At 41.6% G+C, this 72,089-nt stretch overlaps 1 protein-coding gene and 1 non-coding gene across 2 annotated transcripts; both read right to left on the reverse strand.

Moving 5' to 3' along the window:
• Nucleotides 1-40,923: 40,923 nt before the first annotated feature.
• Nucleotides 40,924-42,017, reverse strand: LOC141605324 (uncharacterized). The gene is made up of 2 exons (XM_074424036.1): nucleotides 41,631-42,017; nucleotides 40,924-41,535 (listed from the first exon to the last, which is right to left on the reverse strand). Exons 1-2 carry the CDS (start codon nucleotides 41,892-41,894, stop codon nucleotides 41,068-41,070), a joined length of 732 nt encoding a protein of 243 aa, XP_074280137.1. The 5' UTR covers nucleotides 41,895-42,017; the 3' UTR covers nucleotides 40,924-41,067.
• A 17,449-nt stretch (nucleotides 42,018-59,466) lies between these two features.
• Nucleotides 59,467-59,573, reverse strand: LOC141610390 (small nucleolar RNA R71). Its single transcript, XR_012528300.1, has one exon. It is a non-coding gene; the product is annotated as a small nucleolar RNA R71 (small nucleolar RNA).
• Nucleotides 59,574-72,089: the final 12,516 nt, after the last annotated feature.

Here is a 72,089-nt window from a genome sequence, read left to right on the forward strand (position 1 = left end):
CATTAACGATTTGCAGTTCCGGCTTCACAGCCAGAACTCACCCTTGGAACAAACGCAGCAACTGCTGCGCCTCTTCCAGAGGGCGCAGTCCTACTGCGCCTGTTCCAGGATGATTTCTGTCCCTGAACTCCGTTTCTGCCTTGACCTAATTTAATTAGCTTGCATATTAATTAACTATTATCCGTATTATCACCTTCTGTTGTGTTCGTTAATTTTATTTGTTTTATTTCCTTTTTCTCAAATTATCCGTTTTAAAGGTATTTTCGACATAAATCGCCTGTCCCATTGTAATTAATGTAATTTTCATTATTGTAATTTATAATCATTGTATTTCTTTTATTGTTTGTATGTCTTCACATGTAAATGAGCATTAAATCCTACTCCGACATTAATTGTATGCTAATTACGTGTTTCACCGACTTAGTTAAATCTACATGCTAGGATTAATCTAATGGATGTTGCATTGCATGCATATAGCCGACGATATATCAAGTACGAATAACTTCCCTAATCATTAGTAGAGGCCGCTATCGAGGCGGGCGGGATTAGGTGTTCGATCAAAAGAGCTTCCTAATACGTACCCTCACCCCTTACTCCAGATCTCCGTGAGCACCCGTGTTCATTGGCATCCACGAGAGTCATTCTAGACATAGAATGCTAAGGGTAATGATTGCTTAGTGTTCATGTCACTACTTTGTGTCTTGACATGACACGAGGTATTCGAACGGTTCCAATTTCCCATAAAAATTGGTGGCGACTCCATACAAAAAATGCAAACGCTTGTTTTTTCGACCTTCACCAAGCGCCCCGTGGGCGGCCCGCTGTCCACGGTTTGGCGACTCATGGGGATATACACTTACGTGTAGCTAAGGGTGAAACTTGAACAAGGTTAGGGAATAAGTTTGTACAAGACAATTGTCGGTTTTCATAACTCGGTCTTCCTAGACTGTTTTATTCGGCCTTCCTAGGCCCAACCCAACCCATTCGACCAATCCTCCCGTCTAAACGGTCCTAATTCTTATTTGGGCCTAAGGATGGATAGCGATTGACGTCATCCATACCATGATGCGTACTCTTGTTTGTATCAAGGGCCTTCACTACTTGAGGAAATGGACTTGGAATCGGCCTTACTCTTGTTTGGCACGAGCCTCTCCACAGACTTCGGGTTTGATGGTTCGGTATGGCAACCCACCCTTTAAACCAAAACCCTTTTAAATGCACTCAGCATCCCGTTATAATGCTTGTATAAATGTGTAAACCTTACGTGATCACCATTTCTAAACAAAATCATGACGAATTTTCAAAAATCAAAACCCAATTTCAAAACAAAATTTCGAAAAAAAGGCCTTCAATTAGCGCAAAATCCGGTCAAAACTCTGTCCGTTTGTCGAGTCAAAATTCGGGCCGCAAGCCCATTTCAAAACCTCACCTCGAGTCCACTCCTACAACTACACTACAGTTGACTAGGACACACATTTTCAAAGACCTTGTCTTTCTTCAAAACTCACTCAACACAAGTGGCACACACCCACTTCACGAGTCAAAACATTTCCTCTTTTAGCAAGTGTGATAGAATGGTCGATCGTGTTTTGATTCGTCGCCGACCTCTAATCCAGTTTCCAAGATGCCCGGATCAAGTGATGAAACGAATCTCCAGCAAATTCAAGATAGTAATGATCGAATCCTAGCCGCGCTAGCCCAAATGCAAGTTACCCAAGAGCAAACCTACGACCGCCTTGATCACATCGAAAGCCGTATCTATGACGTAGAGGGAAAGTTGCCTCCCCTTAAAAGTGAAGTGCTACGTAATTCCGATGACGAGTCTAGGGATGAGAATCCTCTCATGGGGATGACTGCAGCTGAGAAAAGACTCCAATACCTAGAGGAGCAATTGATGTACCTTAAGGGGGATGACATTTATAGGGAAAACAATCGCAAGTATGAAGCCGTCAATTCCAAATTGCCAACTAACTTTAGCATGACAGATATCCCTAAGTTCAAGGGGCACAAGAACCCTTTGAATCACATCCGTGCCTTCAAGGATTACATGTCTATCAAAGGCATCAAACCCGAGATGTTCTTAAGGATCTTTCCTTCATCTCTTGACACCATCCCGAAGCAATGGTTCTATACTTTAGATCACAAGAAAGTCGCTACTTGGGAAGACGCCGCAATCGAGTTCTCTAAACAATATGCGGATAATGCCGAGATCCAAGTCAACATGCGTACTCTAGAGGTTCTTACCCAAAATGACAAAGAAGGATTCACCGACTTTCTAAGTAGGTGGAGGAAAACTAGTACTCAACTAGTTGAACGCCCGGATGAGGCTACTCTTGTAGAAAAGTTTGTGGATAATCTCAAGCCCATATATGCCAACCATTTGAGATATCAAAACATCAAGACTTTCAAAGACTTAACCGTAATAGGGACACGGATTGAAGATGACATCCGTAAAGGACTCTTGTCCAAAACGGTAGGTCGAGGATATCAAGGGTCCACAAGTCGTTCATACGGCTCTACTAGCAAGACCGGCGAAGTTAACCTTCTCGAGCCATCCAAGAAAACTACCCCACCAAGGAAATTCACAAACCTTGGGGATACGTACTCCAACGCTCTAAAAAGGCTAATGAAGCAAGGTAAACTCCAACCCATTGGACCTACTCCCGAACCCGAAAGGAAGTCCAAGTTTTGGGATGAAAATTCATACTGTGAGTACCATAGGGGCAAGGGGCACGACACAGATAAATGCTACAAGTTGAAACACGTGCTTCAAGATATGATTGAAGATGGTCGACTTCCAATTCCACCAGGAGGTAAGCCCAACAACACTCAGAATCCTCTTGGAGTTCTAGTGATTACAAGTGATGAATCTACCTTAGATTGCTCACACCTCATTTCTCCCACCGAAAACGAAATTCATGCAATTGAGAAAGAAAGGCTCTACTCTACTATCTCCCCTACCATTTCCGACTTCGTCACATGGGCAAGGAGTGTAGAGAGACAAGTATGGGAACTAGAAAGCATGGTAACGACCTTGCGCAATCCCAACGCAATACCTAAAGAACGTGTACCATTGGTCTTCTCTCAAAATGCCACTATGCAAGAAGTAGTCACCGTGGTCGATAAACTAGTCGATCAAATCATACGACTAGAAGGTGATATCATGAGAATGAGGGAACTAGCTGCAGTTAATGGGGTTTGGGCCGATGATGATGAGGACGAATATCTCGTTGAAAACTCCCTAGTCAAAGAAATAGTCCAAAATGGTGAAGACCAAGATGTGGATCACCTAACTCGTTCGGGTCGCCCATATCAAAGCACTACTCAAAACGGTCCAACCAACGTCATCACACCAAATGACAACGAAGATGACCCCACTGATCATTTGCTCAAGCAACTACAGAAGACCAAGGCTGATCTTTCAGTCTAGCAACTAGTGGCAAGCTCATTTCCACATCGCCAAGCTTTACTGCAAGCTTTGGCCAAATTGAATGTGGCACATAACTCCACTCCTGAAGATGTAGTCAACTTGGTCTTCCAAGAATCACCTAAGCTAAGTAATCCTATTACTTTCTCGGATGAAGACTTGCCACCTTTTGGCGCTAGTCACAACCTTGCTCTATACATCACTGTCATTTGTCTAAAGAAGAACGTGCCAATGACCTTGGTGGATGATGGCTCCGCGGTCAACGTCATACCCCTCAAAACGGCATACAAACTAGGCATGAAAGAGTCGGATTGGACTCCTACAAATCAAGGTGTTCGTGCATATGACGGTACGCGACGAAAAGTGGTAGGACTTGCTAACCTAACCATAGCCACAAGGCCAATTGAACGAAAGGTTAACTTCCAAATAGTGGACATTGAAGATTCATTCAACATACTTCTGGGAAGGCCTTGGATTCACGCTTCCAAAGCGGTAACATCCACCCTTCATCAAAAGATCAAGATCCCACTAAATGGCAAAGTTGTGACGATCACTTCGTCGCCCATCAAGGCAATAATCGAGAAGCAATCAAACAATCAAGTCCTTGCGGATCCCGTATATGAACTTGGGGGCTTCCAAAGTGTAAGCGTTATAGAAAGTGAGTTGGCACCCTTATACTATAATCCCTACTCTAACTTGGTGGTCAACCACATACTCAAATCCCAGGGATACTTCCCTGGAATGCCTTTGAACTCAATTCGGAAGAATACCTTCGCACCATACAAGGAAGGCAACTCGACAAGGATACCACTTGGGCTAGGGTACAAACCCACAAAAGAAGAAGTTCTCGAAATGCTCGCCCAAGTCCAAAATCGCAAGCACGTAGGAGTCCAAATGAGGCCATATCTCCCTACTTTAAATGGATACTTTGTTCAAGAAGGAAGTTCAGCACTCTTTCATGGATTTCCCGAACCTTGGCATTATCTTGAGAGGAAGTTAGCCGGAATCGAGATCTTTCACGATTGCTACTTCATTCCTCCAAAAACGGTTCCTACCGTCAAAACCCGTCAAGCACCTTGCTTGACGAACAAGTCTGTTAGCCTATTGTTTGGAGAAGATCGATTCATTAGGGCCGCGCGAGATGAGATCATTACTATGATACTTCAGACGATCGCTTCAACCCCACCGCGTTGATCACGAAACCGACACAAAAAGCAAAGAAAGGATGGAGAAAATCTATCAAATGGACCAACAACCAAGGAAGACTCTTCAAGCTCACCACCGGAGAAGGAGAGATGTTCAAAGGAGAACCGAGAAGACGACGAGTTCGAGTCGGAGTCGAGTCGGAGTCGAGTCGGAGTCTCACGTAAGTCATTAGAGAATCTACTCTGTTGTCATCCCCACTCCCTTCGTTTCTCCTAGCTTAGCCTCGAGTAGTCACGGTAGTTCGGGAAATGCCCCACCATTCTTGTCCCTTTGCCACCACCGACCATGGATCGTTGGCTTCTTTGTTTCAACTTTACTCAAATCTTAATATGAATAAATCGGTTACGCTTACTCTTTGTGTTATCTTGAGTGCAATTCTGTTTACGATGATACTGAGGATGACCAAGACCCAGACTCAATCGAACTACCTCCCTACGTGGCCAAAGAAATACTACAGGAAGGGGAAGGGGGACCAGTAATAGAGGACACCGAACCCATCAATGTTGGAACCGAACTAGAACCCAAAGAACTTAGGATAGGGACTACCTTGAGCTCTACCGAAAGGGCCGATTTCATAGACCTCCTAAATGAATTCAAAGACGTTTTTGCTTGGTCCTACAAAGACATGCCAGGGATCGACAGGGATATCGCCGAACATAGGATTCCGATTAAGCCAGGTTTCAAACTTGTAAAACAGAAGCTTCGACGAATGAGAACAGAATGGGCTCTAAAGATTAAGGAAGAAGTTGACAAGCAATTCAAAGCCGGGTTCATCAAAGTCTCCGAGTATTCTGACTGGGTAGCTAACATAGTACCTGTACCCAAAAAGGATGGGAGAATCCGTGTTTGTGTTGACTTTAGGGACTTGAACAAAGCGAGTCCAAAAGATGACTTCCCCCTACCTCACATTGACATATTGGTAGACAATACTGCAGACCACGCATTACTATCCTTCATGGATGGATATGCGGGTTATAACCAAATCAAGATGGTCATGGAAGATATGCATAAGACCGCGTTCGTCACCCAATGGGGAACCTATTGTTATACAGTAATGCCGTTCGGATTGATCAACGCCGGAGCTACATACCAACGCACCGCAACTACACTCCTAAATGACATGATGCACAGAGAAGTTGAGGTATACGTAGATGACATGATCGTCAAATCCAAGGAAAGAGAGGGACATATTGCGAACCTTCGCAAGTTCTTCGCAAGACTACGAAAGTACAACATGAGACTCAATCCTCAGAAATGTACATTTGGGGTAACATCTGGCAAACTCCTAGGATACGTTGTTAGCCAACGGGGTATAGAAATAGATCCTTCCAAAATCAAAGCTCTGATCGAAATGCTGCAACCTCAAACAGAAAAAGAAGTCGGAGGATTCCCGGAAAAGTGCGGATATAAGTCGATTCATATCGAAACTTACGATGATTTGTGAGCCTATCTTCAAGAAACTCAAGAAAACAGACCATACCATGTGGGATGATGATTGTCAAAAGGCGTTTAACCGAATCAAGGAGATATTGGCTAAACCACCAGTGCTCATGCCGCCGCAACGAGATCAACCTCTTGGTTTATATCTCACAGTAACTGAAACCGCCATGGGTGCCATGCTAGCTCAAACTGTAGGAAGCAAAGAAAGAGCTGTTTACTATCTAAGTAAGAAGTTCTTGGAGTACGAGTGCAAATACTCACAACTCGAAAAGACATGCCTCGCTCTTGTATGGGCAACGAAGAAGCTACGTCATTATATGCTTAGCTACTCCGTCAAGATATACTCCAAAATGGACCCCGTCAAATACCTCTTCGAGAAACCCGTCCTCAACGGACGTATGGCAAGATGGACTCTGATGCTCTCGGAATTTAACCTCAAATATGTGCCACTGAAAGTTATAAAAGGTCGCGCCGTCGCCGAATTCTTCGCAGAAAATCCTATCAATGACGCACAAACCATAGATACTTGGTCATTTCCCAACGAGGACATACTTCAAACTGATGTAGACTCCTGGGACCTATACTTTGACGGAGCATCAAACTTAAGAGGGTTTGGGATAGGAGTGTTGCTCATTTCTCCCGAAGGTGAGCATACACCGATTCTTTGTCAAACTCGACTTCGAGGTGACAAACAATGTTTGCGAGAATCGAAGCTTGTCTCATTGGACTATAAGCGGCGATAAGCTTAGGCATTAAAAACCTTCGAGTACATGGAGACTCATCACGATCATCAACCAAGTTACAGGATCCTGGAAAATCCGAAGCGAAAGCCTCGCACCCATCGTGCTAGGATAGACCAAGTCGCTCAATTCTTTGATCACGTAACATACCTACACCTACCTCGGGAGGAAAATCAATTCGCAGACGCTCTTGCGAAACTTGCATCTTTGATAAATATGCCAGATCACATGATAGAAATGCCCTTGTGCATCGAACGACGGTCGAGCCGCTTACGTCCATCAAATCACCGATGAAGAGGAAATCGCACAGGAACCCTGGTTCCAAGCAATCCTGAATTTCAAGCTTAATGGTACCTATCCACCGGATATGGACAAGAGGGGACAACGTGCTATACGCCTATTAGCTTCCCAATACATTCCGATGCAAGGAGAATTATACAAAAGAACACCTCTTGGTGTAGTCTGCGATGCCTTGATCATTCACGGGCACGAAAGGTGATGGAAGAAGTCCACGACGGAGAATGCGGTCCTCACATGAGTGGGCCCATGATGGCAAAGAAAATCACACGCTTGGGATATTATTGGACCACAATGGAATCCGATTGCATCAAATACGTGAGACATTGCCACAATTGTCAAATCTTCGGGAATGTACAACATGTCCCTCCTTCGTTGCTCTACACGATGACATCTCCTTGGCCATTCTCTCGCATGGGAAATTGACATAATCGGAAAATAACCCCACCGAACAGAGGTCACTTTTTTCATTCTAGTGGCGATTGACTATTTCACCAAATGGGTAGAAGCGGCTTCCTACACTGGTCTTACGGCAAAAAATGTGGCCAAATTCATACAAAATAACATCATCTGTCGATATGGTTGCCCACATGAGATCATTAGCGATAATGGGTCACACTTCCAAGCTGAAACCGAGCAATTGCTAGCCAAATACAAGATTAAGCATCACCACTCTTCGCCATATAGACCACAGACTAACGGAGCGGTAGAGGCAGCAAACAAGAATGTTGTCACAATTCTCAAGAAAATGATTGACAACTATAGAGATTGGCCAAGCAAGATACCTTTCGCCTTATGGGGGTACCGTACATCTGTCAGGACGCCCACTAGGGCTACTCCTTTCTATTTGACCTACGGAATGGAAGCTGTACAACCAGTCGAGCTAGAGATACCATCCTTGCGTATTCTACTAGAAAGTCAAATCCCGGAGGCCGATTGGAAGAGGGATAGGTATGAAGAACTCATCCTCCTGGATGAACGTAGGCTACGGGCCTTACATAATGTCCAAACATATCAAGCACGTATCAAACGAGCTTTCAACAAAAGGGTTAGGCCAAGAAACATCAAAGAAGGAGACTTAGTACTCAAATCGGTTAGAGCTCTTTTACCTGTCGACCCACGGGGAAAATTCAAACCTAACTGGGCCGGACTATTTCTAGTCAAAGCCATACTCTCGGGGGGTGCGGTTAGAATCACAGACCTAGATGGGAATGAGTTTTCAAACCCCACAAACATCGACCAATTGAAACGGTACTATGCCTAGAATAGGACAAAAACGCGCCTCGCGTAAACCCATGTGTCGCTCTTGCGGCACTAAATAAACGGCCCCTGGCCAAGCTGAAATAGGCTAAATGTCACTGTGCTCTTGCATTTTGACAAGTTTGTCATCCTCATATCATCAAACAAACTAAATTCGCACCTCCAGAGTAAGCAAAAGCTCATGCTTATTTTCTATGTTCATTACAAGCTCTTGCTTCGAACAATTATTCTTTTACATTTACTCGAACTACGCGCAAGGGTTTGATTTCGCTTTTTAAGTGAATACGTAGGCAATCCTTCACGGGATTCAACCCATTATATCTAAAAATGTAAATAGAAGGACATTTGCATTGCATTTGAAATTCGACAAGAATAATAAGTGGAAAATCTCAACGGTTTCATAACCATTTAACCTTTTTTATTTCATTCACTTTCTTATAATAGTAGTACGTTACATAATAAAAATAGAATAGGCTAGGATTCTAAAAATCCCTCCTTTTTATTACAACAACAATAGTAATAATAATCAAATAATAAATAAAGACTCGGGCTATTCCTCCATCTTCCCCTTGCCCTTGTCATTCTTGTCATATTTCTTGTCACGACCTCGAGCCGGCGCTCTTGCACCACTTCGGACCTAATCACCAACGGTCTTTCTCGAGGCCCCGACTCGCCATTCTTGCCAACCACCATTTCCGCGACAGGAGTAGTCTTTGATTTCTTTGAAGGATGAATGACTTGAAAGCCGGCTTCTTCTTCTCCCTCTGTCGGATGCTTCTCCTTCTCTTTCTCTCCCTCACGCACCTTGTAATCAACAGGCTCGCGTTTCCTCAGTCTCTCGCGCTCTTCCGGAGTTGCAGCCTTTCTCCACCTCAGATAAGAGTCCGACACCCACAAAGCATTGGCGGAGAAGCTCAAAAACCACATGTTTCTTTGGGCCCATTTAATGGCCCACTCCCTTCGGCTCTCTGTAGTAAGTGCCATAGCAGTCTGCGGGACGGTAACAAGCCTAGGGATCGTCTGCTTCAACCCAACTTGCCGCATCAATCTTTCCGGAAAGATGCATACCATAAACTCCAATCCCGGAATGCGCACGGACCTAGTGGGATCCAAGGAAGATACTCCAGTGACGGACTTGAGGTGCCACCACGGTACAACCCACCTAATCAACGGACCATCATCATTCTTCAGCTTGTTCTTCCAATAATCGCAGACCCGAGTGAAGTCCACCATGTACAACCGCGTCCTCATCGCAATCGAACGGGAATGATAGGAAAGTGCATGAACAGGGGGCTCGATCAATCGGAGCCGTTCCATAAGCCAAACCTACCAAGAGCAGGTATTAGATATCAAAAAAAAAAAAAAAAAAAAAAACGAAAAAAAAAAGAAAAGAAGATGATGTCTTTTACCTGCAAAATGACGGGACTCCCCAAGAACGGCAGATCGCGGTTGGATTTCCTATTATCCAAACCCAAAATGATCTCTCCTAAGCATAAGCAAGCTGGGCTCCTGCGCAGCTCCATTTGCTCAATAAGGCTCAAAAGACGGAGATCACCTCTCAAGTCTTCGTCAACGTGTCCCTGGAAGACGTACACGTGCAACAAACAAAAGCCAAATGCCCTCCTCCTAGCAACATGAGAAATAGTAGGGTCGGCCCTGTTGATGAATCGGTCTATAAAATCCAACATCCTCACGCCTTTCGGGGTAACTAGACAATCCACCTCAAGTCTAGTCAGTCCAAGCAAGTCTCTGAATTTGCTCTTGTACTCTTGTGAAGTAGAAGGGATGGCAGGTAAATGTTCGGGGTCCCACCCACCAATAGCAGCAATTTCTTCAGGAAATGGGCAAATATCACCTCCCGGGAACGCGAAAACATGATAATTCGGGTCCCAATAGTCAAGGCAAGCATCCAAGAACGGTTTTACTACCTTAATGAGTTTCAAACTCAACAAAGACCCAAGGTTATAAGCACCCATGTCGTGCTTCTCCATATTCGAAAACTCGTTGGTCCATTCTTTCAAGCGGATCTCCAAAGTATTCATAATGACAATTTTTTTTTCTTGAAGATTTATTTTGAGAGTTTTATGTGAATAGACGAGGAGGAGACGGAAGAATCGTGTGAATTAACGCCCCGTCGACGCTTCTATTTATACCAATTGCTGTTTCCAAAAATCCGCCAGAACGGACCTGCTTGGGAACAGGCGCAGCACTCGCTACGCCTCTTCAGAGGGACGCAGCTCATGCTGCGCCTCTTCCCCAGTATCACTTCTGTGATTTCCGCGTTTGGATCTTTCTGAAGGAAATGTAGATTCATATACATAAATAACATACTCATATATGCTAAACTAATTTGTCATAAAATTAAAACGGATTTTATGCATGCAAACAATAATATAAATAGAGGAGAAATAATGTCCTTACATTCAATATTTCGGCTATATTGGGCACAAGAGAGATCACCTTTCTCTTCTTGTTCTTGAGCTATTCCAATGGATGAACAAGATCTAAGAATAAGATCTCTCCCCAAGCTTTATACCCAAGGCTTAACACTTAATCTAATTAATATTATGAATACTAGTATAATATTAATCTAGTAGAAAAATGACCCAAAATTATTATATACACTTAATAATTTCGGCTATATGGGAGAGAAGAAGAAGAGAGAGTTTTGTCTCTCTAGAAATCTTATATTTTGATGAGTAAAAGAATGAATGAACATCCACTACCTCTTAGTGAATATTAGGCAAAAATGAGAAAAATCTCAAGTGTTTTTCTTCCCAAAAACCGGTGGGAGTGGAGGAAAAGGAAAGAGCCAATGCATGAAATTGTTGCTCTTAACAATGTTCATAGGCTTGCATGGCTAGATTACTTTATAATCATTATGCTTTCTTATTTAAAATATAAACACAATTTAAGCCTAATCCCCTCCATTATTTCGGCATTTACATAATATGGAGTCCATATTATTTTTGTCAATTGTCTACATGTTACATGTCACATGTCACATATATTTGTTATGTAATTTTTAATATATTAAAAATTCAACGTATTATCAAAAATACGTCATATACAAAAATTGACTTAGTAATTTCATAATTACTTGTGCCAAAATATTTTTTACCATTTACAAATCACAACAGATTGTATTTATAATAATTCATTCAAATCCAATTGTTTCTTTAAACAATAATTTCATCCGAGTAATGATACAATTCGATTACTCAGACCGTATCTCATTTAATCATATTTCAATTTGATACGTAAATTTTACTACCAAAATTGTCCGTCAATTTTTCAAGAAATTTAATTAACTCGTAACATTATACGATTAATTAAATAATCAATTAAGTGTATTGCCCTTTAGGTATGACCTAGGGGTCAACTCGATCACCACCGTCACACGACAGTAATGTCAAACTCTAGTCAGCCAATCATTACCGATATATGTTGACCAGTTGACAGTAACAATATTACTTCCCAATTGTATTCTTAAAATGAGATTTAATAATGATATTTAAATCATGTGATCGCACTATTGTTGAGGACACATTTCCCAACAATCTCCCACTTGTCCTCGACAAGTGTGCGTCACCAATTCTCTTGTCCTATTACTATCTCCCACTCAATGCAAGGTGTCTTTCAGGTCGTACTTGCAAGTGATCATATCGAGAGTGGTTTCCTCGATCCGGAGAATAACGATTGACCGGATTTATCCACTCGGATACCTTCCGAGCGTGGCCACGCATTTCCAGTTCATTGCTCCTCGAGTGGCCCCGAGATATTGTTATAACCCGACAAGGGGTGGACAATTCCTATCGCACTCATTCCCTTCGACTAGCCACAGCCATCATAACCCAAAATATGCCCATTTGACCCCATTTACGAAGGTCGTAGTAACACAAATCAAAGTTAATCTGAAACTGTGCCATCTTAGGAGAATAGTCTTTAGTCAAAAGAATTGACTCATTAGAATACTATAGTAGCTCTCGCCACGACCAGGCTATATAAATTTCCAGAACTCTATAAGCGGTCATTAGGCCTGACAAAATGTTCCTAACAGTCTGCCTATGTGATCGACTAGTCATCTCACATGACGGTATGGCACTTGAACTTGCCATCAATCGCCTCACACTCTAGTCACTTCGAGACGTCACCTCATATAAGTAACTATGGGCAAAACAATGTTAATCCATGTTCACTTTAACGGGGTTCAATTGTCTCTACAACCCGTTTGGATGTAACAAAGTATAAATTAAGGATAAAAGACAAATGCGATTATGAACATGAACAAAAACAACACTTTTATTTCATTTCAAAACCTAACAAAAATTTGGTACACGTTTAAGTCCCATGGACGCAACATGCCCATCATGCTTAGCTGCGATAAAGGCTTGGTGAGCGGATCGGCTATGTTGTCATCCGTCCCAACCTTACAAATCGCAATTTCCTTTCTTTCAATGAAATCTCTTATTACATGATACTTTCTAAGTACATGTCTAGATCTATTACTAGACTTTGGCTCCTTAGCTTGGAAGATCGTCCCACTATTATCACAATAGAGAGTGATGGGATCATCGGCGGTAGGTACTACTTTTAGACCTTCCGTGAATTGCTTGATCCACATAGCTTCCTTGGCGACTTCGATGCTTTGCTATGTACTCACCTCCGTTGTCGAATCCGCGATTCTGACTTCCTTGAAGCTTCTCCACTACTTACGGCACCACCATTGAGCATGAAAACAAAACCAACTTGTGATTTCATGTCATCTCTATCTGTTTGAAAACTTGAGTCCGTGTATCCTGTAACACGCAACTCGGTGTCTCCTCCAAACACAAGGATAGAGTCCTTAGTTCTTCTCAAGTACTTAAGGATGTTCTTGACGACAATCCAGTGACTCTCACCTGGATTTCCTTGATATCTACTCGTCATGCTCAAGGCATACGAGACATCAGGACGTGTGCATATCATGGCATACATGATTGATCCAACAGCGGAAGCGTAAGGGATCAACTTCATGCGTTCAACATCATGGGGTTCGGAGGGACATTGAGTCTGGCTCAATATCGTTCCGGTTACCATAGGTACCAAACCCCTTTTGGATTTGTCCATGCTGAATCGTCGAAGAATCTTATCAACATAAGACTCTTGACTTAGTGCCAATATCCTCTTGGGTCTATCTCTATAGATCCGGATACCTAATATGCGTTGTGCCTCTCCTAAATCCTTCATTTGGAAGTGGTTACCTAACCACTTCTTAACAGAAGACAACATTGGAATATCATTTCCAATGAGTAGTATGTCATCGACATACAAGATTAGGAACACAACATTGCTCCCACTGAATTTCATGTATAAACATGGTTCCTCAACATTTCGAGTGAAACCATTTTCTTTTATAACATGATTGAATCGATGATTCCAACTTCTAGATGCTTGCTTAAGACCATAAATGGATCTCTTAAGCTTGCACACTTTGTTAGGATTTTTAGAATCAACAAAACCTTCGGGTTGTATCATGTACACCTCCTCTTCTAAATGCCCATTTAGAAAAGCGGTTTTGACATCCATTTGCCAAATTTCATAATCATGAAATGCGGCGATCGCTAACAAAATCCGTATGGATCTTAGCATGGCTACGGGGGCGAAGGTCTCATCATAATGGAGACCTTGGACTTGGGTAAATCCTTTTGCCACTAGCCTAGCTTTGTAGACATCGTCATGTCCTTCTATGCCATTTTTGACCTTGAATATCCATTTGCATTGGAGGGGTCTTGCCCCTTTAGGCAAATCTACCAAGTCCCAAACTTGGTTTTCAAGCATAGAATCCATTTCGGATTTCATGGCTTCAAGCCATAAGGTGGAATTAGGACTAGAGATTGCGGCCTTGTAGGTGGCGGGCTCGTCACTTTCCATAAGTAACACATCGAGTGTTCCATCTTCTTCGATAAGTCCCACATATCGATCGGGATGGCGAATTACTCCGCCCGTCCTTCTTAGTGGAGGAGGTACAACCGCGTTAGACGACGAAGGAACATCTTCTTGCGTCTCTATCTAGGTTTGTGGCTCTTGAACTTCATCAAGTTCAAAATTTCTCCCACTCTGTCTTTTAGAAATAAATTCTCTTTCTAAGAAGACAGCCTCACAAGACACAAACACTTTATGATCTTGAGGTTTGTAGAAGTAATACCCTCGAGAGGTCGAGGGATAACCTACAAAGATGCATTTTTCGGATCTTGGGGCTAGCTTGTTGTCGTTCTTAGTTTTGACGTAAGCATCACATCCCCAAATCTTCATATAGGATATATTTGGGATCTTACCCGTCCACATCTCACATGGAGTCTTTTCGGTGGACTTTGTGGGACTATTATTCAAAGATCGAATTGCGGTTTGTATCGCAAATCCCCAAAACGAGTTCGGTAACTCGGTTTGACTCATCATGGATCGAACCATATCTAGTAAGGTTCGATTTCTCCTTTCGGCAACACCATTAAGTTGAGGTGTTCCGGGTGGAGAAAGTTGTGATATAATACCACGACTTTTCAAGTGTGAATCAAATTCAAGGCTAAGGTATTCACCACCACGATCGGATCGTAGTGCCTTAATCCTTTTGTTCAATTGGTTCTCTACTTCGTTTTGGAATTCCTTGAATTTCTCAAATGCTTCACTCTTATGTTTCATTAAATAGATATACCCATATCTACTTAAGTCATCGGTGAAGGTTATAAAGTAGTCATAATTACCACGAGCGGTGATACTCATTGGTCCGCATACATCGGTGTGTATGAGTCCTAATAGCTCACTAGCTCGTGTCCCTTTACCGCTAAAAGGATTACGAGTCATTTTGCCAAGTAGGCAATATTCGCATGTACCAAATGATTGATAATCAAATGGTGTAATCACATTAGTAGAAATTAATCTTTTGATGCGATTCTCGTTTATGTGACCTAATCGACAATGCCAAATGAACGCTTCACTTGGGTCACTTGTTTTGAGTTTCTTTGATTGAATGTTATAAATATCATTAGTCGGTTTTGAGGTCTCTAAAATGTAAATGCCATTTATGGAAGAAGCTTGGCCAATAACCAAATCATTCCTAGAAATAGAGCAACGATTGTTCTTAATGACAAAACAAAAACCGTCCATGTCTAGCATGGCGATTGAGATAATGTTTTTAGAGAGCGTAGGAACATAAAAACAATTATGCAAATACAACTCAAAACCGTTTGGCAAAGCTAGAACATAAGTTCCTTTGGATTCGGCCGCTACCCGAGCTCCATTTCCAAGTCGAAGATCCACATCTCCTTGCTAAGCTTCTCCACATCTCTTAAACCCCGTAAATGATTACAAAGGTGAGAACCACAACCGGTATCTAGTACCCATGTCGTAGTGGAAGTATAATTTATATCAATAACATAAATTTCTTTAGGAATTGTACCTTTTGGAGTAATGAGTCCTTCCCTTATATTTCGCAAATACATAGGGCAATTCCTAAGCCAATGTCCCATGCCATAGCAATAATGGCACTCATCATTAACTTGCTTGAAGTTTTTGACTTTCTTTGCTTTCTTCTTGAACCTCTTGCCCTTTGAAGCAAGAACTTGATTGCTAGAGCTCCCACTAGCTTTGGCATCTTTATCTTCCAGAGACAAAGACCCTATAGATCGTATGAGGTAGTCTTCCTGAGACGGACTCACACGAGGTCTAGTAGTAGTGGGTGGTTTAGAAGAAGTGATGAAATTTAGGTTTCCATCCGAACCTATCCCGAAATGAAGTTCTCTAGTTGTATCGAAATTATTGTTGGAGCATACGTCATCAAGAACATGGTGATATGACTCAATAGTAATTGGTGCGGTAGCATTTGTTGGATTCATTGTAATGCACTACAAATATGGAGGAAAGGAAATATTAACATTTGTCTTTTTAAATCATACTTGCAAATTTAACAAGATATGAACATTTATATAGTGACCTCTACCCAACTATAATAAATGATTCCAAGACCCAAATTCATATCGACTTAGGCACGGTGGGGCCGATACATCCTTTATCAATATAACTCGGTGGATTAACGTTTAATCGATTCTACTTTTAGAACTCTTGGTCGATAATATTACATTAACAATTATCTATAGCCCAAAACACATCGACAAGGGCACGGTGGGGCCGATACATCCCTTATCAAATACTTTTGTTGAGTTCAATCCAAATTTCGAATAAATGTGTCCATGATCCAAACCCACATTAACTTGGGCACGGTGGGGCCGATACATCCCTCATCAACATGAATTCGGTGGATTAACATTCATCACCCACTTCCCCTACGTAACAAGGTTTGTACACCGGTGGGGCCGAGCGCACTCCCTCGCGAAATAGGTTTTCATGGTTTCTACTATTTGGTAAGGCTATGTCTCAATTGATAGTTTTAGCGAGAGGTCATGTCAAATTATTATCTATCACGTTTTAAGTGAACTAAAGCGGTGAACTACGATAATTATATTTGACACGGTCGATAAACTCGATAAAATAAGACAATGCATGTTTAGTTATGGCGATTTAGCGATGCATGTGACATAAAATAAAATGCAAGCATAAAGATAAATAAATCCTAGTATGGCCTTTCCTAAAATAGAAAAACTATTAATCTATTACATATTCGGAAACCAACTCCATTGGTCCCTTGAACTTGGGTTGTGGCACACATCTCGAGGTAACACCGTCTTTATGTATCGCCATTCTTGAAGAAATCCGTCTTTTGGGACTCGGAATGAATAAAATTACATAATAAATTACATAATTTCCTATTATACATTTGTAACTAAAATAAAATAAATCTATTAAATTACAAAACGGTGATACGAGATCACAATAAAAATTACAACCGAATCGATATTCCCATACATTTCGGGAAATACCAATTAAAATCTAAGGCCATACTAAGTAAAATTACATAATTCAAAATTACATAAATTAAAATTATGACAATCATAAAGAAAAATGCAGCATTATAATATGTATAAACATGCTCAATTTTTATGCTAAATCGCCTTTTAATTAGCCAATATCGTATATTACTCGGTTTTTACGGATTTGCGTGATTTCAACATTTTATAATCACAAAAATACATAAACTCATATTTATGCATAAGCTAATTACCCTAACCTCTTAGGACTCAAAATATAGTCTTCACTAATAATTTGACCATAATTAACTTTTATTTACAAAATTGTTCATAAATGGACCAAAATTACAAAAATAAGCTATTAAACTTCAAATAAATCACAAAATTTCAAATAAATTCAAAATTTGAAATTTAAATTCATGAACATTCTGGAAAAATCCATGACACTCATAATGTTCAAAATCTTAGGTTAAAAATTTCGAAAAATTTCCGGAAAAACAATGTTGCGGTTTATCGATATTTAATAAAATAATCATAAAAACATGGAAAAATTATTTTCATTAACTTTTCAATTTTAGATCTGAAAAATACAATAAAATGCAACATTAGACGTTTTTCCTAAGTCATAGATTATGTTTTATTAATTTTACACTAATAATGTCACTATTTATGCTAATTTTTCTTCAAAAATTCATAAATCATGCTAAAAGACTTCTTTATAGCCAATTATTTTACACACATCTTGTAAAATTGCATGTGACAACATATTAATTTTCTATGACCAGATTCGAAATTTAACTCATATTAACCTATTTTTCTCTTAAATCCGAATTTAATAATGAAAAATTCATTTTTCGAGCATAACAAGTCCAAAAATTATGAAAATTTACAGGTTATCTCAAAATAATATATGTAACAACATATCCAAAAACCAAGTGAAAATTCGAAGTATAGCTATTTTTAGACCAAAAATGACATTTTTACTCATAAAATCACATTTAAATGCCATTATTGTAAAATATGAACAATAAAAATCCGAAAAATTAACCAAAATATCCTAAAACACTTTAGGACCAGAAATATTAACATGCATGTAATAATTTCGTGATATATCATAATAACACAAATTTTACAAGTTTTATTTTGTTATTCATATAACTCGGAAAAACTTTTAACCAATTTGCATGCAAACAACCGTGGCTCTGATACCAATTGAAGGAAATGTAGATTCATATACATAAATAACATACTCATATATGCTAAACTAATTTGTCATAAAATTAAAACGGATTTTATGCATGCAAACAATAATATAAATAGAGGAGAAATAATGTCCTTACATTCAATATTTCGGCTATATTGGGCACAAGAGAGATCAGCTTTCTCTTCTTGTTCTTGAGCTATTCCAATGGATGAACAAGATCTAAGAATAAGATCTCTCCCCAAGCTTTATACCCAAGGCTTAACACTTAATCTAATTAATATTATGAATACTAGTATAATATTAATCTAGTAGAAAAATGACCCAAAATTATTATATACACTTAATAATTTCGGCTATATGGGAGAGAAGAAGAAGAGAGAGTTTTGTCTCTCTAGAAATCTTATATTTTGATGAGTAAAAGAATGAATGAACATCCACTACCTCTTAGTGAATATTAGGCAAAAATGAGAAAAATCTCAAGTGTTTTTCTTCCCAAAAACCGGTGGGAGTGGAGGAAAAGGAAAGAGCCAATGCATGAAATTGTTGCTCTTAACAATGTTCATAGGCTTGCATGGCTAGATTACTTTATAATCATTATGCTTTCTTATTTAAAATATAAACACAATTTAAGCCTAATCCCCTCCATTATTTCGGCATTTACATAATATGGAGTCCATATTATTTTTGTCAATTGTCTACATGTTACATGTCACATGTCACATATATTTGTTATGTAATTTTTAATATATTAAAAATTCAACGTATTATCAAAAATACGTCATATACAAAAATTGACTTAGTAATTTCATAATTACTTGTGCCAAAATATTTTTTACCATTTACAAATCACAACAGATTGTATTTATAATAATTCATTCAAATCCAATTGTTTCTTTAAACAATAATTTCATCCGAATAATGATACAATTCGATTACTCAGACCGTATCTCATTTAATCATATTTCAATTTGATACGTAAATTTTACTACCAAAATTGTCCGTCAATTTTTCAAGAAATTTAATTAACTCGTAACATTATACGATTAATTAAATAATCAATTAAGTGTATTGCCCTTTAGGTATGACCTAGGGGTCAATCGATCACCACCGTCACACGACAAAAGAATGTCAAACTCTAGTCGACCAATCATTACCGATATATGTTGACCAGTTGACAGTAACAATATTACTTCCCAATTGTATTCTTAAAATGAGATTTAATAATGATATTTAAATCATGTGATCGCACTATTGTTGAGGACACATTTCCCAACAATTTCTTAATTCTATAACGAATAATTTCCTATTCTTACGGGATTTTATTTTGGTAAATACGAGCAGTTTACCATGTTTCAAGTTTCCTATTTTCGCGGGCACGCATTTCGAGACGACATCGACAGTTCGCCATTTCACCACATGTGCACATTTTCATTTTAGGAAATACATTTCATTTTTATTTTTTAGAAATAATTCCAATTCCTCATTTTAGGACATAATTTCCATTATAATTCATTTACTTCTTTTATTATTATCTTTATTTTCTTAATTTCATTTCCACATCTCTAACTTACAGATTTGTTTTTTCTTTTTTTTAGGGGGTAACCCTCCTTACCGTCCGGTCATTTCCGGCAAATTTTTTGCTTTTCCTCGTGTTCTTTTGCGTCTCATTTTGCGCTGATTAAAGGCCTTATGTATATAAAACGTATGTTTTGCATAATTTCTATGTAAATTTCGGCGGCATGAAAGATGACAACAAAAACCGTTATCTACCAAACTGTTCAAGAACTAACTGCATGTACAAGCAACACAACCCAAAAAAAAGGCACTCGGGCCGTCGTATATACACCAAACAGAGCAAATGTACAAGCAAAGCCGGGGCTTGCGCCCAAACAAAGTCCAAAAGTCCAAGCAAATCGGGGGCTTGCGCCCAAACAGAGTCCAAAAATATTTCAAAATCAGATGTCCAAATGTACAAGTCTACAAAACTACACAAAACTACTGCTAGGCGCCCTCCAACTCGGCAACTCTCGCCACCAGAACGGCGATCTCGGCGTCCCGAACCTCGAGCTCCTCGGCAAGCGAGCCGTCTCCTCCCGAGATCGGGTCAACTCTCGCTCCACTCGCGGTCACCACATGAAACAAGAAATAAATTGGCTCATGTCAATCAATTCAAGCAAGATCGAAAATCAAAATCAAAAAAAAAAAAAATCAAATAAGGTTCATACCGACAACCTCGACCACCGACGAGTGCCTCGATGGCGATGGCTCGCAACCGGTTGGCCACCCTCCATAGCGCCACGAACCGGGACGGCGCGACTGCATTATCAAAAAAATTCTCGAAATTGAGCAAACTCAATCAAATGTGTTCTTACACAAAAGTCATACAAGTTGGAGGCTTACCCTCCGAATCGATCTTGCCAGATCATCTAAGCCGGATCCGTCACAAATCACGGCTACGTCAAAGTCACGCAACTCGGAGATCGTCGTCCTCCCGGTCGCGTCAGTGTACTCGAGGGTCTCGGGGTACTCTGGGGCTCGATGCCCGCCGCCTCAACCTCCTGCAAAGACAAATAGCTCTCATAAATCGATGATCCTTCGTCGTAATTCTCGGAATCAAATCAAGAAAAAAAGTAAAAGACACTCACCACTACCGGCCAGTACGCCAACCTCCCGTAAAGGAACGCCGAGTAGTCCTCGCCAGGCAGAAGAAGGTCGTCGCCACTGGCACCAGCCAAGTCCGCCTCCCTCTCAGCCTCAGAAGGCTCCCTAAACATCGTCCTGGGAGGATCGACGGGAACCGTCAACGCGTCCCGAGAGCACTGACGAGCCAACAGCTCGCCCAAGTACCACACAGGACCCATCGACGTCCTCAACAACAGCCGACTCGGGCTCCTAGGTCGAAGGACCTCAGCGACGAAAGGGGGCGCTCCAGCGTACTCCGACCAAGGTCTGGGCACCCACTGTAACAATATAAAAGCACAGATCATCCCTATGACCAATTAAAAGCAAAGTATAAGAAGAGTAAATGAATACAAATGGGACACTCACGCTGCTCAGCTGAAGAGCGTTCACGTCCCGCCGGTAGACATTGTGAGAAGAACGCTTGCTCTTCGTCCGACACATGACCCAATCCCTCACCACGGGATAGGCCCTCTCCAACGGCTCCGTCCTCTTGGGCGCGAGGCCCGGAAAGTAGGAGTACACCCACGCCTGTAAAGCAGAATAATCAATGACGATCTTTCGTGATTTGATAAAGAAAGGAATTTACTTTGGTCTAAATGAAGGTTCATACCTCCAACAAGAGCCTGTGTCCGACGGCGCCGGAGAAGTCCCCTTCTCCATCAACTCCGGACGAACCATGGCCCTCATGAAGCGGATGAGGACCGCAAAACCAGCATGACCCGGTCCCAACGCCCTAGGGAACTCGGTCGAAAGAAAGGGAAGGAGCTTCGTCGACACCTCTCGCCCTTGTCTCCGAGGTAAATCGAAGACGAAACCACCAGAGCCACGACGAACCCTCTCGCTCACCAGTCACAGGGAGGAGGAGCCGTCTCCCTCCCATCAAGCGTCGCCGCCACGCCGGGTCTTCCCGCAAAGTAGTCTCGAACGTAAGTCTTTGGGTACCAAACCCGCATCGCAATAGCCTTCGGCGACAAGTTCCAGCCGATCAATCTCCTCGCCTCGGCCGAGTCCGCCCTCATGGCGGTCTCCGCCACACCATCTCCTCGGCCCGCACACGGACCGAAAATCATGCCGTAATCCTCCGGAGTGACACCCACCTCACCAAAAGGTAGGTGAAACGTGGAAGTCGTGTCCCAAAACCGGTCCAAGAAAGCGCGGACCAGGCTAAGGTTAGCCCGCAACTTCCTCTTCACGATATCCCTCCAGGACACAACCAGGAGGACCAAACGCTCCACGCTCGATCATGGCCCTCTCCTCCGCCGACAGCTGCTCGTAGTGCTCCATCGCTGTCGTGTAACCCGAGAACGACCTGATGTTCCCGGTCTCCTATTATGATTTGAAACAAAGCTATCTTTAGTTTTGAATAAAATTTGAAAGAAATTTGGACAAAAAGAATGAAAGAGGATGGGTAATGAGTAGTGAATTCTTATTTACCAAGCTCTTCACCGTCCTGTAGGACAGGTGACCCTCTGCAGCCCACACGAGGTGCCTACTCTCCCAAGTCTCGGCCACGCAGAGCTCCTCTCGGTGACGACCTCCTCGCCCGACGTTGGCCCGTCTCGGGGCCTCCTCCTCCTCGACGGCCTCCTCCTCGTGAGCCTCGTCTCCAGCAGCCATCACCGCAGCGGTGAAGGCCTGCTCTAAAGCATCCTCAACAATAGCGGCGTCTATCTCCATGGGAGCTCTCCCAGAAGTAGAAGCCTCATCACCTGCAACGTTAAAGCAAATTCAGGCCGCGTCATACGACGACAAGCCTTTGTTAAGGGGTTTTCGAGCCTTCAAAGCCCTGAAACTACTCCTCCCGTGCCATCCTTGGCCACGTTCCCACCAACCCGATCACTCATGCGATAAATTGGGTCAAGTCAAGTCCAATTCGAAGCCTAGTTCTGGGTTCGAGTCGGAAATTCGGCAGCATTTCGCTATCACGGTGATTATGCCCTAGAAAGGTGTCCTGAAAAAGTTGTCTTAAACCAAAATTCCGAGATGGTAAGAAGTTTACCCATCATTCAAGGATCCCAAATATCAAATTTCGTCGCCAATGGGCAATCCTAAGGCTATTTTCGAAGCAAATTACGGTTCAGCTGTAAAACCGTCTCAAAGTTCATTCAAAGGCTCAAAACTTGATGAAAATTCGAAGCGAATGCATGGTTGTGTTCCTAACACTACCTACTATCCATTTCTAACATCAATTTGGCAAGGCAAGTCCGTTTGGGGGAAAAGCCCCAAATTTTCGATCAAAAGGGTCGAAAACCCTAATTTTCGCGGCTCAAAATTCGACGAATGAAGAAGATTAATGCAAGATCAAGACACATACCTCGATTAGTCATGTTTAAAGCAAGCTTTTGAATCAAACCTTGGCGGAAAGGGTGAAGATTTGAGAGAGAAATCGTGTGAATTGTGTTTCGAAATAATGAAACAAATGCCTCTGATTTTCGCGTTTTTACGCAGGAAAGCCAAATTGGGGAAAAGACGCAGCAGGCGCTGCGCCTCTTCCAAGAGACGCAGCTCTTGCTGCGCCTCTTCCTTCTGTTCCCTCCACATGGATTTTCAAAAATCCGTTATAAGTTCGTTATTTGTGGGCCCATCTTTGGTGCGCCTCTTCCTCGATGCTATTTTACTCTTTTGGTCCGTTCGACGATTTTCTTTCGTTCCGGCTCGCATTTCCAAGCCAGTAGCGGACTGTCATTCCTTCCAAGGCTCATTTTGCTTGTCGCAACAAGCATTTACTCACTTACAAAAATTCGACACACCTTCATTATGTCTCAAGCAGTTCCCAGCCGCGTCCTGCCGCTCGCATTTGTCCCCAGCGCAGCAGTATTTTGCAGTATTGCTCACTCAAGATTTCTTCCATGACGATCAAGATGTTCCTAGGTCGTCAAAATATTTGTCCCCAGCGCAGCAGTATTTTGCAGTATTGCTCACTCAAGATTTCTTCCATGGCGATCAAGATGTTCCTAATCGTCAATATATTCCCCAACAAGAGTTCGCTTGAGACCGACGCAAGCCGATTCAACCTCAAGTTTTTGCCAGAGTTCGCTTGAGACCGACGCAAGCGGATTCCCCAGCAGTTTCTACCGACGTCCTGCTGCTTTCGATATTCATTCCTCACGGAGTTCGGCAAAGGTGTCATTCTCCGGAAGCATCTCGAGAAGAAGTCTCAGGTATGGTCTCTTCTTATGGCTGGCGAGCTTCCTTACGTAGTCTAATGGACTTTAAACGACCCTCCCCGATAGTCGACAGACTCTAAAATGTTCCCGACGACAGGTCCTTGGCTCAGACCCCTTGAGCCGCCTCGCGTCGCCATAGTCGTCAGGTTGTAATCTTCGATTGACCTGATGGCTATACATTGACTTTCGCCTTGTCCAAGCCTCAGTCAAAGTGGGGGCTCTGTAGATACCTCATTTCTGCACCTCCCGCAAGCCACCCGGTGATGATTGGGCCGCATGTTTGATACGCGGAACGATTTATGACAGTTCGTAAGATTATCGTCAAGTGACTGCTCAAATATTAAATGTCTACCTCTTAGTTGTCATCTACGTCCCGATACGGTCGTTTTGGCAGTAATTAGAGTACATTCGGAGTCCGGGTCAAAAACCGTCTCCATTTTCTGATCCCGAGTCAGAATGTTCTGGAATGTTCTGGATATTTCTATTCTATATTTCACAAATTTTATCTTTTGGCAAATAATATCCCGTAATATTCATAAGATATTCGAATTATTTCCGTCCTACCATAACTCAAACGCGGAAATCTTTCTTCAGCAGGAGGAAACCTCCTGGGAACAGACGCAACAGGCGCTGCGCCTCTTCCAAGAGACGCAGTGGCTGCTGCGCCTCTTCCCAGGCCCTTTTCTGCATGTTTTACGTATTTTTTTCATATCTTTCCAAGATTCACTTCCAAAGAGTCTTCGAAACCCTAATTCCTTCGCGTGATTAGTATAAATAGGAGCCTTCGTTCCTCATATTTCTCACGCGAGTGTCCGCCCTTCTCTTCTCCCTTTGCATTCTAGACTTTGTTCTTACTTATTGGCGCCTACGTGCTTGAACTTTCGACCACGTAAGCTCGGATCTTTCCGGGTACCAGCCTCTCCGTTGCATGACCGACCAATTTGACCAACTACACATCAATCAACTTAATTAATCAATCGTTTTCCTCTTACGAGGGCACTCTCTTTGCATTCGCGTCGAGCATTCACTAATCGATATCTTAGTCCTTCTCGTTTCGTCAACATGTAAGTCTGAGGGTGTATGATCCTATTTATTTATTGTATTTTACTTTTCGTTATCAATTGTAAGATTTACGTCGAAAATACCGTTAAAATCGATTTCTAAAACCCTTTGCTAAAATCTGTTTTTGCGGATTTCCAGTAAATAACCGTCGAGAAAGGACGCAGCAACTGCTGCGCCTCTTCGAAGGAGCGCAGCTCCTGCTGCGCCTCTTCATGAGGCTGTCGCAGGTTCCTGCTTCCTTTCTTCTTCGTTTGTTCTCTGTAATTCGTATTCAAATCTTTCTTTTGTTTGTTTCGTCTGTTAATTCTTCGTCGTAATAGTATATAATCCACATGTATTGTAATCATTCATCATTAGCATGTTTTAATTCATCATAAATCCGACTTAAATCCTAAATAATCCGATATTTGCGGGTTTTCATCATTGAATTCAAACCCGGATTTTAGAGATTCAATTTGTTCATATTGAGTTTCTGGAATTCGTCATTGACATAGTTTAATTTGTTTATTCGCATGTTCGTCGCATATTTGTTGTATATCCGTCGTATTTAGTCTAATTGACTTATTTCAATAGAGGACTCATTAATATTTTCATCATTAATTTCATGTAAATAATCCGTTTCCGATTCGTCTCATTCATGTTTACTGTTTTATGACCATCATTCACATATGATTAACCTATTAATCACTTTCATCCGAGTAAATATTACCAATCCATCATTAAATTCACCAATCGACATTAACGATTTGCAGTTCCGGCTTCACAGCCAGAACTCACCCTTGGAACAGACGCAGCAACTGCTGCGCCTCTTCCAGAGGGCGCAGTCCTACTGCGCCTGTTCCAGGATGATTTCTGTCCCTGAACTCCGTTTCTGCCTTGACCTAATTTAATTAGCTTGCATATTAATTAACTATTATCCGTATTATCACCTTCTGTTGTGTTCGTTAATTTTATTTGTTTTATTTCCTTTTTCTCAAATTATCCGTTTTAAAGGTATTTTCGACATAAATCGCCTGTCCCATTGTAATTAATGTAATTTTCATTATTGTAATTTATAATCATTGTATTTCTTTTATTGTTTGTATGTCTTCACATGTAAATGAGCATTAAATCCTACTCCGACATTAATTGTATGCTAATTACGTGTTTCACCGACTTAGTTAAATCTTCACATGCTAGGATTAATCTAATGGATGTTGCATTGCATGCATATAGCCGACGATATATCAAGTACGAATAACTTCCCTAATCATTAGTAGAGGCCGCTATCGAGGCGGGCGGGATTAGGTGTTCGATCAAAAGAGCTTCCTAATACGTACCCTCACCCCTTACTCCAGATCTCCGTGAGCACCCGTGTTCATTGGCATCCACGAGAGTCATTCTAGACATAGAATGCTAAGGGTAATGATTGCTTAGTGTTCATGTCACTACTTTGTGTCTTGACATGACACGAGGTATTCGAACGGTTCCAATTTCCCATAAAAATTGGTGGCGACTCCATACAAAATGCAAACGCTTGTTTTCGACCTTCACCAAGCGCCCCCGTGGGCGGCCCGCTGTCCACAGTAGTGTAGTCTTGTATATATTGTTTTGTGTATATATTGTGTTTGTTCATCTTTGTTCATATTGATTGACTACGCCACATCCGAGACATGAGGATATTGAAGACCGCATGGTATGATCTTTCCAATTTTCTTTTTCCTCTTTATGTTAATGACTATGTGGCTTTATTTTGATTGATGTGGTATAAACAATGTGAATTTAGGACTTGCATTTAGATTAATTGGCATACTAGTTGGTAGAAGCATATGGATTAGAATGTATATATGTTAGTTGCATCATGGCATGTAGTTTGCATGGTTAGAAAATTTTGTGAAACCGTCTATTTGGGAAGCTTGACAAGTGTATATAGGCCCTAGTAGATGCTTTTTCTTTTTAAGACTTTGCTTGTTAGAATACTTGTAAAACACCCTAGGATGTGTCATACTAGTATCCTTTGACCCATGGATTAAGGCCTAGTCAAGAGTACCTTATGGTGTGATAACTCCTTGGCTACCGTTTATTCCAAGGTGACTCTTGAAACCATGCAACCATCATTCATCCATGTTCTACCATATATTTTGTCATCAAAGGGAATTGGCACAAAAATTGTTCAAATTTTGAGTTCAAAAAATGAAATGAAATATCAAAAAGTTTGCAAAATTGCATCAAAAAAAAAAGAGGAGCAAAAATAGACTCATGTGCTTCAAATATAAGCACCCTCCCTACATATGGGGTGACTTTGAAAATGTTCAAAAAAGAAATGCAAAAGTTAAAAGTTGTCAAGTATTGAATTGCCAAACATAAAAAAACAAATGGCAAAAGAAAATGTTCTCAAATGTTATATGCCACAAGAAATTGGGGGGAAAAACAACAACAAAAGCAAACTCCCAAAATGAAACTCAAATCTTATTGATCCCTTTATCCATCGTATCCACTTTTGTGCATGGTAGAGAGGGGACGACCCTTCTTCTTGTCTAGACAAGAAGGGAAATTCCGCGATCCTCCAGTGTTTCTAACACCATAGAGAGTCTACTCTTGACAAAAGCATTTAACAATTGAGGACAAAGGTACCCTAGCTTGACACAACTTGGAGGTGATTTATTGGTATCCTTCTAGGCTTAGTAGTTTGAAGAAACCATATCTATGAAGGAGTGTGTACCCTTGAATTGCTTCCCCTTTAGATAATTTCCGCCACTTAGATGAGGAAAGTGGCTATTCTTTTTGTAGTTGCATCCATTACTTGATTTTGTGAGCTTTAATGATTGGATGTGTCGCCATTTTGGCAAGACCCACCTTGCCTTGCAAGAAGGCATCCTACCTCATGGTTGTCTTGTTGTGAGTTGAAGGGGCGGAGTGAGACCCGCTAATTGTCTCATGCCGGCTATATTAGTAGGTTAGTTTAAATAAGGGTCCTAGTTTTTGTCACCTCTTTACTCGGGACGAGCAAAGGTTCGGTTTGGGGATATTTGATGTGACCAATATTTGAGCATATTTAGTCCCCGAATTAGCCTCGTTCCTATGTTTTTTAGTGCATATTTGGGTCATTTACTATCTTTAGTCCTTTGTTTTGCATATTCTTTGAGGTTTTGTTTCCTTGGTAGGAGAGGAGTGCAAACCTTGAATTTTCATGGCAAAATAGAGCTAAATTGATTGAATCCAATGACCAAGCATCAAAGTGAAGACAAGACTAGAAGGCCTTTGTACATAATGTAGTAGATGGGCAATGATGAAGAAGATCCTTGCATCTCTGACAAGATCCTTGAGGATTGTTGGAAGAAGAAAAGAAGGAAAGAAGAAATGGCACGCTAGACTGGAATCCGCTCGTCTCACCAGTCGGGACGCTCATCCAGAAGCTCCAGAATCCGAGCGTCCAAGCTGCCAGGTTGCTCGTCCACCCCCTGCACAATCCGTTCGTCCTGACCATTTGGACGCTCGGATTGTCCTCCAGTGCAACACGTCCCCTTCTTGCTCCATTCGAAATGCGCATATTTTTGAAAGACTAGCTAAAAAGAGACCCGCATCTTTTCTTAAGAGGAGCGATTCCTCAAGGACTTAATCGTCATTTAAGCCCTTAGTAACCCTAATTTGTGCACCTAATCCCCACTATAAATACCCCATTAGAATAATTAGATTATCATGTTCTTCTTATCAATCTTTAGTGTAATTTATATTATTCTAATCTCTCTTTAATCTTGTAATCAACTTCTAATCAAGTCTTAATAGAAATCTCATTTCCTTAATTTCTCTATTGTTCATCTTTTATTTTGGGTAATTGAAGATTATTTGGGTATATTTGGAGGATTGATAACCTTCCAATCATTCATCAAGTACTTCTATTATTCTTTGATTATTATTTTGGAATCATCATTAGGTATAACTCTCTTAATCCCTTTTTAATTATTGTTAATCATCTTCATTTATTCATCATGTTTTGCTTTGTTAATATGATTGACAACCTTGTTAACATGTTAAACTCGATAATGAGTGAGTAGTTTCCTTAACTAGGGTTAATGGGGAATTAGGGGAAACCAACATGGAGATTGATTCATGCTTAATATAATATGCTTTCATAATTAATTTGCTTGCTTGTTGTGATTTCAACTTATGCACATGTTATGTTTGATGAAATGCGAGCCTATGAATCCTTACATTTTTTACCCATCACTTATCTTTTCAATGAGACTTGTAAGACATAAACCAACTCGAGTCTCATTAGACCATGCATATTATTGGATAGGGAGGATTAAGTCGACTTGTAGGTGTTGTACAATCTATTCGATTCGGCTCCGGGACCCAAACCTTCATAGGGATTGTAAAATATACACTAACTTGATCCCATCACAACAATAATTGCTTGCATCGAGTTGAAAACATGTTTGTATGATCAAATCCCATGAATCTCCTATGAACCCATGACACCCTAATGCTTTTAATCAATTGTTTACATCTCATTTTAATCATCTTGTTTGTTTACTTTTATTGTTATTTAGTTTATTGATCTTCTTAACTCAACCCAAACTGTGACACCCCTAGACACCACTACTTGCAATCGAAAATCCTACATCAATACCCATCCCTTGGGATCCGACCTTTACTTACCTCTTTACTAATAGTAGAGTTGTTTGTGAAGATATAAATATTTGGTCTAGGTACTCCTAACGACAAGTAACCGAAATCTAAGCTCAAAGCGAATAACCGACCATTAGGATTGGGTGATTTTGAGGTGGTTTGGGGAGAGACGGGAGTGGTATCGGGTGATATGGTTGTTTCCGGTGAGGTTTCGGGTTCAGTTTCTTTGTTTCGGGTTTTGGATCGGGTGGCGGTGGAAGCGGTTTTGGGGTCGGCCGTGTCGATGACGGCCGTGAGCTTGGGTTTTGAGGGTTTTTTCGGCATGATCAAGGGTTGAAGAGGTGAGTTAGTTGTGGTTGGAAATTAAAGAGGGAAGGTGGAGGAATTAGTATAGGAAATTAATTGAGGGTTTTTATGTAGGTGGGTTCTTATTTGGACGGTGGGTAGGTTCAAGTGGGGTAGGGTTTTATTAGTGGGTGGGCTTGAATTTTTGGTTGGGTGGGCTTGAATTGTTGAGTTTAATTTTGCCATAAAATACTTGCATGAGAATACGAATGATAACATCTCAAAAATAAGTCAACTTATTACTAGTCTAGATGAAAACACCAACTAGAGTAAGCAGACTGCACTGAGTACAATAACTGTAGGACACGTTGTCAACACAAAACGCCTGAGTCTCAATTCTAGTCAATCATTTAGAGGATCAATCCAAGGACAATAAAGACTATAAGCTACTATTCAAGGGACCCAATTCTAATCGGATTTTCTCAAATTGTTCTCTAGCCAAAGGTTTAGTGAAAATATCGGACAACTGATCTTCTGTTTTACAAAATTTTAAGCTTATGTTCCCTTTTTCCACGTTATCGCGAAGAAAATGATGACGAATGTCAATATGTTTTGTCTTGGAGTGCTGAACGGGATTTTTTGAAATATTAATTGCGCTAGTGTTATCACAAAGAATGGGAACACAATTAATGATCATACCGTAATCCCGCATCTATTGTCTTACCCATAGGATTTGAGCACAACATTGAGCAGCAGCGACATATTCACTCTCAGCAGTAGATAGAGCAACCGTATTTTGTTTCTTGGAAGCCCAAGAGATAAGACATGGTCCTACAAAGGTGGCAATACCAGATATACTTTTTCTTTCAACTGAGCAACCTGCATAATCTGCATCTGAATACCCCATAAGAGTGAAATTGCAGTCCATAGGATACCATAAATATAAGTCCTAAGTACCAATCAAATATCGAAGAATACGCTTTACAGCTGTTAAGTGGGATTCTTTGAGGTTTGATTGAAACCGAGCACACAAACATACACTATGAAGAATATACGGATGACTAGCTGTGAGATATAAGAGTGAACTTATCATACCTCGATACACCTTTTTATCTACGCTTTTACCTTTTTCATCTTTGTCAAGCTTGAGTGTAGAACACATAGGTGTAGAAAATGGATTAGCTGTAGTCATACCAAATGTCTTTAGCATCTCCTTGATATATTTTCTTTGATGGGTCATTATGCCATGTGTGGTTTGCTTTATCTGAAGCCCCAAAAAGAATCCTAGCTCGCCCATCATGCTCATCTCGAACTCCGATTGCATAAGATTGGAAAAATATGCACATAACACATCATTAGTTGCTCCAAAAATGATATCGTCTACATAAATTTGAACAACTAATAAGTCCTCTTTCACCGGTTTTAGAAATAGTGTTTTGTCAACGGAACCTCTTTGAAATCCATTTTCAATAAGGAACTTTGATAGTCTATCATATCAAGACCTAGGTGCTTGTTTAAGACCATAAAGTGCCTTATCTAATTTATAAACATGATTAGGAAAATTACTATCTAAAAAACCGGGAGGTTGTTCAACATATACTTCCTCTTGCAAATAGCCATTAAGAAACGCGGTCTTAACATCCATTTTAAAGAGTTTGATACCCATATGAGCGACAAAAGCAATAAGGAGACGAATGGCTTCAAGTCTCGCCACAGGTATGGAGGTTTCATCGTAATCAATCCCTTCCTGTTGATTGTATCCTTGCACTACAACTCTAGCCTTGTTACTCACAATCACATCTGCATAATCCAATTTGTTTCGAAATACCCATTTTGTTCCTATGACGAAACGATCTCTTGGACGTGGTTCCAAGTGCCACACCTTGCTCCGTTCAAATTGGTTAAGCTCATCCTGCATAGCAATAACCCAATCAGGACCAGTTAAAGCATCATTAATATTAGAGGGTTCTAATTCTGATAAGAATGAATAATGAGCACAAAAATTTCTTAAAGAAGATCTAGTTTTGACTCCCTCATGGATGTTAGTCAGAATTTTATCCATTGGATGTGAACTTTGATGCTTTCAATGTCGAGGAACAAATGTTTCTGTTTCTGGTGTAGATTGAACAGTACCGGATTCTGTTCGATTCTACTCAACATCTGTATTCGTCTTTCTTGATGTATCTGAGCTGCTGGAAGCCTGATTTGTCTCATTAGTAGGTGCAGCTGTCTGTTCAGAATCCCCTGAACCTGGTGATTTTTCACAACTGGACAGTTCTGTGTTCTGTTCGTTTCCCCTGAATTCGTGGACTGTTCTGCACCTGTTCTTTCCAGCAATGAAGGCTCCTCCTCTAGTTCAGGTGGATCATCTCTTACAAATCCAATCTCAAAGTCATCATCATCCTGCAATTTAGCGTTAAGCACATTAGTTTAATCGAAAATTACATGTACACTTTCCTCAAAACACATAGTTCTTTTGTTGTAAACTTTATAGGCCTTGCTTTCGTTTGAATATCCAATGAAAACTGCCTCATCGCTTCTTGGATCAAATTTTCCCAAATTATTTTTGCCATTGTTATGAACATAGCATTTTGATCCAAAGCAGCGGAAATGTGAAATGTTTGGCTTTCGCCCATATAGAAGCTCATAAGGCGTTTTCTTATGGATAGATCTAATAGCAACGCAGTTACGAATATAACAAGCCGTGTTCACAGCTTCGGCCCAAAAGTTTCTAGGTAACTCGCTACAAAGTAACATGGATCTGGTCATGTCTTCCAAAGTTCTATTCATTCTTTCCACTACACCATTTTGTTGCGGTGTCCTAGGAGCAGAAAAGTTATGATCAATACAATATACCCTGCAAAAAGATATAAACGAATCATTCTCAAATTCTTTTCCATGGCCGGTTCTAAGGGAGATCAATTTGTGACCAAGTTTGTTTTGGAGTTTCTTAATCAAAACGTGGAATTCTTCAAAAGTTTCACTTTTAGCATGTAAAAATAAAATCCAAACAAACCGTGAATAATCTCCCACTAGAACACATACATAAAGACTTCCACCTCAGTTTCTAATCCTCATCGGACCACACAAATCCATGTGAATGAGTTTTAGAGGCTTGGTGGTGCTAACGAACCTTTTAGATTTAAAAGAACTTCAGACATATTTTCATGGAGCACAAACATCACAGACTCCGTCAATTTCAAACTTCATAGAAGGTAGGCCTTCCACTAAATCGAGTTTGTAAAGTTTGTTTAGAGATGAAAAGCCAACATGTCCAAACCTCTTATGCCATAGATTAGGATTGTTTTGCATTACGGATAAACATTTAATGGTTTCCCTAGGAATGCTTCCCAAAACAGCCACATAGATGTTATTAACTCTCTTACCTTGAAGAACAATTTCATTAGTACTTTCTTTGATTACATAACAAAGGTTTGCATGAAACTCGACTTTATTTCCTTTGTCGCATAATTGAGAAATACTAATCAAATTGTGTTTGAGACCCTTTACAAGCAGCACATCATCAATGGAATGTGAAAGAGACTTACCAACTTTGCCAATACCAATTACTTCACCTTTTTTGTTGTCTCCAAATGTCACATTTCCACCATCGTAGGCCGATAATGAGAGAAATTGGTTTCTATTACCTGTCATGTGTCGTGAACATCCGCTATCAAGATACCAACGGCTGCCTCCTCTCATATGGCCCTACAAAAGAGATTAGTTAGAGGATTTAGGAACCCAAACAAGTTTGGGTCCCTTATTACGACGAACAGTATCTAAGATATCTTTCCTAATCTACATTTTCTTAACAACTTTTATATTTTGATCCAAGTGCTTTAGCCGTTTTCCACAAGCATTAAATACGTGTCCTGTGTGTCCACAAAATTTACAAATTGTATATTCAGGTAAGCCCACGTACTTATGCTTGCGGAAGCTTCTCTCAACAGGTATAGGTTTTTCAGCAATTACAGCACTGACATTATTCTGTTTTGGACAGTCAGGAGGAGTGTTTACTTTTTGTTCAGGAACCCAGACAGTACGGTATTGAGAACCATTTTGTCTAAAGTCATAACGCGAATCATAGCCTAATCCAAGTTTATTTGTGTTCTTAGATTGATTAACCAGAAAATCAAGGATCGTTCCACTACCTTCCCATTTAGCAACAACATTTCTTGCATTACTCAAATCAATTTCCAAGTTTTCAACTTTTACTAGCAACTTTTTATTTTTATCAAGAAGAGAGTTATGCTCAACATTAAGTTTATCAAACTTGGAAGAGATTTCAGAATAGGAGGTTGAACTAGTAGTGTGCATCTTTTTAATATCTTCTAATTCTTTAGTTAAAACATGGATTTTGCTGACCAGAGATTCGTTTTCAGTTATAAGTTCAGATTGAAAAGTCTGATCAACTGTTTGATTCTTAAGGTTTTTCATATTACGTTTTAGCTCTATGTTCTCCTCCGCTATACTTTCAATTTCGAATTGCATGGCACTAAGTTGCTTAGTTTGTTCATAACTTCTGTCCAAAGTCTCATCAAGCAGTCTCATAATCTTTTCTTTAAATAAAGACCTAATCTTAATTTTGAGATTTGAGAGACTTACCTCGTCATCGGATTCGCTATCGGAGGCGTCTGAATGTGCCATGAGACACCTAAGAGAATCGTCATCCCTTTTTCGTTGAGATTTTGGCTTGTAGGTGGACCGTAAGTAGAGTTTTTCATCTTTTTCATCGTTAGGGGGTTCATCGTCTTCTGAGTCAGACTCACCCCAGACAGCAGCAGCATTGCACGTTTGTACTCTTGCTTAGACCTCTCTCGTTTATCTTTGGATTTCTCCTCTTCCCATTTGGGATAATTACGAATCTGATGGTCTCGCTCACCATACTTAAAACAGCCCATTCTCGGCATAGAGAATGATGATGAAGACGAAGAAACAGACCTTTTTGGTTTATAACTTTCAGACTTTCCTTGATTTTGCTTTCTAATAATTTTGGCAATTCTTTTAGATAGCAAGGCAACCTCCTCCTCAAGATCACTTTCATTATCACTTGAGATAGCATTCAAGGCCAGACCCTTAGCTTTGGGTTTCTCTTCGGCATCATTTTCAAGTGTTATTTCGTGTGCCATAAGAGATCCCATTAAAGCTTCATAGGTAAGAGTGGCTAAATCTCTACACTCTTCAATGACCATGACTTTTTGTCACTATGTCTTGGTAAGACTTCTTAAGATTTGAAAGTTCGTTAGTTATACTTGAAAAGCGTGAAGACATACTTTTTATAGGTTCATCCTCGTGCATTCTAAAGTTTTCGTATTGTTGCATTAGGACATCAATACGTTGTTTCTTTACTTACACGGTCCCCTCATAGGCTAGTGCTAGACTATCCCATATTTATTTGGCTATTTTACATCCTGCAATACAACTAGTTTCTGATTCGCCAATTCCGGATTGCAGGAGTGATATAGCCCTAGCATTCTTCTCCGCCTTTTTGTAATCATCGGATGTGTAATTTTTGGGTGCTTTTACACTAGTCAAACCATTGGCATTGGTGGTAGTGATAGCTAAGGAACCATTTTCGATGATTACCCAACATTCGTAGTCTGTTCCTTGTATGAAATGCATCATACGATTTTTCCACCAGCCATAGTCCGTGCCATCAAAGATAGGACATTTGACAGATTTGGAGTTCATGATAAAATAAAGTACAAAAAGATAAACTAAAAAAGGATCAAACTCTTTGCTGTAAGGCAATCAAGAGCACGAGGCTCTGATACCAATTGTTGAGTTTATCGATTCGGTACTTAAGAGGGGGAGGGGGTGAATTAAGTACCCTTTTTAAACTTAAAGTGAAATTAAAGCGAATAACTTGTTCACGTTCGATAATTGCACAGTATACAGGCAAAATGAACAGTTGCGGAAACTGTTCAAACAATCAGAGTTGTGCTATACTGTGATAACTGAGCGCGTGAAAAAGGAAAAATAAAACGAGAAATGAAAATAACCAAAACGAAAAGAAGGCACGAGACACGAGATTTTTAACGTGGTTCGACCTACTCTCTAAAGGTCAACGTCCACCTCTCTCTTATTAATATTCATTTTATAACCAAACTCGATTACAAAGTAAATCCCCACGATCAACCCCGATCGTGCGACTCGAGTACAACCCCGTACCCCAAAAACACTCTCTCACAAAATAAAGATTACAACACACTTTGTCTCCTTATATGGTTCAATAATTTAGAACGATGGAGAACAAAATTAATCCTATGAATATAAGAACTTAAGCACACAAGAATGGTTCACATGACACGAAAGATATTTTGCAAATAAAATTTAGAACAAGACACGTGAAAAGTGATTTGCAAAAAGCCGTAGATGTAAAATATGAAGCTCTCAATTTCGGTTGTCACAAAGAATGATCAGCTGGAAAATTATATAGGAGAATACTTTTGAAACAAACCCTATATTTTTGGCAAAGAGATAAGGCAAATAATATCTTTTAGAATAAAAATATTGCATAAAATAATTTGACTTCTTTTATAAGATAAATCTACCAAATATTTTCCAAAGATATTTTTTCAAAACAATCAGAAAGTTATTTATAAAATATCTTAACCAAACTATTTTATTCAGAAAATATTTTATTCGAAATTCTTTCTTTGCCAAAATAATTTACGTGTTCTTCATTCTGTACTGGTGAACCATTCAGTGCTAAACAGTCTTTGACACTGTTCAGAACACAACAAGTGAGCTTAAGAATTATATTCTTAAAATGTTACTAGACAATGACGGACACATAAGTATAACAGCTTCCAATCCTCTTTGACATATGTAGTCCAGACCTGCAACATTAGAACTCTTGCTAAAATAATGAATGAGAAGGAACAAAGGATTGGGAACTTGTCATCATCAAGAATCATAGCTCAACACAAGACATTATCAAAATTGCATAGTAGTGCGTCTTATTAGATGTACTTTCTACATAGCGCACTTAAGACGAAGCGAGGCATTTAGGCTAGCGCCTCACCGTGTGTTGGACTCAAACACACCCGAGGCTCGCTTTTCAAACTAAAGTCGGTATTCACCATTCAATTGGGAGTTTGGTATGATGTTTGTACCGGTCAGTACTTACACTAGCAATATTTGTGTATAAAAACTAAACGAAGGATACTTATTGATTTGGGATGGTCTGGCATTTGAACTACTCTCATACAAAACTCAGTGATACAATTGTTTGGGATCATTGAATAACTCAGCTCGACTATAAATGAAAACCTTGTGTGTATATCCAACAGTATAAATGAACTCCACTCCTACCTGGCAGTGAATCAGTGACCCAACCATTATGGGAACTGTCCTTTGTCTTTTTACCCCTCTCTTCATTTTCTTCATACTAATAATATTATTTTGGCTGTTTATTTAGTTTTGGTGGTTGTGACATGAAGTATGGTATGGTAAGGAACGAAACGGATGACCGATGAAATAAATTTTATTTATTGTCTTGACTGTGTTCCTAGGCATTTAAGTTGGAATAGGCTCTATTAGAATGATGAATTGCATGTCTGTTTAAGGAAACTAATTTATTGCTGAAAATCACACTAAAGAATATGATTGGTGACAAAATATATAAGCATATAGCTTGCTTATAGCTAATTATGTCACAAGACCTAACAAATTAAGTGGATTGTTATGAACTATTTAGTGGAGCCATGTGCATTAAACAATGCTCCCACATAAATTGCCATTCATATTCATAATTCAAAGATGGATTTTAGGATCATAATTCTTTTCTTTCCATTATAGATCAAAGACTCGTTACTCTTTTGTTCTAGATTATGATGGATAAGTTAAAATGACTCACTAACGTGATTGCACTTCTTTCTATTACAAAATATGAGTCCTTCGATCTTTGATCAGAGCACAGTTTTCCGCTTTGGTCATTCAGTAACAATGTAAGGCTGTGTACATCCGAATGTCATTCGCCTTGCACTTTGCAGGAGTCATTGAGACACTGGGATAATGTTGCTGTTGTATGCATGAATAAAATTTTGTTATGTTAATGTACCTAAAAAGTCAAAAACTACGTGACTAATTCGAGCTTGTTAATTCTTTCTTGTAGGTTAAGCTCAAGTAGGCTATGATGCTGTGCATTTAATTTTCCCGTGCCACATCATAATTTTATGTTCCAGTGCCACATCATAATTTTTCGGGGCTAATTTGCTCGGTTTAAAAGTGATGGGATCTAATTGCACGTAGGGACAAACGTTATCTGTTATGTTGCAATTTGTCACTTTCCCTGATGATTATTTGTTATGTTGGTTACATGGTTGTGATTTTGTCATGTGAAAGAGTTGAAGTCTTGAAGCCCTTCAGTACTTATGTTATCTCACTGTTCTCTTGTATTTTTTGCAATGCGTCTGACTTTAAACTTTGAAAATTGAATACAATGGAGTGCTTTCCTCAGTAAGTCATGTACTGTGTACATACACCCGTTCACTTCCTTGATTGGCACTAAGTATAGTAGTAAGTTCATCACTAGTTAACTTTGAATGTTTTACCTATTATGTGAACGAATGCATTCTTACTCTTGAACCTTTACTCGCGGATTAAGATAAATCAGATCAAAATTAAACCTCGACACTCTCTTAAGGCTGATACGAGACAGTGCCTTAATATCGTCTTACGGAAAAGGCTACGAATGCTCGACCCATAACCCCTCGGTAGGTTCTAAGAACACATTAGAGTAATGATGATGACATCACTAGCTTGTGTTGAAATACATGAGTCATGAGTGTGTAGACTTTAATTTGGCCAAACTAGGATTAATCATGCTTTTCTTATACTCTATCCAAATTTAAACTTCATACTCGAGGAGAATGTTGAAAAGTCTGAAATTTATGATGCATTGGACTTTGGAGTATCACTTTTTCAAAAGTATATTTTATAAAGTTTTCTTCAAAACTCTGCCTTCAATGAACATTTCTTCAAAAATTTCTAACGAAAAGCCGATTTTTGCAAGAATTTAGTTCATGCTGAATTTCTTTTACTCGTCCAAAATTTGCTTTTGTTAGGAGGTTTTTAGGAATTGTTCATGTATGGTAGGATTTTGAAAAATAATTATGGAAGCTATAAGTATTGAAAAGTGGTATACTTATTTTCTATTAATCTTCCAAGTTATTATTATTCTTATTGATTGATGAGATTTTTATACCGGACTGTTTAGATTCAAATAATGATTGCGACGATAGTGGAAGAAAAAAAAAACGAATGTAAACTAGCGGAAGTGGTTATTAGAGGTGGCAAATGAGTAAATTGGGTTCGGATTTGGGTCACTTTGGGTCGGCTCATTTTCTGGTATGACCCTCCTCTTTTTGTATCCAAACAATTGGCCATTCGCCTTGATACTTCCTTAGTTTAAAGCGGTGCAAGGGGCACCGAGGCAGTAAGGGGGCGAAAGCGCATGCGTTTTGGATGCAGGAGTCCCCGATTTTTAGTAGGCATTTTGTATTTTCCAAGTAATATTTTGGGTAATAAATACCCTTTTTAGGAGTTTTCAAGTTGGGTAACAGGTAACGGATTAAAAGTTAGGAATAATGGGGACTAAATGTAACGGCATAACCAAAGATATAGAAGAAAAGGATTAAAAAAAAAAAAAAAAAAAAAAAAAAAAAAAGTGGCTACTAGTGAGCCGTATCTAAATGGCACACCTAAAATGCACCGAGTCGTTTTGCCTAGTATAGTAGTAACTCATCCAAGGCGTGCTCGAGTCGCGCTTCAAAAACTAAGGATACTTGATTTCATGTTTGGCTGTAAATGCGACTATAGTAAGTTTAAAAACCTTGATAACTCGGCACGTTTCAATACCATTGTTGAAATTTAAAAGCATGATGATAAATTAGGACGATAAGGAAATAGCCAAGACACCAAATAAGTTGTAGTTACCCTGAAACTCTAGATTACTGTAGTATGATGGAAGCAAGAATTTAGGAAGTCCTTAGCTTTATGAGTGGTCATGGATTCGCCTCGCCCATCTTTGAAGGGGAATTAATATTGTAGAGCTATATCTTTTCGTATTGCTCTCTTTCAGAGGAACATGCAACATAGCATTAACTCTCATTCATTCAATTTCAGGCAAGTTTTGGTGAATATACACATCTAATGCCATGAATGTTAGCTAGGTGGAAGTTGAGCCCTTATTAATAATAGGTCTTAGTTTTACCCCTTTCCCTTTTATACACAATAAACCATTGCGATTGAATGATGACAAAGTACCAAAATACAAATCCTAATTAAAACACTTTGCCACCCCCATCATCTTTCGGTCTCTCTTTAGACAAATATATCCGCCATCTTAAGAATAAAACAGGTCAAATAATACCCTACTTGACTAGATAGGACAATTATTCGACCAGTCTTGAGGTTAATACGGATCTGCCCGTTTAAAATGAGATTTGTGCTAATCAATTATTCTCAACGAAAACACTTTAGGAAGTTAAAACACATTATTAACCAACTAATTAATATTTTACTCAAACTTCTAATATTGCTAAACTTTTACATGTTGTACTAACATACTTCCCATAATCCATATTTACACTTCTTAATTGTCCAACTGATAACCATTAACCAACCAATAGAGAAGTGATCAATAATTTTTATATTATTATTTTTCCTTTTTTTTATCTTTTGCATAATTTAGCATATGCTAATTTTTATCATTATTATTCTTACCTAAATAACTATTGACATAGCTCATTTTATGCTACCATTGATTAAAATTATTTGATTAGCAAGAGAGGCTAAGTGTAGGCTTGAACAGGTCCGGCGGGCTATGGTAAGGTGGGTGCACAAACTTGCAGTTGGGACAAGTTGGTGAAGATTTTTGAAGCATCACCAGCATGTGGCACCGCATACAGGCGGCGGCCACCATCTCTGTTGCCCCGTCCTCTTTCGAGTCAACAACGTCTTCTTTCGACTCTTTTAGGTTATGGAAGAAATTCCTCTCAATTGTATTGTTGAGATTCTTGAATAAATTTGTGGGTTCCCTTTGAGGTGAGAGGCTGGATTTGTTCTTGAATGTTGGTTTTGTTTCTTCTGAATTATGGTTGCGTGACCCACAAGGCAGGTTAAGCTCAAGGTCTAAACTCATGTGACAATCCCGAGGAGGACTAGTTGGCTGCTCTTCTGAAGTTTCCCTTGGATCTCTCACTGTTCTTTTTTGTGTTCTTGTGTTGTAGAAGTGTATTTCTCCTGACTGCATGCAAAAAGTAGAATTTTTAAGGAACTACTTTTAAAAAAAAATTACATTTACGAATATATTATTATTTTTAAAACTAATAATATAATTACCTGAATATCAAGGCACCTTTGCCATTCAGATGGCAACGGTGTCTCAAGATGAAGTTCAATATCAGAAAAATATCTAGTAGTGGTTGTGGCGGAAGCGGTGGCAGGAACACTACCCTTGTGATTCATCCAGTGTTTGAAAGGGAGGATGTCCTCATGATCAGCTTTAGGATCATGATCCCATTTTCTTTTTTTCGAGTTGGTATCGGATTCGAGAGTTGTCTTTCTTTGGTTTAACTCAAGAAAAGGTGTTTGAAATGAGACCATCTTGATCTTATTTTCTAGTCTCAATAAATTGTACTATTTATTTGGGGAGTTTGGTGATTGATAAAGTGGGGAAGTAAATATTATGGTGTGCTTATATATATAGGGAGAAATTAAGAGGAGTGGGAGAGATCATAATGGTGGTGTTGAAGGAGGCAAATAACTGCAACCAAGAATTTAATAGGGCAATTGTAAAGGCCGATTGAATGTGGCCCTACAAATAATCTCAGTAACTCTTTGTACGATATTTCTAATATCATCATTATAGTTTGTATTTGATATCCGAATTTTTCGACTTGATACCGGTTAGGCATAATTAGGGCCTGTATTTTTTTACTAAAACTAACTGAACTGAATTAATATAAACTGAACTGAATTTAGAAGCAATAAAAAATTAAACTGAACTGAACTGAATCTATCTGAACTGAAATTCAGTCTAAAAGAACATGTTAGTGTAGATAATTTTGGACTGGGCGGATCTCAATTAGATTTAATTAGATCCATGGATGGGAAATAGTTCTATCTTTTCAGCCCGACAACCCAAACTAGGTAGTATTCCGTAATTGCCAATGGATCTTAGATTATGGCTCTGTTCTTTTCAGTTTAATTTTACCTCACTTGATTTCAGCTCAGCTTAATTACTTAAGTTCAACTCAGCTTATTTCAGCTCTATTCATTTAACCTAAATTAAATTCAGTTCAACTTCATTCAACCCAAAAAAATAGTGTGCATTTGGATATCAGCATGTCGGTCTAGTTGATCTAAGTCGGATTGAATATGAATCTATAAATATTAATTTGACAAATTCGGATTCAGCTGAGTCTGGTCCAAATCGTGCCCATTAACATCGCTACTACGACCTCTTCACCTGTAAGGGGGCTAAACCAAGTGGTGGCTTGGGCATCCATATTAATTGCAATTTCCAGTAAGGAGTTGCTACTTTAATAGCATGGATGGCGTAGTCCTAACCAATTTCTCTCTGTTGTGGACTTGTAGTAGTAATAACATTTATGTTTGGCTTTATTAATTATATCCGTCTTAATGTCTAAATTCGTTTTCTTTTGTAATGAGTCATGTCAAACAATAACGTGTACTGTTGAATTGAATCTTGTAGCTTACATTAGATTGTTAACCTATTTATTGCATTACATTCCTATCTTCTATCAATACCAAATGGCTTTTCAACATACTTTATGTTAGTCCGGTGAATTATATTGTGTACTTGACGCATTCGTGTTAACTGTTATGGGGTTGTCATGCAAATTATGTGGCACTTTATTTCATGAATACCATACTTTGTAGTTTGTACTCTTACAACTCATTGAATGAATAACAAAGGTAAATCCGTTCATATGACTTTATACAAAGGTAAATATGACTTTATACAAAGGTAAAATCCGTTCATATTTTTGTCGTTTCATTTGTGGAATTAATAGGAATTTTTTATGGTTAAGGTGAACGTGGATGAGTTATGAGTATAGAGCTCATAAGTTTGACTTGACTCGAACTCGAGCAAACCAGAATATCACAAATTGAAACAGACACGAACCAATCTGATGACGTCCCGTAACCCGACAGACCTGATGATACGTGACTCCTACTCGACCCTAACCTGACCCGATGTGAACCCGGCCCAATACTGACTCGATAAAATTGTCGACCCGGCAATAACCTAGTACAAATAAAATTAACATATGATGTTTGCTACTAGGCTTGCTACTCCCTCCCGACCCCGTCTCACAATGATCGGAACAGAAGGAGTAGTACGTATGGAATGTTACAAGATAGGTATACTTTGCGGTTGTTGACGTAATATAATGAGTGTTATTGGGTGCATGGAACCATGCATGGCATATGAATATGAATATGAATATGATTCATAGTATCACTCACTATCATAGATCGTCCGAAATAGAGTGAAGGGTTTAGTAGTAAATTGAGGTTGTGACGTAAGAGGATAGTAAGAGCGTAGTAGGAGTGTATTTAATAGAGGCTTTATTGTACAGTTGAACTTAAAAAGACCTCTTGAATGCCGCTTCAATCTCGCATACAATAGCAGGCCAACAAATCTAACCTACCCCATACATTTAAGTCAATATGTTTGAAGTTCGATTCAAGCAAAATTTGCCTTAACCAAATTGGCTCCGTCTAAGGTGGAGTTAAACTGATAATCCACATATAGTCCGTCTAAGGGCACATTTTAGAAAAACCGATAAAATTATTTCTTACTTGAGTTGAACCACATCCCAACTGCTTGCCATTTAATTTGATGACCTAATAATTGATTTAATAACAATTCGAACATGAGATTATCAACCTGAATTTGGTTAACATTCGCAAATTAACATGTACTAATAACATGGACAAAAAAACACGACTAGCCACAATTTTTTGACGATAATAGACTACAAATCATCCTTAGACTAGGTACAATACAACTAACCTTATTTTGTTCCTAAATATTTAGGTCAAATGATAAGTTTTATCCTATTCAAAGTCAGGGTAGGACAGATCGTACCACCGGCTTCTTTGAGAGTTTATCACAATATCCCCTCCCATCCACACCAAAGGTTACATTGACTTTATCACACTTGTCGAGGCGCGTTTTGCAACGTGATTATCTTTAGTTACACATTATTAAAAATTATAAAAATTTGATATTCTTATAACATTTATTAATTATTACGATAAATCCAACAAGATTTCATATGAGTATATTTTCTCTTATATTTTACAATTAATACCAAATATTCTCTACAGTAATGAATAGTGCTAAAAAGTCAATGTAACTTTTGGTCTGGATGGGAGTAAGTATTTGACGAAACATATACGTATGCCGAGTTAGTCAAGTCTTTCTCGCCCTTCGTTGGATATGACACCTCCTCAAATGCAACTATTGCTGTTAAAACGACACATTTAACATTTTTTTCAAGGTGAAGCATTAGGTTTTGATAATCAAGTTTCAACCATGTATATATGTCACATTCCTATGTATTTAATCATTACACTCTCACGGGCCATAATTCAACAAATTTAAACACAAAGATAGGCTCATAATTCAACAAATTAAGAGTCTCAAGTAGAGGTCATTTAAAAGCACACAACAACCTCGTCAGCTATATCAGCCGGCAACCACATCCCCATGACCTATGATTCAATATTCAATAATAAACTTTAAATAACCCATCCATCCTTCCTTCTTGAATATAAAAACTTTAATTCTTCTCAACATCCTCGCTTTTATTAAACAACTACATTTACCTATCCCTACTGTCCCACGTCCCTCCATGCATGCACCCCTTTTCCTTCTTTTTTTTTCTCCAACGTTTTTGATCGTGTCCTTGTCTATTTTACGTGTCACATGCATACTTCTAATATCCTATAATCATCTGATCAATCTGTCTTAAGATTAAAACGGTTATTAGCATCTCACTTTCATATAGACCAATTATTTTCTAAATTCTAATATCTAGACATTCTACTTATGTTACTAGGTTGAAAGCTAGTACGATGTACGGGTTAACGGTTGTAGGGAAGACGATGTTAATTAATGTAAGCAATATAATAAAGAGTAACAGTAGGGGGTGAGGGGAGGCGGGATTTTATGATTGATTTAACTAACTAATTAATTAGTACATAAGACAACTTTAAATAAGATGAATTCAAGTGATTAAAAGTTTCGGGTCAACAAATATCAACTATCAACAAACCAATTGATCATCGGTTGACTTTAAATCCAACTCAAGTACTCTCTATTATGGAAATCCCTACTTCCTCTTACTTGTAGTCATTATAAATTCATGAACATTGAATTTTGCTAATAAATTATTGGGAGCTATGCCTTTATAATTAAACTTGCCACATTGATTATGCACTCTACTAATTTATAGCAATGACATTATTAAACATCGTATTTATTTACTAATTAAAATAACCTTTGAATTGTTTGAAATTATGCGTTATGAAGAATTAAAGTTGCAGGCAATTCAATCTCATCAAAAGGTGGTTTAATGAAAAAAGGAGGTTATATTTTTTAGGTAAATAGAAAAGCCACAATGATAATGATGCAAGATTAATTCACAAATGGAGTGGATTAAGGTAATGTATCTTTGCGACTTTGCCTATAATATGTGACAGTGTGACACTAACACTCCATCCGCCTCAATCATTTGTTTACATTTTCTATTTAGAGTGAGGGGTATTTTAATCAAAGGTTAACAAATGATTCGGATGAAGAAAGTATATGCTCGGTTATTTCCAAACCGGCAAGAATATATACTAAAAATAGGAAATACAATATTTTTTTAGGGCAAAAATACGATTTTTGTTAATACGGATTAATTATTTTTTGCATATAAGTGGGCTATAAATGTGTACTCCGTATAAAGCTTGATCTGATTTGTTCAAATTCGGAAAATGAATGTGTAATTTGAGCGGAACGAAATACCTTTCTACAATTCTACGTACATGTCTCCATGCAGAGACATGAAGCTACAAAAACGACTTAGTCTAATACTCCCTGTCCCGGTTATTTATTGTCATATTCTATTTTGGTTATCTCAGTCAATTGTTGTCCTTTTTATTTTAAAAATAAACTTGATGAGCAATTTGATTATTTACACTCAATTTAGTTCACTTATCATTTAGTAATTGGATCCCTCCTCTTTCCTTGATCTTTGTGCCAAAACCAAAAAATAACAGTTGACCGGGACGGAGGCATTACTCAAAACATCTTCTTATGTTGTGACTTTGTTTCGTATGTTGGAATATTTGAATGTCGTATTGGTTTTATAAAGACTATTCGATTTAAGATTACTTCAAGACTAAGTTATGCATTGGGATATTTCTCTTTGTATTTTGTGGACTATTAGTCTATTACGTTAGTTCTATAATTTGTGTAATGACTTCGGAATTAAAATGTTCAATTTCTTGCAATTTAGGCTCATTATCTAAAACGGATCAGGTACTGGATAACATATCCGAAATTTTGAATAGTAAAAACCGTATCCAAAGCCTTTCGGATCAAGTAGCAGATAATGAAATTTTGGATTTTCAGATTTGGTATCAAAACCGAAATCGAATTCGAATCGGATATTGGATTAGCAACCTACTAAGAAGGTATGTTTGGTGAGAGAGTGAGAGATAAGGAGAAACTCCGTTATAGTTAGCAAGTGAGTCTTGTCTACCATCCTTCATTAAGTGCTGATCATCTTAAATACACTTAAATGCTGAATTTAAGGAAGAGCATTCAAACGCCTCGCTTACTACAACAACAAAATACTCATCCTTCATTCATTACTAGTACTACTATTAATTCTACAACCATATTTAATTTCTTTCTCTCTCTCTCTATCATCAATCTCTTCATCATCTTTGTAGTGGTGGACTGGTGGAGCGAGGGGTTAGTGAGGGCGCTCCCCGCTAAAAAATGGAAAAACCAAAATTTTTAGTTAAATTTTTGAACATTTTAAAAATTTTACCTTATAGTCTATATAAAATTAGTTGTTTGTTTCCGCTAAAATTTTCCGCCCTCCTAACGTGGAATCCTGGCTCCGCTACTGCATCTATGCCACTCTCACCACCGGTTATTATTATTATTATTATTATTATTATTATTATTATTATTATTATTATTATTTAAAATCGCAAACTTTTATTAATTAATCAAAAGTTTACAAGAAATTAGTGGGCAGCCAAGATATAATCTGGGCTCCCACTCCCTTAACGATAACAAAGCTAATTATTATTATAATTATTATTATTATTAATTTATATTAATAATAATTTTAAAAAATATAACAGTAATATTAATATGAGTCCCTTGTTTCAGGGAAAAAAAATTGCATTAATAGTTCCAAAGTTTCAGGAGCCAATAAGAGAAGCTAAATGTTTTAACTTTTATAGAAAGAGGATATTAATATTAATATGAGTTGAGTTTGTAAGAGCTGGACTTAGAATATCTGAGATGAATTGATAGGAGTACTGTTCCGGGTGTAATTCCAGAGCAGTTATATGTTACCACCCGTGCTTGTAGAATGACGTCTTTAGTTGAATCCTCCTTGCGGTCTCCTGAAACGATGAACAAACTGAGGGCTCGGCTTTGGACCGAGCGAACTCACTCCGACGCTCAAGTCAGTAACTTAGAGAGGTAAGTGGTTGTTACTTGGCAAAGTACGTATTGTAGAGAGATAAGTAAGATATTACCAGATGAATAGTGATTCTTAGGTTGAATTGTGGATCCTTTCCTCAATGATAGTTGAAGAGTATTTATAGACTTTCGCCTTTTGTCACGTAGTGACCAAGTGGCCAAGTGGCTAGCAGGTGGAAAGACTGATCTACCCCTCGGCCGAGGGACCCATGGCAGGCCGGCGGGCCCTGTTGACCCACCGCCGAGGGGTCTTGGATATGAGTTCGCGGATGTGTGCCCATTGGTTGGTTGCCCGGCCGGACCCATCCGACAGTAAGCCGACGCCTCGTCGGTTAAATTTGTCTAAGCCGTTGACTTCTTTGTGGATATCTTTGACCTTGCTCAATGTGTTGACTTGGTCGTGGGTGCGAATATGCCCCATCAATTTGCCCCAGCGTAGTCTATGCCGTGGTATGGGCTCCGATGTATCTTTGAGCGTATATTCGCACAGTGAAAATATTCTCGCCCGGCTTCTTCTACCTCGGCGTGACTCTGCTTAGGCCGTACCATATCCCCCTCCACATGGTTGTGTAATGGACATCCGATGTGGAAAAGGCAATGACGCCGGGCCGAGACCAGGGCGGAGAGTGCTTAGGTTGTTTCGATTGCCCCCTGGCCGCTGCTTTCGGCTTGGTTGATCATGTGGCCGGCGGAGAAACGGATACTTAGGATTTTGTTGAGGAAGATGAACAAGCAGAGAGATATGAAGGGGCGTGTTGAAGACGCTTGGTCATCCTTTGTTGCATTGATTGACATTCAATCTGCGCAACGATTGACATTCCGTGGGTCGCATGTCCCGACACGTGTCCGATTCTTGATTGGTGACGTTTCATGGGTTGTGCCCTGATTGGTCCTTCTTCATGGGCTTTTTCCTATAAATAGGGCAGTTAGTCTTTGAAATTGGGCACCAATTTCGTTCCCTTAAAATTTTCTTTCCTCCAAATTTCCAAGGGTTTTTCTCTTTTCTAATCTTCAGTGTCGTTACTTTGGCTAGTGTTTTTCTTCAAGGTAAACAAACAAACTTTTCTCGATCTCTTATTTTGTTGAATAACTATTGCTACCATGTCTTCTACTGAGGCCGGACCTAGTAACCCTGCGCCGGGGGGTTCCCTGTCGCGTCTGAATGAAGGGGAGGCACTGACCGCCGTCCCACTAAGGTCCGGGGGTCCGAGGTCTCCTTCTCCTGAAGTTGATCCTCAAATTTTGGAGGAATGGGAGGATGATGATGATGTTGATGACGACGGAGACGATTTTGGTGATGATGCTAAAAGGGCTCACCCTAATGAGGGGAGGCAGTACGTCATGGATCACGGCGAACCTTGTAAGGTCGGCCCTGACCGTACTTGGACCCATAAGTTCGCCCGTTGTTCCGGCGAGACATTTTTCGAGGGCCATTTCTACTTTGGCAGGGGATACAAAATTGTTATCCCTGAGAGGGGTCAGGCCATCTGTTGCCCTCCACCGGGTTGCACCGGCGTATATATGCGGCACCTGGAGTACGGGCTCCGGTTTCCGCTGAATGATTACGTTATGGCCATCATTAGGGCCATGAACGTCGCTGTGGCCCAGCTTCACCCGTTGGCTGTTAGGACCATAGTCGGCTTTGTCTGGCTCTGTCTCTTTAAGGGAGAGGTCCCAACGGTTAATTTATTCCGTCGGCTTCACCACCTTCGGCCGTCATTTTCCGGTCACGTCGGATGGTACAGCGTGCAAATGGAGCCGGGTTACGTCTCCGTTGATAAGTCATTTTCTTCTTGTAAAGACTGGAAAGATCGTTGGTGTATATTGAGGTGCTTGGATGACTATCCATTGCCCGGTCCTTCTTCCAAAGCACCAGAGTTAATTTGCGGTGCGAGACTAAGGCGGAGCATGACAGATGGGTTACCCGGAAAAAACATAAGATGGACGCCGACAAGGTCCCTCTCAATGAGGACGAGAGGCTGGCGATGAGGCTCTTTGAGACGGACAAGAGCGGGGTGTCGAAAAGATGGATCCCCCCGACGCAGATCATCCTTCAGGATGAGCTGCTCTGCCATGTCGGCCTCATACCGCCCTGGCGCAGGTGAGTGGGGTCGGTGTGAGGCCCATGACTGCTCTCAAAGTTTCTGTCTGTTTTGAATTTTGGTTCATTCCTTGCTTAACTCTTGCTTTGCTTCTTTTGTAGATCATTTTGGCGCGGACCTGTCCGAGGATATTCTTAAGAGGATGGGGCTGCACAAGGACAAGACCGTTCTTGATTTGCACCCTAAGGCTCGCCCGTGATCGCAGGGGCGTCGCCGAATGACCTGATGGATCGGCGCTCAAAGGCCGAATGTGGAGGCGGCCCAGGCGAGGTTGCCGATGAACATGCCGCGTCGAACGCGAAAACGAAGCCTTCGGCGGCGGCGGCGTCGACATCCGTTCCACCTTCCATCCCTTCAGTCCAGAAGGAGACGGTGGAGATCGTTGACATCACCAACGGGGAGGACTCTGATGCGGAGGGATCTCCCCTCGTCCTTAAGAGGAAAAGGTCCACCCCCGCTGCTGCTGCTGTTGCCGCTGCTGCTACCGAGGGCGGCAAGGAAATGGGCCCTCCGACAAAGAAGTCCAAGCCTGGTACCGATTTATCCTACGGCTCAAATTCAGCCGGCTCATTGGGCGTTCCTGATGAGTGGCTTTCCGATATGTCCATGTATACTGACACGGATGTTTTAATTGAATTTTTGTAGATCAACCGTCGGCGGCCCGCCCGTTCTCACCGTGCGGCAATTGGAGAAGCGACACGAGAAGGCGGGTGATAGAAATGTCACCGTCGCTCCCTTACCTCGGAAGATTTCCCCGCCGAGCTTGTGGCGGAGGGTGCCAAAATATCCAAGAGGTCGGCGAAGTGGGCTCGGCTGGCCGCTCCCACATTATGGAGCAAGAGGAGACCATGGTGAGGCTACCCCACAGCTCGAGCGGCTAAGGCTGGAACTTGACGCGGCGAACAAGGAGGCTAAGAGGGCCAAGGCGGAGGCTAAAGAGGCAGTCCGTGCTGAGAGAAAACTTAGGGAGGACGCTGAAAAGGAAGTCCTTCTTTGAGAGAGCCAAGGCCGAGGCTGCGGCGGTCAAGCGCTAAGTCATGCGGGAGATGCGTGACTTTGCTCGAAGCGCGCCGACCTTTACCTTACACGAGAGGAACGAATTTAGGGACTGTTCCGGACCCGGGGAAGGTGGTCCGGGACAAGGATGCTATCATTGCCCAAAGGGAGGAGGACATTGAGAAACTCCAAACCGTTCTTCTCCCTAACATGTGCGCCTAATATCGGGACCTGGCCGAAGGAGCTGCCAGGGAAGTGATTGAGGAGCTCTTCCCTCTCGATGGCTCCTTTCCGTGGGACAGATTTGACGAGCTTTTTGATGACAAGCTCGAGGCTAAGGAGGAAGAGGCGAAGGAAAAGGCCAAGGAGGAGGCAAGGGTGAAGAGGGAGGCGGAGGCGGCCGCGGAGAAGGCGGCCCCTTCTTTGAGGAGGCTAGGGCAGCCGAGAGAGAAACCGAGAGGATGAAGGCGGTTGAGGCTGCCGAGGCTGCGGCTCTTTGAGAAAGCCGAGATCGCCGAGACAGCTTACGGGTCGCCTATTGAGGACGATGCTGCTAACGCTGCTGACGGAGAGCAGCACCAGGCATAGGGAGACGGGCGGTTGTCACCAGGCTCTCCCGGCGCCTCGGATAGCTTTAGCTGTTCGGGGGCCAATTATTAAGCCTTTCCTCCCTGCCATCTTTTGGCGCTTAAATGATATCTGTAACCTTTTGCCTTTCTTTTCCTTGTATTTTGTACAACTTTGGTAGGTTGTCTTTTGGCTTATCCTTATGGGGACGGCCGTCGTCTGCATTTCTTGTAATCTGTTGAACATTTTTAATAAGAGTTCGCTTCTTTTGCCTCCGGCTTGGCCGAGGTCTTTACCCCATTTTTCTGAGTTGTCTTCTTGCGCTAGTAGTTGAGCGTCTTAACTGTAAACGTTTTTACTTTGCCTCTGGCTTGGCCGAGGTCTTTTCTCGTCTTCGTCTGGGTTGTCCTCTCATGTTGTTAATTAAGCGCCTCTTTTGTTTTCGCCTCGGCCTGGCCGAGGCAATCTAGAGTGCGTATCTCAACTGTTTAACGTTCCTAAGGAATGTTGATCGCTTTTACGAGTATCAGCCGTGTTGGTAGTGACCGCCGTGGCGTCCACCTCTTGGGGTGACTGCGACGGCGCCTGTTTCTTGACGATGGCTGCCGCGGCGTCTACTTCTTGGAGTGACTGCTGCGGCGTCTACCTCTTCGGGTGACTGCCGTAGCGTCTACTACTTGGGGTGACTGCGACGGCACTTGCTTCTTGATGATGACTGCCGTGGCGTCTACCACTTGGAGTGACTGCTGCGGCGTCTACCTCTTGGGGTGACTGCCGTAGCGTCTACTACTTGGGGTGACTGCGACGACGCTTGCTTCTTGATGATGACTGCCGTGGCGTCTACCACTTGGAGTGACTGTTGCGGCGTCTACCTCTTGGGGTGACTGCCGTAGCGTCTACTACTTGGGGTGACTGCGACGGCGCTTGCTTCTTGATGATGACTGCCGTGGCGTCTACCACTTGGAGTGACTGCTGCGGCGTCTACCTCTTGGGGTGACTGCCGTAGCGTCTACTACTTGGGGTGACTGCGACGGCGCTTGCTTCTTGATGATGACTGCCGTGGCGTCTACCACTTGGAGTGACTGCTGCGGTGTCTACCTCTTGGGGTGACTGCCGTAGCGTCTACTACTTGGGGTGACTGCGACGGCGCTTGTTTCTTGATGATGACGGCCGCTCTTGTCGGTATGACAGTGTGAGCCGGTACCTGTTTCCGATAGTGACTATTTGGGGAAATGAACACTTTGATGGAGAACTTGGACGATTCCTCATTTGATATAAACACGTGTCGGGGTACCCACAGTTGTCTTGGGCACCTCCGACACTTTACAAGGTACTCTCTGAGATCGTCAGTGTTCTAACGGCTTATTAAAGGCACACCTTCCTAGTTAGCCGTCAGTTGCATCCATGAGGTCGCCCTCCTGTTGTAAGGATGGGCTTTTCCCCCTCTCTGACTTCTTTGCCGCTTTGAGGGATTGCAAGTTGCATCCTCTGGCGGATATCTGGACGTTGACTACCTCGTCCTTCTCGTCCTTGGAGACGAGCTTATGCACTTCCCCCCGGTCCGAGACATACATCAGTGTCAGGGCTCATATGGACATCACTGCGTCGGCCTCGCTCAGAGTGACTCGGCCGATAAGAACGTTGTAGGCGGACGAGCCGTCAATGACCACGAACTCAGCTAGGACATTCTTAGCCGCAATCCCTTCGCCGAACATCACCGGCGATCCCGATTGACCCCGGGGTACTAGTCCGGCCCCGGAGAAGTGTCAAAGGACTGGTGCAAGGGCTTAGGTCCTTGACTTTCAGGCCGAGGTTGAGGAAGCATTCCCTGAACATGATGTTCGTGTAGGCGCCCGTGTCAATCAGGCACCTCTTGACCAGGTGGTTGGAGATGTCCAAGTGGACTATGAGTGGGTCGCTGTGAGGAGCGATGACTCCCTCGTAGTCCTTCTTCCCAATAGTCATATCGGGGATGTTGGAAGCGGGGACCGCTGTTTTGGGCACAAAGTTGATGGCCCGATACGGCTCGTTCGGTGTCGTTTGTGCCCATGAGCGGACCCACCGTTCTCGTTGCCCCTGATGACAACATGGATCACTCCTATCCGTTCAAAGACGGATTTCTTATTTGAACCGCCGGCCTTAGTCTTTTGGCCTTTGGCAACATACTTGCCGAGGCTCCCCTTCCGGATTAGCTCTTCAATGGCATTCTTGATGATGCGGCGGTTGTCGATAAGGTGACCGGTGTGGCCGTGGTACTCACAGTACTGGCTCGTGTCACCGTCTCCCTTCGGCTTGGGAGGCCTTTCCCATTTCTGGCCCTCGCCCTTGCTCAGGGCGAAGACCTCGGCGGCAGATACAACCAGGGGGGTGTGATCACGGTACCGCCTTTGGTGGTATGTTCCCGAACTCCCCGGCGCCCGCCGAGCTCGCTTTCGCGATTTATCGACCGTGACCTATTATTGTCACGGCGTCTTTCATCCGGGTGGTCCTCCCGGTGGCTCTTCTTCTCTCGAGTGCCCGGCTTGGCGCGTGTCCGACCAGTCTTGTGATAGTCCTCTACCTTGATGGCTTGATCGGCCATCTTCCTGGCGGCGTCTAAGCCCGGCCTCCGGACTTGATGAGCTCGTTTTCAAGTCTCCCCTTGGGAGGCCTTTCATCGTGCGAAGGCCGCCAGCTCGGGATTTATCTCCCGAATTTGCTGAACCTTGGCATCGAACCTCTTCACATAGCTTCATAGAGACTCGCCCCCCTCCTGCCTAATAGTTAGGAGGTCCGACGTCTCCACGGCCTTCCTCTTATTGCAAGAGTACTGGGCTAGGAAGGCGTCCCTTAGGTCGGCGTAACAAGATATCCGAGCCGTCGGGCAGCCCTTTGTACCAACTCTGAGCCATCCCATGCAAGGTCGTTGGGAATACTCGGCACCAGACTTCATCGGGTTGTTCCCACACCGACATGTACGACTCAAAGGCCTCGGCATGGTCGGTGGGGTCGCTATCCCCTTTGTAAGTGAACGCCGGCAATTTTAGTTTGGTTGGCACGGCGGTGTCAAGGACATAGGCACTGATGGGCTGTCTGACCACGTGTCGAATGACACGCGGCGATCGGCTCCTCGCATTCCAAGTCCGGCCCCTCTCCTCGTACTGGGTGGGGCTTCTCCTCCGACTATGGTAAGTCGGGCTTCTTCTCCGACTCGACGAGTCGGACTTCTTTCACTCCTCGAGGCGGGGCCTCGTCGGTGCCGCGGCGACGCTGTCCTCCCGCGGGTGCGGGAGGAGCTTAGGTCTACCACCGCACACGCCGGGCTCCTCCGGCGTCTTGACGGGGCCAGCTTCTTCCGTGCTCCATTCAAGTCTCTTGGAGTCACGTTAAGGCCCTGGTCTCTGGACGGGTTCCGCCGCTCTTGTCGGTGTGACGGTGTGAGCCGACGTACTACTAATGAGGTCGGGAGTAGCTTCGGTTTTGCTACATCAACCACATGTCCCATGATGGTGACCTGGTTGGCGGCGTGGCGTATCTGGTATTATTGGCATCCGTACTCCGGCTGAATTACCTGGCCGGTGGAGGGTGCGCAACTCCCGAGTTGTGGACGGTATCATCTTGGCAGAACTCGGTTTCGTCAGTTACGAATACCTCTTGTTGTTTTGACATCTTCTTAGCTTTTTTGGGTGGGTTTTTGTTTTGTTTTTTTTTTGTTTGGGAATGAAATGTGACTAGCTTCTAGTATCTTTCCCCACAGACGGCGCCAATTGTTCCGGGTGTAATTCCAGAGCAGTTATATGTTACCACCCGTGCTTGTAGAATGACGTCTTTAGTTGAATCCTCCTTGCGGTCTCCTGAAACGATGAACAAACTGAGGGCTCGGCTTTGGACCGAGCGAACTCACTCCGACGCTCAAGTCAGTAACTTAGAGAGGTAAGTGGTTGTTACTTGGCAAAGTACGTATTGTAGAGAGATAAGGAAGATATTACCAGATGAATAGTGATTCTTAGGTTGAATTGTGGATCCTTTCCTCAATGATAGTTGAGGAGTATTTATAGACTTTCGCCTTTTGTCACGTAGTGGCCAAGTGGCCAAGTGGCTAGCAGGTGGAAAGACTGATCTACCCCTCGGCCGAGGGACCCATGGCAGGCCGGCGGGCCCTGTTGACCCACCGCCGAGGGGTCTTGGATATGAGTTCGCGGATGTGTGCCCCGGCTGGCTGGTTGCCCCGGCCGGGACCCATCTGACAGGCCGACGGGCCTCGTCGGTTGGGCTGTCTAAGCCGTTGACTTGCTGTGGATATCTTTGACCTTGCTCAATGTGTTGACTTGGTTAGCGGGTGCAGAATATTAATATTAATATCTTTGACCTTGCTCAATGTTTTAACTTTTATAGAAAGAGGATATTAATATTAATATGAGTTGAGTTTGTAAGAGCTGGACTTAGAATATCTGAGATGAATTGATAGGAGTACAATTGAGCTGAATTTACTTGCACTGAGCTGAACATATATAAGTTGAACTTAACTTTGAGGCGAAGTTAAGCTGAAAAGAACAAAACCTCACTCTTAGATTACACTTAGTGTCATATAGGTAAATGGGATAATTAGGTTTGTTTCAGATTTATAAAGCCAAAACGGAAGTTAAAAACTCAAAATTTCTTCCTTCTGTTTTTCGAGTGAATAAACGGTTCCAGTTCAGTTTTCCAAAAAAAATCCGATTAACAAGTTTCAGAATCAAAATTTGACTTTTTATTATGTGGAAAGAGGTAAAATCATCTGTTTGGCACTATCCATCTTCAACTTGTGATGGATAGTGTCCGTTTTCAATGAGAATTTGTGATATTTATACCGGTTAAGTAGCTTATTGAGGTTTTTATGTAACAACTAGGTTTGTGACCCGTGAGATTCACGGGTTTATCTGTTTTCGTTTTGTTATTTTTATCGTATTGTTTATATTTGTCTAAGCAATTAGTTGATTCATTAAAAAATATAGTCTTGAAATACATAAAAGTTAGTTGGTAAATGGCTTTGATATAGGATTCTTTTGCACCACTTTTCCCTCTATTTTCATGCTTTTCGACTCCGTTTGAGTCGGTTTTATACGTTCTTGCTTGCCATTCATGCCCCAATTCCCATGCCTATGATATTGTACCTCCCTTGCAGGAATTGAGGCGAGATTGGGAGAATTGAAGCTAGAAAACGAGTTCGCTCAACTAAGCATGGAAGAAGGGGGAATTGATGCTGAGAAGTATTCCCAGCCGGTAGGCCGGCAGCCGGTCAGCCGGCTGGGAACACCAAATGTATACAATTCAAGCTAGGATTAGGCAAAGGGAATTCCCAGCCGGTAGCCCGGCAGCCGGCTGGGAGAGCAATGAGCTGAAGATCAAAGGAAGTTACAGGAATTTCCCAGCCGGTCATAAGGCCAGCAGCCGGTCACCCGGCTGGGAGTTCCCCTAAAGCCCAGAAGTCAAGACGAAGTCAACGTGCCTCCCAGCCGGTCAGTGACCGGCAGCCGGTTGCCCGGCCATGGCTACCTGATGATATCAAAAATCAATTCAACTTCCAGGAACTTCCCAGCCGGTCATAGGTCCGGCAGCCGGTTGACCGGCCGGGAGTGCATACCCGTATTTCAAGCCCATTTACAAATCTTACCCTAATCTTGGTGCAAACTATATATACCCCCTCCCTTAACCATTTGTACACACACCCGCAGATCTAAATTAATTTCCCTTTCCAAGTTTGAACCTTGTTAATTACTTTGCTAATCTTTCCCTAATTAGAACAAGTTCTTCAATTATTACATCATACTTAGTAGTAGAAATTGGGTTGTAAGAAGATTGAAGGTTTCTCCTTCCTTATTGTTCAATCCAAATTCCTTTCTTGCTATTGAGTTGGTATTATTTCTCTTCCTAATTTCATTAGTTTACATTTGCTTTTCCATTAAGTTTTGTTTAATTGTTTATGTTAAATTTGTGATCCTTGTTGTTTGATTGTTGTTATTTTCACTCTTGTTCATCTTTCCTTTGTTCATCTTTGTTATTTACACCCAAAGATTGAGTCTTTGATTCCCTTGTGTTAAAGATTGAATCTTTGAGTTACTTGTGTTAAAGGTTGTGTCTTTTAGTTTAATCATCCTCATTATTAGATTAAATTATCTTTCTTCATAATTATTGTTGGATTGTTGCATGTTTAGAAGTAGAATTCATTCTCCCATTATGTTTATGCTTAAAGACTCCATCTTTATTGTTTCTCTTGCCTCTAGAAACATGATTAGTGAGTAGTCTTCTACTAGGCCTCGGTTTGACCTGGTATGGGTAATTTCACTAATTAATTCTCATTTAGGCTAATTTGTTGGGGGAAATTGGTGAGGGTAGCTTAGAGGAATGAATTGTTTATGGATTGATTTTGGGTAGTGTCAATTTGTGACCCTTGTCCACCAACGAGAGTTGGTTAGGTTGGAAATTGGGTGCCCGGAACTTGACCCTATTGCTAACCGCGGTTGAGACCGAAAGGGAGAACAGGGGGAGGGTACCTCTAAGTTAGCGTTTGAAATCGACTCTCGAAAGAGGGAGTGGTATGACCCGGAGTTTGATGGGGGCCTAATGACCTTAGTTAATGCTAGGCTACCTTGAGAATTACATGTGTTTTCGGGTTGTTGGGCATTAGACTTGGGATACCGACATTCGAACCCGAGAGGGGGGTTAGTTGGGGTAGCTAGTGTCCTATTGCGAACCCGAGAGGGAGGTTCTAGGCGAATTAGAGCCATCTACCCCTTACCTTTCTACCCCTTGAGATTAGCCGAGGGAATTAATATATGGAATTACGTATATTCGTGGGAGAACCGAGTTCTAGCCTTTCCTATTATTTGATCAACTCTTAATCCTTCTTAGCTTGTTCTTTGCTTGTCTAGTTTATTAGCCTTTCAATTTGCTAGTTTAGTGCTAGATCGTTACCACCTCTCAATTTTAGTTTGACTTAGCTAAGCTCGTGAACTAGAACGATTAGTAATCTACCTACTCCTTGTGGGATCGCCCCTCTAAAGTTTGCATCGACAAATCGTGAACTTGCGAGGTATACCTTGATACCATCAAGTTTTTGGCGCCGTTGCCGGGGAGTTCGGCTAGATATTAATTGTTTTCGTTCTAGTTTAGACTAAGTCTTTTGTGTTACTAATCCTTCTCTTGAGTGTGTAGGACTTTTTGCATGAGTAGGAGAACTCGAAGAGGTCAACCAATTGATCCGATTGACCACGAGATTGAAGCTACCGCAAGAAGACTAAATTCACTCCGTAGAAGAGGGCTTATAGAAACACCAACTTCCCAAGAAAATTTAGTAGTTGAAGACTTTCAAGAAGAACCAAGTGCTTTTGAAACTTTTGAGAATCCCTTTGCAACTCCGGGAGAAGAAGTGACAATGGTCGCGATTCCTATGCGAGATAGCTTGGCTCCGAAAAAGGTGGTGAATCCGAGTATAGTCAAGCCACCTATTCAAGCCAACAACTTTGATGTGAAAGGCACCTTGCTAAAACTTGTCCAAGGGAATCAATTCGGTGGGGGAGCCACCGAAAACCCCAACGAGCATCTCAACGAGTTCTTGGATAGTTGTGACATGTTCAAGGCCAACGGAGTGTCGGAGGATGCCGTACGCCTTAGGCTTTTCCCTTACTCCTTGAGGGGAAGTGCCAAGGAGTGGCTTAAAAGTTGTGAACCCGACTCTCTTCGGACTTGGGACGACGTCTCCAAGGCTTTCCTAAACAAGTATTTCTCACCACAACGAACCGCAAGAATCAAGAGTGAGCTCCAAGGCTTCACCCAACAAGAAGATGAGACCCTTTACGAAGCATGGGAGAGGTACAAAGGCCTCCAAAGGCTATGTCCTCACCACGGGATTGGGGATGACGAGTTAATCAACAACTTCTATGAAGGGTTGAACAATGAAATGAAGATGAACCTTGATTCCGGCTCGGGAAAGGGAGCATTGGATAAAATAGATCACAAGACGGCCAAAGAGCTCATTGAAGAGATGGTTTATCGTACCTTTCATTGGAACAATGATAGGCACAAGAGGAAAGGAAAGTCAACGGTTGCATCGGCCAACAATGTTGAGGTTAAAGAGATGATAGAAGAGCTTAAGCAACAAGTTGCCTTGATGAGTTCAAGCAACACATCTAGCAATTCTTCTTTTACGAGGAACCAAGTTTATAGTTGTGAGATTTGTGGAGACCAAGGACACCCACCCAATGAGTGTCCTTTGATGGTAGGAGAGGGCAATTGCATGGAGCAAGTGAATGGGATATGGGAGTCTAGTCCGGCCAAGCAAGCATTTAATAATAACCAATATCATCCCGGAATGAGAGCCCGCCCAAACTTCTCCTATGGTTCACAAAATGTCCAAAACCCCACCTTCCAACCAAAACCAAAATTCACACAAAACTTTCAAGCTCAAAAGCCAAACACAACATTCAACCAAGGTCCGCCGGGTTTCCAAGGAAGAACCTTTCGACCAAGACAATAATTTCAACCACTCAATCCACCAAGCAACCCACCTTTCCAACCAAACAACCCACCATTCCAACAATCCACCCAACCAAAGTCAAACATGGAACTCTTGATGGAACAATTGATGACTTCCTAAAACCAACTTGTCAATACTCAAACACAATTCATCAACCATTCCACTCAAAAACAAGAAGAAATAACCTCATCCATCAACAAACTTAGAACCCAAATGCAAGCTTCTCAACGGATGACGGACAATCAAATCTCCCAATTGGCCTCCCAAATGAGCCAACTACAAGCCTCTCATGGAAAATTCCCGGGTAAAACCGAGGAGAATCCGAAAACCATAAATGCTATCCACTTAAGGAGTGGTAGAGATTTGGAGGACCGGGCATTTGTCAAGAAGAGGAAGAGTAGTAGACCGGGTGATGTGGTTGAACCTCAAATTATGGTTGAACCTCCTAAGGTAGTTGAAGAAAAAGGGGTTGAAGATGAACATGTGGAAATTATTGTGGAGACTCCAAAGGTGATTGATGAACCAACAAAGGTCGTTGAAGACCCAAAACAACAAGTTGTGAGGACTTATGTGCCACCAATTCCTTCCCCAAAAAGGTTGGCAAGGGCAAAACTTGAACAAAAATATGGAAAGTTCATGGACATGATTAAGGGTATCAACATTACCATGCCTTTCATTGATGCCGTCAAGGAAATACCAAACTAAAATTCTTAAAGGAGCTCATCTCAAACAAAAACTCCTTGAGCCCAACAACAACGGTGAACTTATCCAAGGAGTGTAGTGCAATTTTTATGAATGAGACTCCTCAAAAGCTTGAAGACCCGGGGAGTTTTTCCATACCTTGCAAAATTGGGACCGTGCATAATGAGAGAGCCTTGTGTGATTTGGGGGCAAGCATTAGTCTTATGCCCCTCAAAATTTTCAAGAAGTTGAAGGGTTATGAGCTTTCACCAACAAGGGTTTCTCTCCAACTTGCGGATAGGTCGGTGAGATACCCGATCGGTCTTGTGGAGGATGTCCCTCTCAAAGTGGGCAAACTTGCATTCCCATGTGACTTCTATCTAATGGACATCCCCGAGGACTCAAATATTCCCATCATATTGGGGCGCCCTTGCCTTCCTACGGGGGGTGCCATGATTTATGTGAAGAATGGAAAGTTTTCTCTACAAGTGGGTGAAGAAAAGGTAGAATTCTCCTTGAACAAGGCCATGAAGGAGCCTTCGGATGAAAAGTCTTGTTACATGATTGGCATGGTAGAGGAATGGGTTGATATGAAGAAATTTGATGAAGACAAGGGTTTGCAAGGATTCCTTGAGGGCAAGGTAAAAGATTGCAAGGAGCACCGGGAGTATGCTTTAGCCATGGAAGCAACAATTGAAGAAGACCCGGACAAAGAATTTGAGAGCTTGAGAGGAGATGGTAAAAAGGAGGAGAGATCCACGCCTCCTCAAGTGGAGTTGAAACCTCTTCCCTCTACTCTTAAACATGCTTTCCTTGGCCCTAATGACACTTACCCTATTATTGTCAATAGTGCACTCAATGACACCGAACTTCAAAAGTTACTTGATGTTGTGAGAAAATATAAGGATGTCATTGGGTACTCAATTGATGATATCAAGGGAATTAGCCCTTCTTTTTGCACTCACCGCATTCATTTGGAGGATGAGGGTGCATCTTCCATTGAGGCTCAACGCCACCTTAACCCCGCAATGAAAGAAGTGGTTAGGAAGGAGGTGTTGAAGCTCTATGATGTGAGTATTATTTATCCTATCTCTGATAGTGCATGGGTGAGCCCGGTGCATGTTGTGCCAAAGAAGGGCGAGGTCACGGTAGTCACCAATGACAAGAATGAGCTAATTCCAACAAGAATCACAACCGGGTGGAGAATGTGTATAGACTATAGACGCTTCAACAAGGCGACTAGGAAAGACCATTTCCCCCTCCCTTTCCTTGACCAAATGTTGGAAAGACTTGCCCAACACTCTCACTTTTGCTACCTTGATGGGTTTTCGGGGTTTTTCCAAATCCCGATTCAACCTAATGACCAAGAAAAGACCACCTTCACGTGCCCGTTTGGCACCTTTGCTTATAGGCGCATGCCCTTTGAGCTATGCAATGCGCCGTCCACATTTCAATGATGCATGCTAGCTATATTTTCCGAATATGTTGAGGATATAATGGAGGTGTTTATGGACGATTTCTCCGTCGTAGGCACCTAATTTGATGGATGTCTAGCTAATTTGAGTAAGGTCTCACTACAAAAAAAAAAACGTTCAATAGCGACGGACGGATCCGTCGCAAAATGGCCTTATCCGTCACTAAAAGGGATTTGCGACGGATTTTCCGTCCCAAATGGCCCGTCGCAAATTTTCGTCGCAAAATGCGATCTTGCGACGGAAAATGCGTCGCAAAAAACTTGCTACGGAATTTGCAACGGAATTTCCGTCGCAAAAAAATTTTGACGATTTTTTTTTGTCTTTTTCTTGAACTTTATCATTTCCCGCGTTTTTCAAATGCGCGAACTTATTCCCGTGTCAATTCTCGAGACATAATACAATCAAACAAGCAAGTGAAACAACCTTAATAAACATAAGAAAACTGTGTTTCTTCGTTGATGTGGGACAAATTTTTTAAGTTTGCGACGGAATTTCCGTCGCAAATTTAACTTTTCCGTCGCAACATTTTTCCCGCGCATGTGCAAAATACTTGCGAAATCCCATAAAACCTTGCAACGGAATTCGCAACGGAATTTCCGTCGCAAAACTTGCAACGGAATTTTCCGTCGCAAAATTAAAACAATTCCGTCGCAAAAATAATAATTCCGTCGCAAGTAAAAAATCTTCGTCGCATGCTCTTGTTTGCGACGGAATTTGCATCCGTCGCAATATATCCGTCGCTTTTGATTGTTTTTCTTGTAGTGCTTGAAAAGGTGTCAAGAAACCGGTCTACTCTTGAATTGGGAGAAATGTCACTTTAGGGTGACATCTGGGGTTGTTTTGGGTCATGTTTTGTCAAGTAAAGGCTTGGAAGTTGATCAAGCCAAGATTGAAGTGATTAAACTTTACCCCCTCCCACTAATGTCAAAGGAGTTAGAAGTTTTCTTGGGCATGCCGGTTTTTACCGAAGATTTATCAAGGATTTTTCTTTGATTGCTCGACCTTTAACATTGTTACTTGGCAAAGATGTGCCCTTTGAGTTCACTAATGAATGTTTGAATGCTTTTAATAGGTTGAAAGAAGATCTCATCACCGCTCCAATTATGCAACATCCCACTTGGGGAGAACCATTAGAGTTGATGTGCGATGCTAGTGATGTAGCGGTGGGAGCGGTGCTTGGACAAAGAAAGAATGGCAAACTTCATGCCATATATTATGCAAGCAAAACCTTGGATGAAGCTCAAGCACACTACACCACCACCGAAAAGGAGCTTTTGGCGGTCATATATGCCATGAACAAGTTCCGTTCCTACTTGGTGGGCTCTAAGGTAATTGTACACACCGATCATACGGCGTTGAGGCACTTGCTAATCAAGAAGGAATCGAAACCACGCTTGATCCGGTGGATACTTTTGCTCCAAGAGTTTGATATTGAAATTAGAGACAAGAAGGGTGTGGAGAACATAGTAGCCGACCATCTCTCTCGGCTATTCCATGAAAAGGTTAAGGATGGACTACCAATTGATGACTCCTTGCCGGATGATCAATTGTTCGCTCTTGCTCTTATGGATGTCCCTTGGTACGCGGATTATGTCAACTACTTGGTATCCGGGGTCATCCCACATGACTATGACTCACATAAGAGGAAGAAATTCTTTCATGATCTAAGGCAATATTTTTGGGATGAACCTTGCCTATACAAATCTTGCGCGGATGGCATAATTAGGAGGTGCATTCCAAGTGAAGAGGTGAAGCCGATAATTTCTCATTACCATAATATGCCAAGTGGAGGGCATGGAGTTCGAGGAAGACCGCCGCAAGGGTGCTCCAATGCGGTTTTTATTGGCCTACCCTATTTCATGATGTGGCAACTTACGTCAAGAGGTGTGATAAGTGCCAACGAAGCGGAAATATTTCAAGGAGGCATGAGATGCCAATGAACTACATCCTAGAGGTAGAGTTGTTTGATGTATGGAGTATTGATTACCAAGGCCCCTACCCTTCCTCCTATGGATACGAGTACATACATACTTGTGGCGGTAGACTATGTGAGTAAGTGGGTAGAGGCTATTCCTACCAAGACATGTGATGCCAAATCGGTTGGCAAGTTCTTGAAGAATACTATTTTCCCAAGATTTGGAGTACCAAGGGTGCTCATAAGTGATAGAGGTTTGCACTTTCATGAAAAGACCTTTGAGGCTTTGCTCAAGAAACACGGGGTTCAACATAGAAGAACTCTTGCTTATCGCCCCCAAGCAAATGGGCAAGCCGAGATCTCTAACCGGGAAATCAAGTCTATTCTTCAGAAAATTGTGGCAAAGTCGCGAGAAGATTGGTCAACTAAGCTTGATGATGCTCTATGGGCGTACCGTAACGCCTACAGGACTCCTATTGGCACTTTGCCTTTTAGGTTGGCTTACGGTAAGCCTTGTCATCTTCCGGTTGAATTGGAGCACCGTGCCTTTTGGGCGGTAAAATTCTTGAATTTTGACATGAAGAAAGCGGGAGAGAAAAGGCTTCTTGACATGAATGAATTGGAGGAATTTCGCCTCGATGCTTATGAGAGTTCAAGGATTTACAAGGAGAAGACTAAGAAGTTCCATGACAAGGCTATTTTGAGAAGGGAATTAAAGGTGGGAGACTTGGTTCTCCTTTATAACTCGAGGTTCAAGTTATTTTCGGGGAAGCTAAAGTCAAACTGGTCGGGACCTTTCACGGTGGTCCGAGTTTTTCCCCATGGGGCAATTGAAATATCCGATGGAGACCAAGCTTTCAAGGTAAACGGACAAAGGCTCAAGCATTACATTGCCGAGGCACCCATCATGAAGAACATAAGCTCCATCGGTACTTACCTTCTCCATACTTGATTGAATTTATTGACTACGTCGAGCTTACGACATAAAACAAGGGCGCTACATGGGAGGCAACCCATGCAACATTGTAAATATCATGCATTTAGGTAGAAAATGAGAAATTTTGGACGAATGATACTTGACATTTTGATTGATGTCGGATACAATTGTTGAAGGATTTGGGATTTTGTATGACGAACAAGCGTTTAACCATCAATTGGCCTTTTTCCCGACAGCATGAGTCGGTTTTGAAAGTCGAAAACACGAAAGTCGAGGCCAATAGGTGATGGGATATGGGTCTAGGGGCATAATGAAGAAAATGAGTAAGGGACGTATTCTCAGCCGGGTGACCGGCAGCCGGTCTTCTGACCGGCTGGGAAGTTCCTGGAAATTTTTTTTGAAATATGACAAATTGAAGGTTGAGGAGTCCCATCCGGCAGGCCGGCAGCCGGTCCACCGGCTGGGAATGCGCTTATTGGGTGAAATATATCAAAATGACGAGGATGAGATGTCCCAGCCGGCAGGCCGGTAGCCGGTCCATCGGCTGGGAATGCATAATGGGCAGATTTGGTGTTTGGGTGTTCTCCCAGCCGGGTGACCGGCAGCCGGTCCTCTGACCGGCTGGGAGGTTTCTGTAACTTTTTGGGAAATTTCGAAATTACTCATTTTCCCAACCGGGTGACCGGCTGGGAACCCCCTGATACTTAATTTTACTCGAAAAAGCACCTAAACTCTATCATTTTCTCGACAATTTCCCCTCTCATCCTCCCTCTAACCCTAATCCCTCTCCACCACAATCAATCAACCACCACTTCCCACCACCTCCTAACACCACCCTACCACCAACAAACCACCACAACCGCCCTCCTAACCCTTAACCTTCCATAAAAATCACAAAATGGCCCCCAAGAAAAGAGTGAGAAAGGGAGATTCGGCCCTCCAACAGGCGGAAATGGTGGCGGCGGCGGCGAATGATATGAGCTCCGATCCCGACTTCCCGGACCTCCAATTTGTATCAGTCACTATGAAAGGTAAATTTGTTTTATTCAAACAACGTCCCCTCACCCCGACCCGATTCATTGATAGACAATCCATGCGGGAGTTAGGGCTAGACCAAGTGACCCTTGACTTGTTTGAAGGGGTAGGGATGCGGATGATGTATGGACTCCATGAAAAAACCTATTCCCGACTCACATGGGAGTTTTTGAGTTCCCTTCGTATTGATAAGCATCGCCAATCCCAAAAAGTAGCATTCTTGCATTTTCGTCTGCTGAACAAGGATTACTCCTTGACCCTACCGACCTTTGCCTCTCATTTTGGGCTTGACACGAGCCCTCCTCACAAGGCACCCGAAACCTTTGACCACGGGGCCTTATGGAAGGCGATCACGGGTTTAGATGACCTACCGGGGGTCAAGAGAGCGCGGCTAATATTGTCCATAATGCGGCTATACGGGTTTGGCACCGGTTTATGGGGTGGACTATTTTCGGCCCAGAGGAGAATCACAACTTCCGAACGGAGGAGTTGGAAATTCTTGGGTCTTACCTTTGTTCCAACCCCACTACCTTCAATATAGACATTGCTCACCACTTGGCCCTTACCTTGCAACGCCTTAGCAACTCTCCGGCCCAAACAACTTCAATTGTCGTGGGTGGACTCATCACCCATTTAGCAAAGCGGCTCAATCGGAGGGTAAACTTGAGTGGTATAAGGTACGTTATAGGGGATACAATGATTTTCAAGAACTACATCCACCACAACCTCAATTGGTTAAAGACTAACCCGAACGATGGCCTTGACTATTGGCAAATCCGGGTGAACGGTGTTGACAGAAATTATATTCCCCTTCCTAACCCCGAGAAGATGAAAGTGGTGCCTAACTCACCACATTATTTGCTTGAAATTGAGAGCCCCGAAGACCCCTCCATTCCCCAACAACAAAATCTCAATCTTCGCTACACCCGTGACCGACCAATCATCCCCGCGAGACCTACCTTGCGGTATGTTACACCCTCTTCCCCCTTCGTTGCCGGACCTTTCCAACAAGGGGAGGGTTCCTATAGCCACCAACCACAACAACCACCCCCTCTCCACGCCGACCTCATCTCCTTTATGGAGTATATGAAGATTAACATGGCAACCGCCGCTAGTGAGCGGCATGGGCTTCAACAACGACTTGACCGGATTTACTTTGACCACTCTATCGGTCAATTTTCGGTTTATGATGATTACATGAGGTGGCGCCAATACAAGCACCCCTCCAACCTCCACCCCTCCTACTACCTATTTCCGGATGGCAGACATCCGGAGGACGGGACCTATCTCTACGGCGGCATTAATTTGCGCCCCGACTACTATAGCGCCCCGGTCTTCCCTACGCCACCTTCCACTCAGGGGGAGGGACAAAATACTAGGTGGTTGGAGGTGCTCCCTCCATCTTTGGAGAGGGAGGTTCTAACATGCCCGGAGGGAGCCATGAGCCCTTTACCGGCATCACGGGGGACTTCGGCTCGGACATGCCGATGAACACGGACGACTTCATCCGTGAGTCCGAGTTCGGGGTCGGTAATGATGATGGTGATGATGATGGCAATGGGGACGGTGATGGCGATGAGACCGAGTACGAGTAGAGCCTAGTAATGAGGGATCCACTCCCTCCCTTTCAATCCAAAATGACAAGTATGATCTCTCCCTCAATCCAAATTTTCTCATTCATGTTTAATTTTTCGCATGCATTTAGTTAAAAATTCACATAGTTGCATTCATCTAGGATTGCATTAGCTTTCAAATTTGTAATGTATTGACACATTCAGACATTGCATTCACTTAGTATACCTTGCATTGTAATTTAAATATTGCATATAGAATAGACCATGCATTGCATTCCTATCTTTAAAAAAAAAAAAATTTGAAAAATGACAAAAACCAACAAAAACATGTTCTTTTATTTCTCTAAATGCCCTCCCATGTCTATAAATAAGTGTGGGGAGGGCCTAAAAAAACCAAAAACATGCATTTTCATTTTTAATTACCTCCACACATTTATTTCCATTTGGAACTAATGTAAATAAATAAGTGTGGGAAGGAAATTCATATATTTAAAAACACCAAAAATATGCCCTTTTAATTTTCAAAAACAAAAATACCAAAAATATGTTATTTTTATTTTCAAAAATAAAAAAAAATACAAAAATATGTTCTTTTCTTTTTCTTATTCACTCCCTATGCTTTTGTCCATTGAGGACAATGTACATCTCAAGTTTGGGGAGGGAAATATCCACTCTTGTGAATATTTGTTTACATTTGTAAATACTTTTAAATTTGAAAAAAATTCAAAAAAATGCCTAAAAATTGAAAAAAAATTCAGAAAAATTACAAAAACATTGCATTGTATATATATGTTGTTTGTTGGCTAACCTTTGGCATAGACATCAACCATTTGAGGCAAAAAGGAGGCTAGAAGACCGCTTGGTATACACGTTCCTATCTCTTTCTCCTTTTCCATTCTCTCTCTTTTATTATTGTTGTATAATATGAAGGAGGACGGGTTTTTGTGCCTTGGATGTTCCTTTGGGGAACTGTTGGATTATTGGTGATTGATGTGCTGTTAGGTTTAGTTGACTTGTTGCATGTTTCTATCCTTGTTATGTTCAATTCTCGCATGCATATGTTCTTGTATATACACGTTTTTCAATTTGAAGTCTCACATCCGTTTGTAAATAAATGTTTTGCATGAACATGGTCTAGGAAGGGAACCAAGTACCCCCATGATGAGTTATGTGTCCAATAGTGCCTTTCCCCTCCCTGTGGCTCGCACCCGTGACCTCTTAGTTAGCCGAGGGAGGCGGGCTTGACCAATGAGTTTAGACCGATCTTGTGAGACCTAAGGCCGTAGACTAGACCTTTGGCTCGACTTAGCTACTCAAAGGAAAAGATAGAGCCTCCTAGGGTGGGTACATTCATACCCCGCCCTCATCTAGGTTTGAGAGTAGGTCTCCTCGCGAGGCGTGTCACATCAAGGCGCATAAGTGTGTCATTTCGTCCTTAGACTGTGAAATTGCATTACATTTTTGTGCACATGATATGAAGCAAAAAAATCCGTTTACATATGAACCTCACATAGCCAAATAGCCTTGTTTTCTCCCCTCTATCATCTCCCTTTTTTATTCACCCCTTTGAGCTTTGGCCTTTCATTTGGCAACCCACCAAAATAGCTACATCCCATAACCACCCTTCCTTAATCAAGAGTTGGTCGTTTTTGTAGTCGTGTTGTAGGAGGTGACTTGGGTCATGATGGTGGATAGTATACATGTCCACTCGGGTCAAAAGCTTGGTGTTTTCGGCATTGTAAATAAATAAGAGGTTTTGAAAAAGAGATGAAAAACAAAATAGAAAAGTGAAAAATACATGAAAACCCCAAAAAATGAGTCATGTGTGTTGTATATATGTTGTCAAGAAAATAAAAAGGCAAGCAACACCCTCCTCATCATTAAACGGGGTAGAAAAAGCCGTTGCTAAATAAAAGGGCAAATTGATGTTTTTCCAAAATGAGTCGGGTTTACACATTTTTTGCATGGCTTGGGAAACCGAGCCTTTGTTACGGTGTAGACGTTACCATTTGTTGAAATAAGAGGAGTACTTTTGAGTTTTTCCAATTTGAGTTGGGTTTATGCAATTTTTGCATAGTTTTAGTGATCCATGCTATGTTAGGGCATATATGTGTCTCATGTGTTGCAATAAGAAATGGGTTACGATGTGTCGGCAATTCTTGATTTGAACTCCACATATCCAAACGGTGCTTACACCAATCCCGTTTCGACCTACTCCCTAGTCCCGTTACAACCCTTGTTTTATATTGTGTACATTTTACCATTGTTTGCATTTCATTGGACATAGGACGGTCTTACACATTAGATTGCGAGCACGTTTTCGCTAGTCGAGTTAGGAGAGTGATTTCGGTTACTATTTATCACAAAAATCGCCTTGTTCTTTCAATGAATGACGAGTGAAAACCATGAGGATGTCGTTGCCTAGGTCCCCTTGGTCATGGGTCTTTGGGTTGAATCTCGTGTCAGTTTAGTAATTCTCTGTGGACTTGCCTACTTCCCCTTACCCAGCTCTTGAATTCTTTTCTTGAGCATTGGTCACACTAGGGTTGCTTGAGCCATGCTTAGGGGGTTGGCACTTCCGTTGGAACTTCTGAGACAGTACTCCCAACCAAGACCGTGTTTTGTTGCTTGAAAATCCGGCCACTTAGATGAGGAAAGTGGACAATTTGTGAGATGCATTCTATTGCTTGATTACGTGCTTTCATGATAGATGTATCGCCATTTTGTAGCAAGACCTAACTTGCCTTGCAATAGGGCACGTTTCCCTCATAAGTGCCAAATTGTGAGTTGAAGGGGCGTTGAGTGCGCTAATACTCGATCGGCTTAGTTACTAGCTTAGTTGAGTGATGCTTATATTGTGCACCCACTCTCCATATCTATCTTAGTAGCACCTTGTACATTGATTAAGGACTTACTCGGGGACGAGTAACGTTCAAGTGTGGGGAGGTTTGATATAGGATTCTTTTGCACCACTTTTCCCTCTATTTTCATGCTTTCCGACTTCGTTTGAGTCGGTTTTATACGTTCTTGCTTGCAATTCATGCCTCACTTCCAATGCCTATGATATTGTACCTCCCTTGCAGGAATTGAGGCGAGAATGGGAGAATTGATGCTAGAAAACGAGTTCGCTCAACTAAGCATGGAAGAAGAAGGAATTGATGCTGAGAAGTATTCCCAGCCGGTAGGCCGGCAGCCGGTCAGCCGGCTGGGAACACCAAATGTATACAATTCAAGCTAGGATTAGGCAAAGGGAATTCCCAGCCGGTAGCCCGGCAGCCGGCTACCCGGCTGGGAGAGCAATGAGCTGAAGATCAAAGGAAGTTACAGGAACTTCCCAGCCGATCATAAGGCCGGCAGCCGGTCACCCGGCTGGGAGTTCCCCTAAAGCCCAGGAGTCAAGATGAAGTCAACGTGCCTCCCAGCCAGTCAGTGACCGGCAGCCGGTTGCCCGGCCATGGCCACCTGATGATATCAAAAATCAATTCAACTTCTAGGAACTTCCCAGCCGGTCATAGGCCCGACAGCCGGTTGACCGACCGGGAGCGCATAACCGTATTTCAAGCCCATTTACAAATCCTACCCTAATCTTGGTGATACCTGTCGAAGTGAGTACCAAAAATAATATTTATAAATTCCAAACTACAACTAGCAAGCGGTAGTAAGGGTCGATCCGCAGGGAGGTAGGGAGTCAAGTTGTTTTTATTTCAGTCTATGAATTTCTGGGGGGGTTTGATTTGAGTTTTATCTAAATCTAAATGCGAAAATAGATAAACAAATAATAAAAATAAGAGTAAGCAAATGATAAAAAGGAGCTAAGACGGTCGGTTCACTATAGTTGCGATGGCACATAATCCTAGGTAAGTTCGAAATACAGTCGTGTAACATAGGTAAAACATGTCCTCTCGGTCCAAGTTAACTAGCAGCTCCTTTCGGCCTATGCTACTAGTCCCTAGGTTTCACTAATACTAGCTCTCGCCCTGAAAAGTGATTCCTAAAGCCTAAATTACTTATCTTTCGATCTTAGCAATTTAGCCGTCTTAATTCATTAATTAATGCCCTTCCCTATCTCTCGATCTACGGGTTGGTCAAAACTAAGCACCTAACAAGTCTCCGCTCGGTCTCATTGTTAAATATTGCACTTAACGAATCAAACGATGCTAATCAAACACGGGTCTGGTCGATCGACCAACTACCTCAGTCGACCGACCACACGGCATAGTCGGTCGACCAGTTAAGCCAGTCGATCGACCATGCCCTAATTCGGGGTCACCTAT

The sequence above is a fragment of the Silene latifolia genome, chromosome 10 (assembly GCF_048544455.1).
Source record: "Silene latifolia isolate original U9 population chromosome 10, ASM4854445v1, whole genome shotgun sequence".
In the NCBI taxonomy this organism is placed as follows: domain Eukaryota; kingdom Viridiplantae; phylum Streptophyta; class Magnoliopsida; order Caryophyllales; family Caryophyllaceae; genus Silene; species Silene latifolia.

Excerpts from the sequence above, each read along its gene's own strand:
- LOC141605324 (XM_074424036.1), bottom strand. The coding sequence starts at position 41,894 with ATGGTCTCATTTCAAACACCTTTTCTTGAGTTAAACCAAAGAAAGACA. Across the intron at positions 41,536-41,630 it reads AAAGGTGCCTTGATATTCAG|TCAGGAGAAATACACTTCTA; the intron begins GTAATTATATTA and ends TTTTGCATGCAG.